Source organism: Palaemon carinicauda, chromosome 43 (genome assembly GCF_036898095.1).
Source record: "Palaemon carinicauda isolate YSFRI2023 chromosome 43, ASM3689809v2, whole genome shotgun sequence".
Taxonomy (NCBI): Eukaryota; Metazoa; Arthropoda; class Malacostraca; order Decapoda; family Palaemonidae; genus Palaemon; species Palaemon carinicauda.
In genome coordinates, this window is record NC_090767.1 from 30,197,321 (window position 1) to 30,268,822 (window position 71,502).

The 71,502-nt window shown below is 38.1% G+C and overlaps 1 protein-coding gene and 2 long non-coding RNA genes across 6 annotated transcripts in view; all 3 read left to right on the forward strand.

The window, feature by feature from the left end:
- Nucleotides 1–14,016, forward strand: part of LOC137633500 (uncharacterized) — a 14,410-nt gene extending 394 nt beyond the window's left edge. Inside the window, exons 2-4 of one of the 3 annotated variants that reach the window (XR_011042256.1) lie at nt 3,958–4,077; nt 12,026–13,087; nt 13,749–14,016. This is a non-coding gene — a long non-coding RNA (uncharacterized lncRNA). Of the gene's footprint in view, nt 1–3,957; nt 4,078–12,025; nt 13,644–13,748 lie in introns of those variants that run through there. The other 2 variants (XR_011042255.1, XR_011042254.1) reach the window with 2 other exon arrangements.
- Nucleotides 14,017–21,690: 7,674 nt separating this feature from the next.
- On the forward strand, nt 21,691–22,602 carry LOC137633774 (uncharacterized). Its single transcript, XM_068366018.1, has one exon. The coding sequence runs from the start codon at nt 21,691–21,693 to the stop codon at nt 22,600–22,602; it is 912 nt and encodes a 303-aa protein (XP_068222119.1).
- Nucleotides 22,603–25,776: 3,174 nt separating this feature from the next.
- On the forward strand, nt 25,777–60,716 carry LOC137634034 (uncharacterized). Of its 2 annotated transcripts, none has more exons than XR_011042434.1 (5): nt 25,777–25,844; nt 43,465–43,650; nt 46,816–48,584; nt 49,526–50,436; nt 50,469–60,716. It is a non-coding gene; the product is annotated as an uncharacterized lncRNA (long non-coding RNA). The 2 variants fall into 2 exon arrangements; XR_011042435.1 differs by having other exon boundaries at nt 46,816–47,821.
- Nucleotides 60,717–71,502: the final 10,786 nt, after the last annotated feature.

The window sequence follows — 71,502 nt, forward strand, 5'->3', positions numbered from 1 at the left end:
CTTTCGGCGTAGCTGAAATGACGAGAAATTAGATTTTTAACGAGGGTTAACTACCCCCACGCTAGTTAGCAGGGGTAGGGAAGGGGTAGCTTGCTACCCCCCCCCCCCCACACACTGGTGAGTTGTCTCACTTCACTTTTGGCTCGGACGATGTACAGACGTTTCTGTCTTCGTCCTCGTTGTTGACAGCCTTAATTTGTTTTTTGCTTTTTCTAGATTCTGTGTTTTTTGGAAGTTGGCCTCAACCGTTATCATCGCTATGCGCAAGTGCCCTGGACTCGCTGGCCGCCCTTGTGGGACCTTCATGTCAGCGGAGGACACCGATCCTCACACCCTTTGCCCGCAGTGCCGAGGTCAACGGTGTGAGAGGAAGAATACTTGCAGTGAGTGTAGGGAGTGGTCTGCCTTCCAGTGGGAGAAGTTCGGCCGTCGGCGTAAGAAAAAGTCCAAGAAAGACCGTTCTCCTTCAGGGGCAACCTTGAAGAAGGAAGGCTCTAAGGACTCCTCTTCCGCCGCCCGAACCTCCTCCGAAGCTCCCACTCGATCGGTCTCTCGTGAGAGACTGCCGAGTGGTAGCACAGGTCCTAGTGGTGTTTCCCGACCTCGGGGTGCGGGAGAGGGCGTTGCCTCCCTTAGCGTGGCAGCTCCCTCTTCTCCTCCGGGGAAGGATATTTTGGATTTTAATGAATATGACCAAACTGTGTCTAATGATGATTTGTTCCAGCTTTGGGCTTCCTTGGGGCTTAAGGGCTCGCCCTCCAAGGAAGCCCTGTTTGACCTGATCCAGTTGGGGGCTGCGGTCAAACAGTCGCCGGTAATACCGGAGGTAGGCCTATTCCCTTCGGATATTGTCGACACTGTCTTGGCAGAGCCTTCCGACGGGTCTGGTCAAACCCTTGATGCTGCGCCTGTTGCGGACGTTGCTGAAGGCTCTCCGCCCCCCTCCGAACATCCTTCGAGGGGGGAGGGGAGTCCCACGGTCTCTCCTGCGGGCGGGTCTCCCCCTCGGGGGAGCGCGCTGACAGAGACTCCTCTTCGGAGGACTGATGACTTGGACGCCCTTCTTCGAGGTTGTATTCGCCGTAAGGCCCGTCTGCCTCTCCGCAGCAGAGGACTTCCTTCTCCCTATGACTTATTGGGAAATGTAGCCTTTCTTATGAGTCAACTCTTCAAATTTCTCAACAAAGGCATCGGCCGCTTTCGTGTCCGAGCTGGCAGCCTCCCCATGCCACACCACCGAATGAATGCAAGTCTGTCTCTTGAATCTCTCAAACTACCTGCGTGAAGACTTGAACTCTGGGGGTGCCTGCTGCGATATCCCTTCTCCTGTGTTGTCTCGTCCTGAGCATGCACGAGATCACCAAAAATGGCGCTGGCCTTGTGGCAGATTATTGTCTCTGATCGTGTCTCCAGCGATTTCCTCGTCCTTAATCCAGAGGGTTAGTTGTCTCTCCATCTCATCATGGACATGACCTCCCATACTAGAAAGGACAGTCATGCTCTTAGAAGATATTGCTGCTTTGATGGCTTCCTTCTGCTTAAGGATGGTGCCTGTTGTTGACGGATTTTATCCATAATCCTTAGCACTGGCACTCAAGCACATGCCACCCTCATACTTCTTTATTGTCTCCATAGAAGGCGTCCTCTTCTTCTTTCCTTGAACATCAGCAACATCCTTGGCACCCATAGATATAGTCAGACTAATAAAACATGGAAGAATTGCAAAAAATCAGTCTATATTGAGTAAGTAATATTTCCTGCATCTGTGTATTATCATACTGCCCTCATCCACATTGATATGGTAAAATGTGGCCCCCAGTTAACGAACAGTTATTCATGCCAGAGTTAAAGTTTGATATAATTCAAGTGCCTCCCTTTAATTGCTCACCAGATCATGATGAAACAAATAAATTTTGTCCATTTCATCACACAAGATCCAAGCCTCTTACTCATGCTTGATGGGTGAAACTTTTGGTCCCCTGGTGGTGACACGCATAGACCCAATTGATGAAGGGAAAGCATGCAATTGGAAGAAAACTAGAAGCATTAAATAAAGGATTTCAAAACTCTAGTGCAGGTGACTATTGGTAGGAAGTAAAATAAACACTCATTGATATAGCCAAAGAAATTTTATTGAAACCTTATACTAAATTTTCTGTTAGATTTAGAAAAGCAGCAATTAAATTCAAGGTACTATAATTTTGTGGCCAAATGTGTAACATATCCGAAAGAACTTCAATGTCGAAAGTTTTGCAGAAATTTTGAAAAATTAACGGTTTTTATAGCATAACTCCAAGACTGCATTCATGCATAAAAGCTCACTAGGTTGTAATACACAGAAAATACTGAAAACATAAGTATGATAATAATTTAGATGCCCATTTTGAATCTATCAAAGGAAGAGAAGGGACAGTTGTGTTGGATTTTCAAGGTCCGAAGTATATCGACTACAATGAGATATATCCTTGAGAGGGTCTTGAATTTGCATTATCAAATTGTATGTAAATGTCTCTTTGGGAAGACTAAATTTTGACGTAAATGTAGACTCTTATGCTCAGGCCTATTATTAGTTTTATCATTATTTTGGACCAAGTGTCTATTTCTAAAGGCATTGAAACAAGCAATACTCCATAACTAAGCCGGGAAAAATCCCAGTAATCCAAACAGTAACCAACCATTTTCACTTAGCAGTTGTTTTGAAATCAATTGGAAAAGTATATTATAGACAGGATGGGTGTTTGCCATGTTAACTGTTTTCCCATCCTTTGTGGAATGTACACTGTTCTCTCTCCTTTTTTGGGGAAATGAATTTATTCTTTGACGACATACTGTACCAGGTACTTACCTAGTACAGGGAAGGCCTTATCAAGCTATCTACCTCATGATGGCCAGATGGGGGTTGCTGGAATCTTCTCCTTTGCTATAGGTCCTGGAAGACTGGCATATTCCAGGGAAGAAAAAAAACAAGTTTGGTTCCAGTGGGACTTCCTGTCCACCAATAAGAATGTGCCTCCCTGTTTCAAAGGAAGAAAGGTCTGTATATGCATAGGATCAATAGGTTTAAAAGTAATTAAAATTTTTCCTGGTTTTGCATTCCTTTCAAAGTTGAGCTTCCCCAGGATTGTGATACCCTATCTCGCAATCTGTTGGACGGAGTTTTCCTGATGGTATCTAGTAAAGTTTGGGGGGAGTCATCAGCTGATGTTGGCTGAACCTTCCTGGTCCTAGCCTGCCTGGATAGGGTTTTGGTCCCTGATCATATGTATATATGGTTGTTGTTGTTGAGGATTTCCTTTCCTTTGCTTCTGTCACTCAGGAGTGACCTTTTAAACCTCTACCACCCCTCTCAGCTCTGAGCCAAAGGTCAAAAGTTATGTCTCTTTGACAGGATGGTAGGGGGCGGCTACTCTACTATGCTCGCTTATCTTAGAGGACTGGTTTGTGTAACTAGTAATATACAAATGTTAATGTTTGTGATATTTGAAGAAGAAACTCACTAATTCAGTTAGAAGAGTTTTTAGTTATATGCAACTTCTTATGAAAATGTGAACATTAGAGTTAAAGTCTAAAGAATAATAAAGTTGATTAAATGATTACGTATTGTAAATGACATTAAGGATGAAACATTGGAGTGGTTTATGTAGAACAATTTTACAAAACTGTTCTTTTCTTTTGTTTTTGTTTCTCGAAATATACAGTGGGTGTTAGGTATCACAACTGCCTTATATGGCTACAAATAAGATAGAAAATATTCTTTGAAAATCTTTTAATTTAGTTCTTGTATGATTTTGGGCTTGAAATATGAGTACACAGTCACCCAAGTCGTGGGTGGCCATTTTTCTTATAGCAGCTCCAGGTAAAGCAAAACATTAGACTAAACTTTTCATTTGGCAGCATAAATTTGTTGCCTATTAGAATCCTGTTAAGCAAGGCTTTCATATGATTTGTAAATTCCAGATAATGTCAACAGGCATCAAATTGCGCCGATACTCTGACATGACATAAGCATGTTAGTGGAAGGACCTGTGTCGCTAGAGGCCACAAGACATTTCTCGCAAATATGGAATGATGTGGAAGGTGAGTATGCGAAGTGTTCTGAAACGTCCACTTCCTTTTCATTTATATATCAGTGATGTCCCCTTTTTGTTCCAATCTTCATGGGTAGCCACTTCCTCTTATTTTATTTATTAGTATCTTCAGGCTTTCTGTCATGTGTTTTCCCATACTCTTGAGCATTCTAATACTCACCGACGCTCTATCTTGAATATTCTTGCCTAATAAGGCCTTCCAGTCTAATCTTCTCTCTCTCTCTACCCTCCTGATGGCTGTGCTTGTCCAATCCATCATTGAATTATTTCCTCAGCAGTTTTTCCTTCTGCAGTACAAGCTTCTCTTTCTCAAGAAATAGATCCATTAAAATAAAAATTCTAGTTTTATGAATAGAACTTACCTGGCATTTATATATACATAGCTAATTATCTCTATTTCGGCAGAATTTTTCTAAAACTAGGCAACCGCCTTGTGGTGGTTGGGTGGTAACACCCGTTAAAGGGTGGTAGGAGGAATCATTCCCGTTTTCTGTTCTTCAGTTCATCTCTGCCGGCCGGATCGACAACATGTTGGTCCGTCATTAAGAGTTTTTCTTCGCTTTCCTTGCTCGGTGTACCAGTCTGCTTTTTTGGTGAAGTACTCTGATTTGGGGTTTTGGCGATCGTTGTATTTTGTTTTCTCTTAGCTTTTTTGCTGTTTTTCATTATGAGTGAAAAGAGTCATTACCGTATCTGTGCGAATGAGGAATGTAAGGTGAGACTACCGAAAATGGCGGTAGACCCTCACACCGTTTGTTCTAATTGTAGGGGTTTTGTTTGTGCCCTTGATAATAGGTGCGGGGAATGTAAGGTTTTGGATGAGAAAGATTGGTTAATTATGAAGCGCTATGTGCGTAAGCTAGAGCTCGATAGAGTTAGGAGAGCTTCTATGTCTAAGTCTGAGTCTGTTAGTGGTAAGGAAGACGAACTTAGCGTAGATTTATCTATTGATCCTATTATTGATTCCTCTTTGGAAGTTGATCCTTCCCTTGAGGTAGTAACTCCTGCACCTCCTACAGGTTCCGTATCTACGGATGACCCTCGGTACGCTAGCCTGGCGGCCGAGTTGAAGGCCATTAAAGAACAACTGGAGGCCTTTAAAGGTAAGGAAAGTGAAAGTGCTTGTGTTAGTGCAGTGGAGGTGGCGACTGACCGAATCTGTCATACCCCTAGGCCTAGACCTCTACCAAGCTCCCAGGACCAAGGGAGAAGGTACGTCGATGACCGAAAGGGGGCGAGAAGTACGTACCCTCGGTCAGCCGTCGCCTCAGACAGTCCTGTTGTCGATTCCCAGGCTGCTCTTGACCGTCACGGGAAAGACGTGTCGGATGTGTTGTTTTCTTCTCCGAATTCGTCCAGACGTAAATGGAAGTATGAAGCTTCAAGACCTACTAAGAGGAGATGGAACCGCGACGAACGGTCTCGTTCTTTCTCTCCCGGTTCTAGCAGTTATGAACCTTGTCCGTCGGAGGATGATTTCGACTCCGTGCCTGTGAAAAGGGCGAAGCCTGCTGCCGAAGATCCTCCCCCTTTTACGAGTGTTATTCGTCAGCCCCCCCCTTCGGGTCCGCAAGACCCAGCTGATGTTGCTAAATCCTTTATGTCTGTCATGCAGGAACAACTTTTGACTTTAGTACAAGCCTTTAGCCGCCCTCACGCCCAGTCTGACAGACGTAAAGACGACTCGTTGCCTATTAAGAAGTCTGCTTCTAAGAGAGAACGGAGTTGTTCTTTAAAGAAAACTTCTCCCTCTCCACGCCAGGATGAGGAATGTGTGCTTTCGCCAGGCGATACTTCTTCGCGATACCAGGGCGATACGTTTTCTCGTTCTCGATACCGGGACGATACCTTATCGAACGATGCTGCTCTCGTTCTCGATGCCAAGACGATACCGCCTCCCATTCACGTTACCAGCACGATACCTCCTCTCGTTCGCTTCGCCACGACGATACCTCCTCTCGTTCGCTTCGCCACGACGATACCTCCTCTCGTTCACGACGCCACGACGATACCGACCCTAGTTCTCGACGCCACGACGATACCACCTCTCGTTCACGACGCCACGACGATACCGCCTCTCATTCTCGCCGCCACGACGATACCGCCTCTCGCTCTCGACGTCAGAACGACTCTGCCTCTCGTTCTCGGTCCCAGGGCGATACCACCCTGCCTCTTCGGGACGATACTGCCTCTCGTCCCAAGGATTCTTCTAGCGCGGGACTCCAGGATGCAACCCGTCTTTTGCAGGATGATGCCTTTGATTTGCCCTTGTCGGGTTCTAAGGATCCTTCTTCTCTTTCGAAGGATATTGCAGATGTGGATCAGGACCTCGAGGATGTTTCTGATGACGATGATAATCCTGCCGACGCTGTGGGAGATTACAAAGTTCTCTCTCGCTCCCTTCTTGAACTTTTTGGAGAGGAATTCCAACCTGCTGCCCCTCAATCTCCTCAGTCCCAATTTAACAGAAAGAAGGCCAAGAAACAGTCGGCCTTCATCAAGATGAAGCTGTCTATCTCCGCAAAGAAGGCTCTCACGAAGGTTGATGACTGGATGATGGAGCGGAGACAAACAGTTAAGACTTCCTTCTCGTTTCCACCAGCTCGTCTTGCTTCAAGAGCGGGTATGTGGTATGCAACTGGAGAACCTTTGGGTCTGGGAGTGCCTTCCTCCTCCAAGGGTGACTTCTCTGGTTTAGTGGACTCTGCTAGAAGGCATGCTCTCAACTCAGCCAAGGTCATGTGGTCGATGTCGGAGCTGGATCATCTCGTCAAAGGTATTTTTAGAGCCTTTGAGGTTTTTAGTTTCCTAGACTGGTCGCTTGGGACTCTCGCAAGGAAAACTGAACAGATGGAAGGATCTAGGGACCTTACCAGTATTATGTCCTGTATGGATAAGGCCCTCAGAGATGGGGCGAATGAGTTGGCTGCTCTGTTTTCAGCTGGGGTCCTAAAGAAGAGAGCTCTGCTTTGCTCTTTTGCTTCTAGGTCTGTTACCAATGCACAAAAGTCTGAGCTTCTTTACGCCCCCCTCTCTCAACATCTTTTTCCCGAGTCCCTGGTTAATGACATTACGCGTTCTCTGGCCCAAAAAGCCACCCAAGACCTTTTATCTCGTTCTGCTCGTAAGCCCTTGGCAGCCCCTCCTTCTTCTTTGAAACGGGAGGAAAGGAGATTCCAGCAGCCCTTTCGGGGCAGGACTACTTCAAGACCAGATTTTAGAGGGAGAAGGCAAGAATCAGGACCAAGATCTACCAGGGGTTCTTTCAGACCTCGCTCCAGAAAATGAAGTTCGTCTCCTCCAGACAGTAGGCGCAAGACTGTCAGGTTTTTGGCAGTCTTGGAAGAGGAGAGGGGCGGACACCTGGTCCCTCTCAGTCATCAAGGAAGGATACAAGATCCCCTTTCTGAAAAAACCTACTCTCGCAGATGCTCCGCTGGCCTTAGTAGCCCGGTACTCAGATCCGGGGAAACAGAAGGCCCTAGTAGACCTTGTCAACCAAATGCTAGACAAGGGGGCGATAGAACCGGTTCGGGATCTATCCTCCCCAGGCTTTTACAATCGCCTGTTTCTGGTCCCCAAGAACTCGGGCAGATGGAGACCCGTCCTGGATGTCAGCACTCTCAACGTATTTGTGGAGAAGACAAAGTTCTCCATGGAGACGACTCAGTCGGTGCTGGCGTCAGTACGTCCAGGGGACTGGATGGTGTCCCTCGACTTGCAGGACGCATATTTCCATGTCCCCATCCATCCGACTTCGAGGAAGTACCTGAGATTTGTAATGGAGGGCAAGTGCTTCCAATTCAGAGCTCTTTGCTTCGGTCTCAGCACGGCTCCTCAAGTCTTCACCAGGGTAATGGCGAATGTGTCAGGTTGGCTGCATCAGGAGGGGATAAGGATATCCTTCTATCTGGACGATTGGCTGATTCGTTCACGATCGAGGGAGAAATGTCTGGAGGATTTACGGAAGACTTTTATGATGGCTCAAGATCTAGGCCTGGTCATCAACAGGGAGAAGTCTCAGATCAGACCGAATCAGACTATTCTCTATTTGGGGATAGTTCTGAATTCAGTTCTTTTTCGGGCTTCTCCCTCTCAGGAAAGACAGACCAAGTGTCTCGTAAAAGTCAGAACTTTCCTGGACAAGAAGAGATGCACAGCGAAGGAGTGGATGAGTTTGCTGGGGACTCTATCCTCCCTCGAACAGTTTGTCTCTCTGGGGAGACTCCACCTAAGGCCTCTTCAGCACTTTCTTTCGAAGACGTGGAACAGAAAGATGCAGGAAGACTCCTTTTCCTTCCCCATTCCAATAGAAGTCAAGACTCTTCTGAAGTGGTGGCTGGACCCAACCTTGTTAGGGGAAGGGATCTCCTTACACAAGAAGAACCCAGACCTAGTGTTGTTTTCAGACGCATCAGAGTCAGGCTGGGGGGCAACACTAGGAAGCAAGGAGGTCTCAGGCTATTGGGAAGGAATTCAGCTGGGATGGCACATCAACAACAAGGAGCTGATGGCCATTTTTCTGGGGCTAAAGGCCTTCAAGGACTTGGTGTCTGGGAAGATTGTGGAGGTCAACTCAGACAACACCACAGCTCTTGCTTACATCAGGAAGCAAGGAGGGACTCACTCTCTGTCTCTGTTCGAGACAGCAAGAGAGCTCCTTCTTTGGGCGAAGGAGAACAGGATAAACCTGCTGACGAGGTTTGTTCAGGGACAGAAGAATGTAAGGGCGGACATGCTCAGCAGGAAAGGGCAGGTCCTTCCCACAGAATGGACCCTCAACCAACAGGTCTGTCAGAGTCTCTGGAGGCTGTGGGGGAGACCCCTCATCGATCTTTTCGCCTCCAACTTATCCAAGAGGATCCCCATCTATTGCTCGCTAGTTCCGGACAGAGAGGCAATAGCAGTAGACGCCTTTTTGATGGATTGGACGGGGATGGACACTTATGCTTTTCCCTCGTTCAAGATCATCAATCTGGTAGTCAGGAAATTCGCCCTCCTCGATTCGGGACGGATGATCCTGATAGCTCCGTTCTGGCCGATGAGGGAATGGTTCACGGAGGTGGTGGACTTGTTGATGGACTTTCCAAGAAGCCTCCCTGCAAGTCCAAATCTGCTCAGACAACCCCACTTCGAGAGATATCATCAAAACCCCCTCGCTCTCAATCTGACTGCCTTCAGACTATCGAGAAGCTCGTCAGATCGAGAGGCTTTTCAGCGCAAGCTGCGAAAGCTATCGCCAGAGCGAGGAGGGTCTCTTCGCAGAGGGTCTACCAGTCCAAGTGGGAGACTTTTAGGGCTTGGTGTAGGAAGCACAAGATTTCCTCATCCACTACCTCTGTGAGCCAGATTGCGGATTTCTTGTTGTACCTCAGACAGGACGCTAAGCTAGCTGTGTCCACTATCAAAGGGTACAAAAGTATGCTCTCTTCCGTCTGTCGGCATAGAGGCTTGGACTTGTCTCGCGATAAGGACTTACATGACCTCTTGAAGTCTTTTGAGACGACCAAGCAGACCCAGTTAAAGCCCCCTTCTTGGAACCTTGATGTGGTTCTTAAATTTCTGTGCACCAAGAGATTTGAACCCATCTCACAGGCTCCCCTTAGGGAGGTTACCAAGAAGACCCTCTTTCTTTTGGCCTTAGCAACAGCTAAAAGAGTTAGTGAAGTCCATGCAATTGAAAAACAGGTAGGCTTCAATCTGAATGGGGCAGTTTGTGCCTTGAGATTAGACTTTCTCGCTAAGAACGAGAACCCTTCTAAGCCCTGGCCGAGGACCTTTGAGGTTCCTAACTTGACCAACCTAGTGGGTCAAGAGCAAGAGAAGCTGCTCTGTCCAGTACGAGCCCTCAAGACCTACTTGTCTCGCACGAAAAGTGTGAGAGGCTCTTCTAGCTCCCTGTGGTGTTCTGTGAAAGATCCTCAAAAGCCCCTTTCCAAGAACGCTTTGTCCTTTTTCCTGAGGGAAGTGATAAGAGAAGCGCATCTCTTGTGTGAGGAGGAACACTTCGGACGTTTAAAAGTGCAAGCTCACGAAGTGAGGGCCATTGCGACCTCGCTTGCTTACCGCAAGAACATGTCGCTCCGTCAAATTATGGATGCGACATTCTGGAGGAGCAACTCTGTGTTCGCCTCTCATTACCTCAGAGAGGTGAGGGTGGATTATGAGAAATGTTATACCTTGGGACCATACGTAGCTACGGCTTCTGTATTAGGCAAAGGAGTTACTACCTCCCCTCAACCTTAGTTTTGTTTACTTGTACATAGGTTGGTGTATTTTTTATTGGTTGTCTGAGGACTTCGACTTGTGTACAGTCACCTCAGTCTAGTTAGATAATTTTTATCTACTTTGCAAATGTTAGGTGGTTGGTTTGGTAAAGTTGCGGTTTTTTATTTTGGGCAATAGGTAGTCCTGAAGTCTAGTCAGATTGTTGGTCTCACCCCGTTGACAGACTCAATTGAGTGTTTTCAGCACTGCAGGTCACATCCTGGCTGACACTCCTAAGGGAAAGCGACTCAAGAGGCAGGAACCTTTGAAGTCAGCTACCTTAGCAGGTAAGGAATCAAGGTGTTTATTTATCCTACAACTTTTTTGGTTGTTTTCCCAACGATGTTACTGTCTATCACCCTCCTCCAAGTGTGTTAATCAGCTATGTATATATAACTGCCAGGTAAGTTCTATTCATAAAAATGGAGTTTTTATGATAAAACAAAGTTTTATGAATACTTACCTGGCAGTTATATATACATTCGAAGGCCCACCCACCTCCCCTCAGGAGACAGGTCGGGCATAGATGAACTGAAGAACAGAAAACGGGAATGATTCCTCCTACCACCCTTTAACGGGTGTTACCACCCAACCACCACAAGGCGGTTGCCTAGTTTTAGAAAAATTCTGCCGAAATAGAGATAATTAGCTATGTATATATAACTGCCAGGTAAGTATTCATAAAACTTTGTTTTATCATAAAAACTCCATTTTTCATCAACATTGTTTACTTCCCTTTTTGTGGGTTTATACATTACAAAGGGACATCCTTACCCTTGTTAGCAGTACAGTACCAACATACTACATTCTTCTCGATGATTCTATTCCCACCTTCCCTCTCGTGATGTCCTCTGTGAGGCATGACCTCTATCCTTCCCATCCTTTGCTTGAATGTGCAATATCCCTTGCTGAGGCGCCTTCTCCCCTCTTCTACTAGCATTGGCCGTATTGATCGCTATAGCTTCTTTCATGGGTGAATCTCCCATTTCTCCCCCTCTGGTACCTGCCTTGTGTACTCTGCTTTATTGCTTGTTTCCTTCTCCATTTCTCATTGTTCCTTCTGGGTACTTCATTGTTACCTCCTATGTCTATTATTCCCCATAATTTTATGGCTTTTTTCTCTTCCTTGGTTTCCTTCCCCTTGTCTTTGTCCACCTTTTACCCATTCATCCTCATCTCACTTGTTCAATTGCTTCCCTTATCTTCCCATTCTCTCTCTTCTTTCTCTTTCTCTTTCTCTGTCATTAGGCTCTTCCTTTTTCTTTCACCTACCTCTTAAATTAAGGTCTTTTTCCTGAAATTTGTTCATCTCTTTCAGGTCCTCCTCATAGCTGTTCAAGTGTCCTAGAATTGTGTACTCTCCGCCACCTCAATCGATGTCTCCAACCTTTCCTTTTAGCTTCTACACTTCTTTTCTTCAATATTAGCGTTATATATCTTTATTTTAGTTTTCTGTCTGCTTTTGTTGCAGTAATTCTGTAAATTTCCTTCCAACTCTGGCATCTCTGGTCGAGCTCTTGTGTTTTCTGTAACATATCCTTATATAGTTCCTCCTACTCCTTTATTAATTCCTTGTTCGCACTTTCCTGTACTTGTTTGTACGTCTTTTTATTGATATGAAGCAACCCAAACAGAATAAAAACAGGTCTTCTCTTTCTTGTCTTTTCTAGATCTCCATCACATTTTGTCCCTCACCTGCTGCCGTGAAATCATGTCCACTGATCACATTTGTCGTATTGCACACAACGAACCACATCAATTTTTACACGTCATAGCACATCTATTGTCCTCCACTAAATTGTGTTTAGGTATTCAAAGTTGATACAGTCATTATTATTACTAGCTAAGCTACAACCTTAGTTGGAAAAGCAAGATGCTATAATGCCAAGGGCTCCAAGAGGGAAAAATAGCCCAGTGAGGAAAGGAAATAAGGGAATAAATAAACGATATAAGTAGTGAAAAACATTTAATATAAAATATAAAAACATTAACAACATTAAAACAAATATTTCATATATAAACTATAAAAAAGACTTACATCAGCCTATTCAATATAAAAAAGTTTGTTGCAAGTTTGAACTTTTGAAGTTCTCTAGATTCGACTACTCCACCTGACTAAGAAGATCATTCCATAACTTGGTCACAGCTGGAATAAAACTTCCAGAACACTGGGCAGTATTGAGCCTCATGATGGAGAAAGGCCTGCCTAGTATTACAAACAGGATGGAACTGTCTGGGAAGATCTGAATATATAGGATACTTTTCATTGCTTTGGATAAGCATACTTAAAACTTTATTAAAATTTCTCTTTAACTCGATGCTTAAAACAAATCTCTTGACTGCTATATGACACATTGTGTATATTTCATTTTCATTGTCCTGTTATTATAAGAACAATATACGCAATGCCGTATAGCAGTTAGGAGATTTTTTATAAGCATAGAGATACACAGAAAGTTTGAATATGTTTCAGCAGACCTAAGAAAATATTAACAACATTAGTATGAAGTATGAAATTGTATTTCCTTGCCGGTTTCTTACGGATTATTAAGTCTGTCTTTGTTGATATTAGCCAGAATCAGTCGTCAGTTTTCAGTGATATTGTCCTTGAACAAGATGGTGTTTTCCCTTAACAGAGACAGACAAGAAAGGGAACATTTTCCAGTATACTGTTTATGACCCGGGCACCTCACACTTGTTTCCAGATTAGCTGGGAGTGCTTTGTTGATCATGTAAGCTAAGAGTTCTCTTGCTTGAGGGTACACTCAGGCACACTGTTTTATCTTATATCTTATTTCTCTTCCTCTTGTTATGTTAAAGTTTTTATAGTATATAAAGTGATATTTATTTTGATATTGTTGCTCTTCTTATAATATTTCATTCATCCTTATTTCCCTTCTTCACTGAGCTACTTTCCCTGTTGGAGCCCTTGGGCTTATAGCATCCTGCTTTTCCAACTAGGGTTGTAGCTTAGCAAGTAATAATAATAATAATAGGGTCAGTATTGCAGAGTATATTTTTATTTTTTTTATATTTTTGTAGAGCGCAGCCATATGATGTGAACTTAATAACTTATGGTTTAGCTATGTGTGATGACTTTCTTATGATTATTTTAAAAGCAGAATATTTGATATATTGTAGAAGAGTATATTTTATTGGTGGAAGACTTAAGTAGTCACGGTTGGCACCTAATTCTTCACCACTGTAAATTATACGCAGGATGATTGTGTTGAGAGCTTCCTCTTTGAGTTGATCATAGTGTGGTAATGTCTTTTGCTCCGTTCTCATCCACAGCCAATATTTTTGACTTCTCTGTAAAGCCACCATAGAAGTAGAGAGGAAATTGCAATTCTCTCTTCTTTGGTGACTCTTCCCTTTTGTTATTATTTTCAGGCGAGTGAGCTTTTATTTGTTTGATGGTGGAGTTGTGTGGAAGACTTATTAGCCACTTCCTTCATTCTTTCATGTCTGGTAAAGAACTGTGTCATGCTCTCTTAGTGATAAAGGATGCCTCTCTATCTTGTCAAAAGTATTGTTTAATCCATTGTTGTATAATTCTTCATGTGTGTGTGTTGTGATGAAAAAATAAATGTATAAATTAGTGTTCCATTTTCTATAAAATAAACTAAGACTGCTACTGGTAGTGTTATGTAAAATTTTACTGATTCAATAAAATAGCCATTCCTAATATTTTAATTTCATTTATAATTACCTCGAATAACTTAATGTTTCTCATAATATTTCTGTTGATACTTGATAAATTTGTTCTATACAGGAAATTATATTAGGTTAAGTTACGAAACCAATATTATCCCAATGTTTAACTTCCACATGACAAGATGGCAAAAATATAGTGAAGTCAAAATAATGACAGATTTGCAGCTATAGCAGCTCCCAATAAACTCACTCTAATAAGAAAACCAAAATATTTTATAGCTTTTAACAATATATTAAATCTCTTGGTTTAAAGTCCTTTAAAACATCAATAAACCAAAACTTTAGAACAGAACAGAGTTCTTGTTACTAAAACACACGTTTTATTGGTGCAGGTGTCGAGGAATGAGTCTCGGAACAAAATTGATAAGCTTTCTCATGTAACCTAAAAGATATTTTAAGACAAATCCTTTTTTGGGCTCAGGCCATGTCGTCCTAATGGAAGTTCCTTCATAGTAGCTTCCTAGGTTATATTTAACTACAGTGATATATCCCAGAGAATTTTACTTAAGGTATCCAGAATTCTAACTCCTGGCGCGAATATCCCTGGCTTTTGTCTTTAGGGATATCGCATAATATCAGAGGACGTATTCTTGACACGCCACATAGCTATCTACACCCCTAATAGCGTTTACGCTTCGAGTGGGGAAAGTGGCAAGAAGTGTAGGTGGGCCGTTATTAAGGCAACGCTCCTACTCCTAAGTCAGGTTAGGCTACCGATACAGGAGGCTAGACCTCCCTAGGCCTCACCTGAAGGCATATATGATAATGCCAACTCCCTGTGGCCTAGCAGACAGTCCTGTGCCGGCAGATCCTAAAGCCGAAGAATTGAATTCTTCCCTTGCTTAAGGTCTCCAACTCTAGATTCTGTTCCTATCCACCTGAGACAGCGACCTGGGTGCCACCATCTCATCCTCAGACTACCCCAGTCTAGGGAATTGAATTCCCTGGCCACTAAGGTTGTCTTTACTCTGGATCAGAATCTTTTAGGTTAGGTAGGACCTACCGGGTGCTACCTCACCTACAGGACCCTTACCCCTCCCCTGCTGTCCTTTGGTGTTGGCCTAGCCTTCACACATCTTGGCCATCATTCTACAATCGACCCTACGGGTAGATTGTGGGATTGGCTCGGGTTCTTTGTCGGCTCCCGGCAGAGATTCCCCTAACCTATCGAGTGTTCTTCAGTCCTTCTACTGAGTCAAGGGAGGCAGCAAGAGAGACGCTGGGAAATGGGTCAGAGGTTTCCAGAAGAACACCACTGGCCCATACCTTCCTAATGAAGGGATGAGAGGTTGTCTGTTCCCTAGGGCATCTTTGGATGTAGTTATCCCTCAAACTCACCCTGAGATCCCCCTCGTCCAGATTCCGATAGAATCTGATGTTTCAGATGCCTTGAAAGACATCCAGCTGGAAGACAACTTGTCGGTGGTTGCCGAAGATACGGAACGCAGTCTTCTAGCAGAAGAGCAGGATCAGGAGGCTGTCTTACCTCCTGAAGGCGACGACGAAAAAACCAAAACTATTTCGGTTTCATTGGCTGCGGTGACTGAGCCTGTCCCGTCGAACTCTTCCGCCCCCCAATTGGATACGATTAGCCATACGCTAACTTCCCTTCTGTCCATGTTTCAGGACATGAAGTAGCAGTCATCCGAGAAGGAAACTGCACTTCGTTCAGAGATGCATCAACTCGTATCTACTCGTTTAGCCCCCAAGAAGCTAAACGTGAAGGAACTTCCCTCTTTTTCAGACATCAATCCTTGGAGGTATGCTGGACACATGCCTATGTTAGGAAGGAAGATCTTCCTCTCCGACAAACTGGGCACAGTCGCAGTAGAGGATGTTGAGTTCTGGCCCAGTAAAGGGGCCTACCCGGATTGTTACGTTCGCTTAAGGACGGAACCTCCCTCAAAAGAGGAGACGGAGCTGAAAGAGGTCATCATCAGGACCTCCCCAAGACCCAGGCCTTGTTCACTAAGACCTTGAAGGAGAGGGCCTTCTCTAGTTCCAAGGTACCGGCTCTCAGCACGAAGCACCCATCCTTCATTGCTGCTTCTTCCCGTGCCTTCCCCTTTATGAAGAAAGGGTTCAAGGCAGCCTTAAAGGCAGTTGAGGCAGGGAAACCTTGTCCTACACTTGAAGAGTGTAGACCCTTTTCCCTCCCCCTACCATCTGACGATGCTGACTGGAAGGACGTTTATAACACCTTCTCGGTTGGGAAGCTGGAGGCTGACATTGCCGGACGTCAGTTCGGAGAAGACCTCCCGAAGTTGTCGGACTTCCACCTGCGCAGGGAGCAGGAGACGAAGGAGAGACTTGCCGCCTCTATGTCCTTACAGACTGGATTAGAGACTATGGCAAGCGTCCCAGACACCCCAGACATGTACATGGTCTTTGCCAAAGCTCATTTGGCAACGGTCACCAAGGACCTGTACAACTTCATTAAAGCCAGACGGGCTTGCAGAGAGTTCGTGTTCGCCTCGGCTGCGGGGAGGCACGAACCCAGGAAGCTGATAGCTTCCAACATCTGGGGAAAAGACCTCTTCCCAAGCGAAGTGGTCAAAGAGGTTGTTGACAAAGCCGCTACGGAGAATGGGAATCTCCTCCACAAGTGGGGCTTATCATCCAAGAGGAAGTCTTCCAGTGAGGAGGGTCCCCAACCCAAACAGAAAACTAAATGACCTAGAGTGCCCTCTCGCCCTCCACGACAACAACAACAGCTTCCCGTGGCCACGGTGCCCCAGACGGTGGCACAACCACCTACCACATACCAGCTGGTGCCCCAACAAGTGGCGACTCAGTCGCCTGTCTTTACCCCAGCCTTTGAAAGGCAATCTACAACCTTTCGGCCAAAGTCTCTAGGTTCCTTTCGAGGTTCCTCTAGACGCCCCTCTAGAGGCAGGGGCAACAAAGGTGGACGTGGCCAAGGAGGCAAGTCCTCCAACCAGCACTCCAAGTGAGATGCTTCCAGTAGGAGGGAGATTTCTCCTCTTCCGGGATCGCTGGACCTTCGATCCCTGGGCCCACAGCTTAATCAAGAATGGACTGGGGTGGAGTTGAGATGCAACTCCACCAATTTTCCCCTCAGTTCTTCCAACACTCAACCCCCATTCTGGAAGAATATGTCCAAGAACTCTTAGAGAAGAGAGTTGTAAGGAGGGCAAAGTCCATCAAATTCCAATGAAGGCTGTTTTGTGTTCCGAAGAAGGATTCGGAAAAGCTCAGAGTCATTCTGGACTTATGACCACTCAACAAGTTCAGAATGCTGACTCTTCAACACATAAGGACCCTACTGCCCAAACAGGCATACGCAGTCTCCATAGACATGGCGGACGCATATTGGCATGTTCCGATCAATCGACAAGTTTCCTCCTACTTAGGATTCAATCTACAAAAGAGACAATATGTCTTCAGAGCCATGCCCTTCGGACTAAACATAGCCCCAAGGGTATTCACAAAGCTTGCGAACGCAGTCATTCGTCAACTACGCCTAAAGGGAGTTCAGGTGATTGCCTACCTGGACGACTGGCTGGTATGGGCAGCATCCGAAGAAGAATGCACACAAGCCTCCAAGGAAGTGATCCAGTTCCTGGAACATCTAGGATTCAAGATCAACTTGGAAAGGTCTCGACTATCTCCAGCTCAAAAGTTCCAATGGCTGGGTGTCTACTGGAACTTACAGTCACACTGCCTCTCCAATCCATTAAAGAAAAGGAGAGAGATAGCGGGATCTGTGAAGAGACTCCTTCAATCCGTCAGGATAACAAGAAGGCAACAAGAGAGAGAGTTGGGGTCTCTCCAGTTTGCCTCGATGACAGACCCAGTGTTGAGAGCACAATTAAAAGATGCATCAGGAGTCTGGAGAAAATACGCATCAAACGCTCGAAGAGATCTAACAAGACCGATACCAACTCGTCTGCGATCACTTCTCAAGCCATGGTCAGAGGCCAAGTACCTAAAGAAGAAGGTACCCCTACAACCACCTCCACCTTCAGTCACCATTCACATGGATGCCTCGAAGGAAGGAGGGGGAGGCCACTCTCACCAATGGAAAGTCCAAGGAACCTGGTTCTCCCTCTTCAAGACCTTCCGCATCAACATTCTGGAAGCCATGGCAGTTTTTCTATCGCTGAAGAAACTGAAGCTTCGCTGCTCGATCCACATCCGGCTGGTCCTAGACAGCGAAGTGATAATGAGATGCCTAAATCGACAAGGCTCGAGATCGCCTCAAATCAACCAAGTGATGTTGGCCATCTTCCGCCTGGCGGAAAAGAAAAGATGGCACTTATCAGCAGTTCACCTCCAAGGGTTCAGCAATGTGACGGCGGATGCTCTATCCAGGCTCACCCCAATAGAGTCAGAATGGTCCCTAGACGCAAGATCATTCTCCTTCATCTTACGCAAAGTCCCAGGACTGCAGATAGACCTCTTCGCGACGAGCGACAAGAAGCTACCCAGATCCATAGCCCCGTACGAGGATCCTCTAGCGGAAGCAGTGGATGCCATGTCCATAGATTGGAACAGATGGTCCAGGATTTACCTGTTCCCTCCAACCAACCTCCTGCTGAAGGTCCTCAACAAACTGAGATCATTTCAGGGAACAGCAGCAATAGTGGCTCACAAGTGGCCCAACAGCATATGGTTCCCACTGATAACGGAACTACGACTGAAGCTGATTCCATTGCCGGATCCAGTTCTGACTCAACAAGTGCAGAAGTCGACTGTCTCCGCTTCATCACAGAAAACCCGGAACCTTCATCTCATGATTTTCTCACCTTAGCAGTCAAGAAAAGGTTTGGGATTTCAAAGGGAAGTATCAACTTTTTAGAAGAATACAAATCGAAATCTACTAGAAGACAATACGAGTCTTCCTGGAAGAAATGGGTTGCCTTCGTCAAGGAAAAGAAACCAAAAGAGATCTCAACAGATTTCTGTTTATCTTTCTTTATTCATCTCCATGAACAAGGTTTAGCAGCCAACACGATCTCCACGTGTAAATCTGCCTTGACCAGACCCCTACTATATGCTTTCCAGGTGGACTTCTCGAATCAAATCTTCAACAAGATCCCTAAGGCCTGCGCTCGACATCGGCCCGCAGCACCTCCGAGGCCCATTTCTTGGTCCTTGGATAAGGTTCTTCATCTAGCCTCTACCTTGAACAATGAAGATTGCTCTCTAAAGGATTTGACTCAAAAGTTGATAATCCTATTTGCACTAGCCTCAGGAGCCAGAGTTAGTGAAATAGTGGCCCTTTCGAGGGATGATGGCCACATTCAGTTCACAGACTGCGGAGAACTGAACCTTTTTCCTGACCCAGCGTTTCTCGCTAAGAATGAGCTGCCCACCAAAAGGTGGGGTCCCTGGAGAATCTGCCATCTGAAAGAAGATGCATCTCTATGCCCAGTAGAATGCCTAAAGGTCTATTTTTGTAGAACTTCAGACTTTGGGGGAGGACAGCCTTTCAGAGGAGAAACCTCAGGTTCAACATTGACCTTGAAACAATTAAGGGCAAAGATCACCTATTTCATTCGCAGAGCGGATCCAGACAGCACACCCGCAGGTCATGATCCGAGAAAAGTTGCTTCGTCTCTGAAATTCTTTCAGAACATGAGTTTTGAAAGTCTTCGCTCCGATACTGGATGGAAGTCATCCAGGGTTTTCTTCAAGCACTACGCGAAACAAGTGCAAGAGATTAAGCATTTTGTGGTGGCAGCAGGTAGTGTACTAAAACCTGCCGCTTGATTTCTGCGAAGAACAGTGCATTAATTGGGACTTTAGTGAAGGGTGTACATGGTTTCCTCCTACGGAGTGACATGTTTAGTGAAGTGTCTAAGTAGTGACACTATGAACTGTTCTAAGTATAAGGTGAAAGAAGCATAAAAGACATACACATGTGCCATGCGTATAAGTACGCAAGTGTTGATGAACTGTAACGACAGAAATGTGAAATAATGAAATACTACGATATTTCCTTTACAGTGGCTTCATGTTTCCTTTCCAGATGAAACAGCTTTTTCTGTTATTACTATTTTATTATGCTTTACACAATATTTCCAAAAAATTTCTTTGATTTTATATTGTATTATAAAGTGAACAGTATTTTTGCTATCTATTATTTAGCAATAAACACTTCTTTGAATTTTGCGTCTCATTTTGCCCTACAAATTCTATGCATGCTATATAAATAAATGTGTCAGAGCACTTATTATCCTATTATTTTGAAAATATTCTGAACATACTCTATATCTGTTCTAAGTGAACAATCTGATAATTATGTGTTATGGTATCAAGTATCAGTCCCTGGTAATGACTGATTTTATATCTGATTGATTTACTGACTACAAATTTCCTACACGAATGAAAATCTGTCTACCTTGCTTACAACACACCAAGTGGACCAGGGGAGGTGTCAGTAATCAATACATAATTTCTTCCTTTCAGAATACAAACTATGTTTTACATGTATATGATGAGACTAATATACAAACTGGTTTGCTAGATTGTTCATTGAACTTACAATCCTTGGGTTTTTCCTAGAGTCTCCCATGACTCTTCCCTGTAGGGTGCAGGAAGCACTGACATAGTCCATGATCAGTTGAAAGGTGTATGACGGTAACACCATGTGTCTCTAGGTCTAGATGACCAAGGAAAATTTATCCCGCGGTTATTGGCACTATTGGAAATCCACAGATACATTAATGCTCTGGTAAACTTCCATCAGGACGACATGGCCTGAGCCCAAAATCTATTTTTGGGTGAGGTAGCCATGTCGTCCTGATGGACCCACCCTCCTTTTACAAAGGATGAATGGATCCCTCCCAAACGTCCTGTATCTGTAGCACCTCGCTAACTCTACAAAGAATGACAAGATGGCGCTGGGATGTGACGTCATACTGGCGCCCAACTATAGTACATGTAGGAGTGTTGCCTTAATTTTAGACAGTGCATGTTCAAGTACCGTTTGTGGGAAAACATGGCTTCAGGGTTATTTGAGTATATTGAGTGAGGAGGATAGGTTGTTAGTCGAGACCACAGATAGTAATAGGGTGGTCAAATTTGGAGGGGGTACTCAGTTGAAGTCTCTTGGGGAGTGTAGTCTACCGGCTTCCTTAGTTGAGAATAAGGTCATAATTAAAACTGACATAGTTGATTCTGACATTCCTTTATCAAGGCAGGCTATGGAAACTGCCAAGGTAAAGATGGATATCGAAAATGACTCTGTGGAGATTTTAGGCAAACCAATAGTTTTGAATATTACTTCTTGTGGACATTATTGTATTCCTCTTGGTAATGATGCCAATGTTGAGAAGCAGGAAAACGCTGCGAACAAAGGAATCACTCATCAGATGACGAACGAGGGCACCATAGGGGGACAGGATATGTAACCGCTCCTCACGATACGTCCCTAATTATACACGATATCTTCGGATAGCCGTTCTGGGGGTTAGAACCCCGTGATACCTGACGGTTATTCTCTTGTAACATCACTCACAGAAATATTATAGAGTAGGAAGCTGCCGGAAGGAACCTTCCATCACGACGACATGGCCATCTCACCCAAAACTAGATTTTTCCTACGTCAGAATCCGTTTGTTGAGTGATGCTGGGATTTGGCGGGAACAGTATGCCCGTGATTGGGAGAGAATTGAGAATAACTGTGTTTTGTGTAAGCAATTTAAGAGAACTCCACCTAGACCAGTGGTTGGTTTGCCCATGGCAAAAAAAATCTAATCAGGTTGTTGCTATGAATTTGAAACATTGGCAGGGGGGAAAATGGATTCTTTATCTTATAGATATGTGGTCTCGGTACACACAGTCGGCTTTCATAGATAGGAAGAAAACCAGTAATGTGATTCATCAGATAATGAAACTTTGGGTGGGAACTTTTGTGGTTATGGAGGGGGTTTTGCATGATAATGGTGGGGAATTCAGTTCAGATGAGATGAGGGATGTAGCTTCAGTTTTAGATGTAAGGATTAACATACCAGCTGCTGAAAGTCCGTTTCAGAATGGGTTGTGTGAGCGAATACATGCAGTCACTGACATGATGTTTGTTAAATTAAAAGTTCAATATCATCGAACTCCTATGGAAGTGTTGTTGAAGCGGTCGATTATGGCAAGAAATTCCCTCCAGATGTGGAATGGCTTTAACAGCCACCAGTTGGTTTTTGAGGAAAACCTTAACCTTCCAAACATCATGACTGATAAGGTTCCTGCATTGGAGGGCAAGACCATCAATGAGGTTTTTGCTAAGCATATTAGTACTCTACATTCATCTAGGCAGGCTTTCATACAGACAGAAGCCGAGGAGAGAGTCTGGAGGGCTCTGAGGAGTAAGGTTAGGAAGGCAGAGCAGATTTTCCAGCCTGGTGATTGTGTGTTTTATAAACGGGAGGGTCATGATCGATGGCTTGGGCCTGGGAATGTGATTTGTCAGGATGGTAGGTTGATCTTTGTAAGGCATGGGAGTGCAATTGTTAGAGTATCACCAATTACACTTATTAAGCAGGGGGTTGGAGTTCAGTGGGGAATTTAAATCTGATGGTGCTGGGAACATAAGTAATAAAGCTGCGGGGTTAGATGGTGATGGTGATGTGGAGTGAGACTTGACATCGTTTGCTCAGTCGGATTTGAGGGAAGCCGATACTACTGGTAATGGGGTTGAAAGCAGTGAGGTGCAGTCAAGAGGTGCCAGTTGAAGCAGAAAATGAAAGTGAGAATCGTTCAGTTCCTAAAATTAGACTTTGAATGCGGGAGAATGATTGTTGGAAAATATGTGCTACAACTTACGAAAGCCGAACAGAACACGTCGCAGTGTCAGGAAGCAAAACAAGCGGAGTTGAAAAGACTATGTGACTTTGGCACTTATGAGGAGGTACCTTTTTGGGGGTCAGAAGTGTATTTCAACCAGGTGGGTTCTGACTAGGAAGGATTCTGGGATAAAAGCACGTTTGGTGGCGAAGGGTTTTGAGGAAGAAAGTACTTTTCAGAGTGATTCCCCAACAGTGGGTAAAAGTGCCATCAGATTGCTTTTGACAGTGGTAGCTAGTTTGGAGGGGGAAATAAGAACTACTGATATTGAATCGGCTTTTCTTCAGGGAAGGGACCTTAAGAGGGATGTATACATTCATCCTCCTTGTGAGGTAAGAGTGGAGGGTGTCTTGTGGAAACTAAAATAAGTGCCTGTATTGTTTGGGAGATGCTTCCTGACAATTTTATTTGAGTGTTAGGGAGGAGATACAAAGATTAGGATGTCAACCGTGTGTTATTGAACCAAGTTTATTCTACAAATTGTCTGGGAAGGGAAAACTTGAGGGCATTTTGTTTACTCTCATAGATGACTTTTTGCATGTAGGTACGAGTGTTTTTAGGGAGAAAGTTATGGAGCCATTGAGAGAAAGGTTTCTTGCCGGTAGTATGGAGGGAGGTCATTTTTCTTATGTCGGTTTTAGAACAGTGCAAAGTAAACAGGGTTTTTGGCTTGATCAAAGTAGTTATGTAGATAGTGTGGAGGTGGAGCAATTAGATCAAGAAAGGCTTTCGCAAAGGGGTTCGGAACTTTCAGCACTTGAGAAGACAAGTTATCGGTCTATTGTAGGTGCCATCAATTGGATTGTTTTGGGTTCAAGACCTGATAGGGCTTTCAATTAGAGTGAATCCTGCAACCGTGGACGATTTAGTTAAGGCTAGAAAGGTTTTGAGAAGGCTACAAGAGAGTGAGTCTTGTATTCTGTTCCCATGCATAGATAATCCTTGGTCTTTGTATGTTTTTACTGATACACCATCAGCTAATTTACCTGATGGTTTTAATAGTTCTTTGGGTATTGTTATTTTCATTACTGATGGGAATAGATCAAGTCCTCTTACCTGGCATGCAAATAAGAGAAAGAGGGTAGTTAGATCGACCTTGGCCGCTGAGACTTTAGCGTTGTTGGAAGGATTGGAGGAGGCACTTTATCTTAGATCAATGTTGGTGAAAACTGACACCAGTGCCGTAGTTCCTGTTGTCATTTATGTGGATAATAAGAGTATGGTTGAGGCTATTTATTCTACCAAACTAGTAAGTGGTAGAAGATTGAGAATCAATCTTGGGGCAATAAAGGAGATGTTGAAAAATGACGTAAAACAAGTCAACTGTTAACCAGGATCATACCAGCTTGCTAATTGCCTGACAAAAAGGGGGTTATCAGGTGAACAGTTGCTTACTGTATTTCGTACTGGTCGCTTTGGGAATATTGAGATCTAAATGTTGTTGCTTGGTTGAGTGTTGTCTTGTTGGTAAGTTCACTCACATATTTTACGATTAATGGATCCTTATTTTAGATGTCTTGTGTGAACAAGAGTCTAGGTTTTAAACGTGGCTGATTTTCAGTCTTGAAATTTTATGGAATTGTAGCTAAAGGTTTTAGTTTTAGATATTGCTGGTTTTGAGTGACCTTTTTGATATGACATTGTATAATTTACTAGAAAATAAAAGAGAGAGGTGAGGCTAGAGAGCAGGTGGTCTTTCTTTAGCATGGATCAAGGTGTCACAGCGAGAGCTCTCCCAGGACAGGTCAACTTGCAACATACTGTGAGTATACCCTCAATCAGAAGGGTAATTACATAACATCTCCCTTCATTTAAAAGGTAATATTTGTAAACATAGCAAAACAAACAGAGGCTAATGCAGGTTTATATGGAGTCTATAGCCAAACTATAAGTCCTAGATCTTAAAATACTATCTACTTTCAGTGTATGGTGATATTTTTATTATTGTCCAGTGAATCTTACTCAATTTATATCACACAATTATATAAGTTATGGAAGATAATATTCTTAGAGGCATTAACATTTGAAATTTGTTAAAATGACTTCCTATATAAATACAAAAAAATATTCGTGGTCGTTAAATATATTATAGTTACCCTTAAATAAAGTTTTCTTTAAATCAAAACTTGTACCATTTTCTTTTTCTTAAGGCCACTAATCTAGGGGTAACTTACTTATAAATTTCACTCGTATACTGAATATCAATTAAATATCAAAATAAATTCATACGAATATCTCCTGAATTCCTATTATAATTCAATTAATCTATTAGAAGAATATTTAAATATATCGTTAGTAAATTACTATAATTTTAGCTGATGAAAAGGCTATAGAAAACAGGCTATGGTGAAGGTCTCTGATTGGTTAAAACAATTCTTTAACCAGGGGGCTATTTTGGGGAGAATTTCTCCCCAAATCTCGGAATTTTTAAAGGTTTTGAGGATATTGAGTGTCTGAACTCCCTTAAATCTGGTAAATGTAAAACATTATCTAAATACTCATGAATAATTATCCAGTCTTTATTGAGACTTATAATTAAAGTGAAGGACTTAATTACGTTTTATTGTTTTCCAATGGTATGACGCTCATTGCAATTAGAACTTTATCAATATATCCTTCAGAGCACAAACTGAAATCAGAGCATAAATTTATCATTAATAAAACAAAATATACTGTATGTTGTTTCACAATTGGAACAATTAGAAATAAAAACAGAATAGATTATAATTACAGAAGATACAGGAGTACACTGTACAGCATTTCATAAGCTGTAAATTTAATTGTGTTGAAAAATGCCTGGAGAAACTACTTCTGGTCAGGGGAACTTTTAGGGATTGTCTAGGGATGTTCCTGACTGTGTAAACTGTAGAAGAAGATTCATTTCTCAGACGAAGAGAGAGGAAGAAGGAACCAAGCTAAGTCTAGTCTTTTAACTTGTGATCCTGCAAACAGTGAAGGCTTCATTAGGTGAGGAGGGACACATTTTACAAGGTTTTATTAATTTTATTATGTTCTCGTGGTATCTTTAATGACTCAAAATACTGGAGATTCGAATATATTATATGTGTTGTAGGTTTCCATGTGTTAAACCATCGAATTTCTTTAAGGGTCTTTTATTGGTGAAGAAACTTTATAAAAGACATTTCTCAAAAGTGGCCGTTTTAGCTTGTGTTGGTAATACCATTAATCAGTGAGTGGTTAATAAATGAGATTCTTTCCAGATGTGGCTTTAACTTTACAATTAATGAGATGGTGTATAACTGTAGTTGCTGTGTGGTTATAGTTCCAGTTAAGGAATCTGTAATCACCTATAATTGAAGTTGTTACTATAAGAGTGAATTGAGATAATAATAATGCCTGCATCCATAGGCCTAGATTTTAGAATCCAAATCAAATGTCGATCATTTTTATGGAATTTTTGTTCCCATGGTTAAAATAGAGGGTCGTACCATTTTAATATCTGCTCAATGTTTTATTAAAAACCGACAGAACTTTTTAATCACATACTTTGATTTAATCTGGTAAGAAATATGATTAATTATTTTTCACTTTTTAAAAGTTGTGAATATGATGGTGTAAACTATAGTGAAAACTGTGATTTGTGCAAATTATTTTCATTACAAAAGTGTAAGGAGGAAAAGAGAGTTTCAGGTGATGTGTGTTAGAAAATTATTTGCTAATTAGCTAAAATACTGGACAACTCTACATTCACACGTTCTTTATTTTACTAATACAGAAAAATAAATGATTTGATATAATTTTGCATACACATGCTGTATGAATTCACATATATCATTCATTTGAATACAAATACATATAATCCTTATGACAAATATATACAATTATTTTGCTTTAAGGAACAACCATCGCCTCACTTCCATTAGTTTGAAAGTCTTTGGCCAGCCACTCCCACCAATTAAGCTCTCTCTCTCTCTCTCTCTCTCTCTCTCTCTCTCTCTCTCTCTCTCTCTCTCTCTCTCTCTCTCTCTCTCTAAGCATCAAATCCATTAAAATATCAAATATTTGGAAGTGTATCCCAAGATATAAATTATTTGTAAGTTTAGTAAGTCAGCCTCATATCAGCTCAGCAAATGCACTTACACAGAAGTGTCTGGTAAAAAAAAGAGGCTTAGTTTTGACCTTAAGGTACCCTATACTGCCAATATATTTAAATCCAAGTTAAAAGAAAGCAGTAAATTACTGTGATAAAAACACAAGTAGGAACACGGCTTTTTTTATTCAGATTTTTAGAAATTATTCTTGTGAAAACCTTTATAGAAACGATCTATTTTGATAGCAACCCTATTTTTTTTCCTCGTCCATTAGCGGACGTATAATTGCCTAATTACCTCATTAGTAATGACTAAATTCTTACTGTAAGGGGGGGGGGGGGTTCCTTGCCTGTTTTTCGACCAACCAGACAGAACTGGTTTTCTGTATATTTGTTCTTCGTTTAAGAGGACGGACCTACTCGTTGTCATTGAATTTTCAAAAAAATTTAGTCTGTAAATGGAAAGCCTTATTCAGTAATTAATATTAAGTCTTCCTTCAGTATCAAGGTAAAAAGTTGAATGTGTTTTACATTAATTAATTTTGTTACTAAATGATGATTAGCTTTATTTGCGACAATATTGTGGAGAATTTTTTAATGGTTATGTTCTGAGTGGGAACTTGGTCCGGGAAAGTCTCCTTATAACAGTTACACAAAGTTCAACAGGGGAGGATAGGAGCACTTACTCTCGGGGCACAAACACCCTGCTAATACTTTACTGTCACAATTCACTAACCATCACTCAAATACAAAAGGGGGAATTTACTGTCCAGAGGCCGGAGTACTCCACACGTAGACTATATATGTAATTTTATGGCCTACTCTAGCTTTGTCAGGTCTATAGTCATCTCATTCTCAGGCTCTGTTCCGGCTCCGTCCCAGCTACCCCAATGAGATGCTGGACAGTTATTTTACGTTAATGTAAGGTAGACAAAATCCAAAATGGGAGCAGTGATGTAAAGTAGTTTAAAAGTTTAAAGATAAGGATCTTTACCTTCGAAGCAAATATATTAATGCAAAGTACCTCGCTGTTACCACCTATAGACTTACTCTTTAAATATTGGGTATTTTGTCCCGTAATCAACTATTCATTTCACACATTAAAATAAATGAGGGAGCAAAAATACTAAGGAGGTTTGATTAACCTAATATTGATTTATTTCACAAATTTACATAAAAGAAACGGGCATCTGAACAAAGACAAAAATAGAATGATAAAGAGAATGCAAATTAAAAGCAATTCAAAATTATAAAGATGATGGTTTAGACACGCGGTCTGCAATAATCAAAATGGGGTCTGGCACGTGGCCCACGTGACCCAGAGACTATGCTAGTCTCCAAACAAGAAATAATAATGGAAAAATATTTACACACAATCCCACCGCACACAGTCCGAATAGTGTAATTAGCCAGGTACCCTATCAAGTTAAAATTAGTCTAAGCTAATAAAAAATGGGGGAAAACTAAATGGCCATTGATGTAGTACCTGCACTCCTTTGAAGTTTAGTCCTATGCCCGAGATAGCTGTTGACCTGGTTGTTGCACTAATTGGCACGCTGCACTCTTGCCTGGCTCACCCCAAGAATTCTCACTGTGGCTGCAACTAGGTACACCAGGGACCTCTTCTCAATCTCTCCGACCGGCAGCAACAGGACTCGTTGGTGAGACACGTTTTGGGAGAGAGGGTGCGAGGGGTGAGCCAGCAGTGGCCGGGTTCAATGACCAGGCAGGTCAGCAGGCCAGGGCAGCTTTTCGTAGAATGTGGCCGACACTCCGGTCGAAGAGATCACCTGGCTTCACCTTTCCAGACAGGTGAGGAGCTCGATGCGTATGGTAATCCATTGGGGATGCCATATCGGGACTTCAGGACAGGGCAATATTTTCTTGCAAGGAGTGCAGAGGAGGCAGGATTTTGTACTAAATACTCAGATAAATCTTGCTGCTCTGAGGGAGGTTATATATACAACAATCCTACCTAATCTGGCTTGCTAAAAATTAATATTTAAAATGATTAATTAGCAATGGACTGGTACGATGGGCATACATCTTAAAATTAACAAACCTTAATTGGTATTGAGAAATATAAGATGCATTAATTTAGCATTATTGGAATTTGTATCAAAAAGGCAGTTTATGAATTTAATCTCGACCCATGTAGTTAAGGAAAGAACCAACATACGCCGTGGTTACACTAAGGCCCTCTAACGTGCGTATCTACGCTGTGACGTCACGAGCATGGCGTGCGCCACTGTCAACAAGTTTAGATTAGTTCTCCCTATGTTTCGTTAAAGAAAACTAGATGTAGGAGAGAATGTTTAAGGGGTAGCTATAGTATTAGTAGAAGATATCTAAAAATACGATTAAAAGAAGAAGAGTGAAGAAAATTCTTCACACCCTGGGGATAAAGGGGAGAAAAAAGGGAGAGGGGTTAGTTCCGGCAAATGTGATTCAACTACTTGTTAGTATGAGTGAGATAAGCTTACTGGCTGAATGAAGAGTGAAGTCGTTCTTCACATCAACGTCCGTTTAAAGTTAACAAAACGTTGTTAACGTTAATTGAAATCAATTGAATCAAAAGTTATGCTTTCACGTGAATTTGGGGAATATTGAACTACGCAGGCAATGCTTCACGGAAGCGTTAAGTTAAGCATATGATCAGTTTTAACTTTAAACGTACGATGCAATAATAACAGAACGATTAAAAGTACTCAGTTCTTCCCACCCTAGGGGTACGGATAGAGCAAACAAAACGTAAACCAATATCGGTCGAGTTCAGCAACAAGTCAGGCCAAATAACAAATTAAAAATTATGGGGGTGAATCCCAATCCCGGTCTGACACCCAACGTTTTACATGAAATGATTTTACAAAGAAAATTACTGGCGTAATGAAAACTTTGTATTCATCGCCTGACAAAAGGAGAAAAGTTACTTCCTTCTCGGCGTTTAAAGGTGAAAATTTGCTTGACACTAGCCTGAATGATAAATCGAGATGAACTAGGTCTATGGGGACATCGTATTTATGACAGCTTGGGTCTTGGATGTCGTCTTTAAGAAAAACGTTTGCAAGGGGAGCAATTAAAGGAAAAGTTATATTCAGCACGAGCTGAAGGATGTCAGGGGGATTATGGCAACATGACAAGCTGTCAATGCAAAAATTAAATTTACGCTTTGAGGTTAAAGCAAGTGATTGACTGAAAAAATGCTGCTGTACGACTTGGCAAAAATAATACAGGTTTAATGTGACGTCATATAGGACTGAATAAAAATAATGAATGATGTTCATGGTACCGTTATCCTCAAGCAAAGTGAATCGTAAACAGGCTCTAAGCTCCGGTGCTAGGTCTACATGTGTGACCTTCGCCAAATCCGCCGTCAGTGCACAAGGCTCATTTCTGACAACTAAAGTCTTAACCTTGCGATCACACGGCTCTTTCTGAGGGCTGATTTCAAATCCTGACGGGGATGTCTTAGCGTCGACACGGGTTGGAGCGGAAGTTACTGGCTTAAAGATAGGACGATCAGGCAACGTGGGCACTGGTCCATGGAATGGTACGGTTTTAATGAATGAATCTACTACCGGTACAGGCCTCTGCTGGCCATCACGCACACGGTTAAGTTGTGGGGTATATGAGCTACCACGAGGGGGGTCCATGACAAGACAATGAACGGTATTTCCTCCGGGACGGACTGTCACCGGCGGCAAAGACAAAGGGGGTTGAGGGCGATGGAACGCTGGTGGCTTAAGGTTTGGAGATGAGGACGGAGCACGTGTGACTGACACAAATTCACTAATCGTATGCCATGTTGGCAACATAGTATTGAAATGTGACGATTTTACTGGTTGGGGAACTGAGACAAAATTATGAACATTGTGCTTGACTGCCATAACATTAAAAGGATCAACTAGGGGATCATTAATGACATTTTCAACGGGACGTGTCACTGAAGGTGTCGTCCTCGTTGAAGAACAAGACTGATTAGGTTTAATTATTAAATTGGGATGAGCCATGAGGCTATTAAAAGCAATCTCAATTTTACTTGAACAGGCAGCAAGCACTGGATAATTTAATTTAACAATGGGATGGTCGTAATGACGTCTCCAAAAATTCTTGTAATTAAAAAGTTCATCTCTTACTTTACTAATTTCACTTTTAAAATGACCCACGGCTTCAGGACCCATGTTGGGAAAATCTACTGAAGCAAGAGCATGAAGTGCTATGTCTGCGTCCTCACACACAAAGGTGAATGTCAACTCCTGTTCCTCAAGCCTAGCGTTAATCTCCTCGGGGCTGAGCGTTTCCGCCTTGGGCGGTGAAGGGTTGTTTACGTTAAACATGAAGTCCGCCATCTTGGAATGACCACGTTTTGATGAACGGATTCGTAAAAGCAAATAAGGGGTAACTGAATTTCAAAAGATCATGAAAATGAAACTTTACAAATTTACAAGGTTGATAATTGAACATTTAAATTTACTCATGATGGGGGAACAAGTTAAATGGACAAAAAACATATAAATCATGAAATTACTTTAAATTTCAAAGTGACCGGGTCCAACAAAGCAGACGATGCCCAGGTCACGTGACGTTAAAGACTTTGCTAAAACGAATTATTTACGCACGTGGCGATAAATGATTGAACTAAGTTAGTTGTGAGAAGCAAAACATATGAGAAAGCGCTAGGGCTTATAAATGCAAAGATTTAAGTTGAAAGTTAAAATAACAGGTCGAGGCTGACACTGTTGTGACGATTTCACAATTACGGGCGCACTAAGGCAGCCACTGATCTATTCAAAATGTAGATTGGCGCACAAGGCAGCGACTTTAAAGAGCACTCTCGTGGAGGCTAAACAAATATAAAATTTCCCTCACGCGGAGGTAAAACAAAAATATCCTCGCTAAAGGACAAAAACAATATTTCCTCGCTAAAGGAAATTAAATTAACTACACGCAGTAATTTACTTACGGTAGCAAACAATTACGAACCCTTAGTTTGGGCTGTAAACAAGATCCGCCATCTCGGAACAAACACGTGGAATGAAACGGACTTGGGGTTAAGTTTCTACGTTACTCGTAAGAAGACTTAAAATTATGTTACGCCAATTCGCTCGGTAGGACAAGGACACGTGCTAGGTATACGGGAACATTAGTTAGAAAAGTTAAGGTTGGTTAGGGAAGGTAAACGACACAAAGGAAGGTAGACCAAGGTACAAAATGTTACGAATTAGATGCTTAGCTAGCAAAATTAGTTGACAGGACGAGTACACCGGCGCTCTAGCTGAGCAGTAAACACGGGCGTCTGAACAACAAAAAACCTTAGTTCAAGTAGCTTAGAACTTTCTGGTATAAGTGGATTCCGCCACACGTGGGTGAACGGATCCGAGACAAAGTGAAGTTCCTACGACAAATTCTAGTCTTTCTGTAGAGAACATTCAAGCAACAAATTAACCTGGTTACGTAGCTCTTTCCTTAAACACGTGGTCGATACAAAAAGATCATGTTGATTACAAATTTCTCTTCCCAATTAAAGTCTGGGCATTACATATTCGACAAACTGGCTGTGTGCGTGTGGGTAAGTGATATAGCGAGTTACTATATGCTTAATCAAGCTGATTAATTACGTTAATGCTTCACAAGTCAAAGGTAAAAGATCCGGTTCGAAGGACCACTCGTGTGGAGAATTTTTTAATGGTTATGTTCTGAGTGGGAACTTGGTCCGGGAAAGTCTCCTTATAACAGTTACACAAAGTTCAACAGGGGAGGATAGGAGCACTTACTCTCGGGGCACAAACACCCTGCTAATACTTTACTGTCACAATTCACTAACCATCACTCAAATACAAAAGGGGGAATTTACTGTCCAGAGGCCGGAGTACTCCACACGTAGACTATATATGTAATTTTATGGCCTACTCTAGCTTTGTCAGGTCTATAGTCATCTCATTCTCAGGCTCTGTTCCGGCTCCGTCCCAGCTACCCCAATGAGATGCTGGACAGTTATTTTACGTTAATGTAAGGTAGACAAAATCCAAAATGGGAGCAGTGATGTAAAGTAGTTTAAAAGTTTAAAGATAAGGATCTTTACCTTCGAAGCAAATATATTAATGCAAAGTACCTCGCTGTTACCACCTATAGACTTACTCTTTAAATATTGGGTATTTTGTCCCGTAATCAACTATTCATTTCACACATTAAAATAAATGAGGGAGCAAAAATACTAAGGAGGTTTGATTAACCTAATATTGATTTATTTCACAAATTTACATAAAAGAAACGGGCATCTGAACAAAGACAAAAATAGAATGATAAAGAGAATGCAAATTAAAAGCAATTCAAAATTATAAAGATGATGGTTTAGACACGCGGTCTGCAATAATCAAAATGGGGTCTGGCACGTGGCCCACGTGACCCAGAGACTATGCTAGTCTCCAAACAAGAAATAATAATGGAAAAATATTTACACACAATCCCACCGCACACAGTCCGAATAGTGTAATTAGCCAGGTACCCTATCAAGTTAAAATTAGTCTAAGCTAATAAAAAATGGGGGAAAACTAAATGGCCATTGATGTAGTACCTGCACTCCTTTGAAGTTTAGTCCTATGCCCGAGATAGCTGTTGACCTGGTTGTTGCACTAATTGGCACGCTGCACTCTTGCCTGGCTCACCCCAAGAATTCTCACTGTGGCTGCAACTAGGTACACCAGGGACCTCTTCTCAATCTCTCCGACCGGCAGCAACAGGACTCGTTGGTGAGACACGTTTTGGGAGAGAGGGTGCGAGGGGTGAGCCAGCAGTGGCCGGGTTCAATGACCAGGCAGGTCAGCAGGCCAGGGCAGCTTTTCGTAGAATGTGGCCGACACTCCGGTCGAAGAGATCACCTGGCTTCACCTTTCCAGACAGGTGAGGAGCTCGATGCGTATGGTAATCCATTGGGGATGCCATATCGGGACTTCAGGACAGGGCAATATTTTCTTGCAAGGAGTGCAGAGGAGGCAGGATTTTGTACTAAATACTCAGATAAATCTTGCTGCTCTGAGGGAGGTTATATATACAACAATCCTACCTAATCTGGCTTGCTAAAAATTAATATTTAAAATGATTAATTAGCAATGGACTGGTACGATGGGCATACATCTTAAAATTAACAAACCTTAATTGGTATTGAGAAATATAAGATGCATTAATTTAGCATTATTGGAATTTGTATCAAAAAGGCAGTTTATGAATTTAATCTCGACCCATGTAGTTAAGGAAAGAACCAACATACGCCGTGGTTACACTAAGGCCCTCTAACGTGCGTATCTACGCTGTGACGTCACGAGCATGGCGTGCGCCACTGTCAACAAGTTTAGATTAGTTCTCCCTATGTTTCGTTAAAGAAAACTAGATGTAGGAGAGAATGTTTAAGGGGTAGCTATAGTATTAGTAGAAGATATCTAAAAATACGATTAAAAGAAGAAGAGTGAAGAAAATTCTTCACAAATATTAATTTATGAAAAAATGGTTATTAGTGATGCCATGATTGCCTGAAATGTCGATGCTGTCTTTAATACTTTGTGGATTTGGAAAATTTGAATCGAAGGCGAGAATTTAACTCTGCAATAATTACCAGCAAAAATATTTTGACTTTAATAGTGGTTATAAAGGATCAGTTCTGTTTTTTAACCATGAGAGAATGAGTGGAGATGCTGCAACAATTATTATGTTAGTTTAAAGGCCTACATATTTTCAATGAATTGACTGTTCACATTTGAAATTGTAGGAAAGAATGACGCAAAAGTTTTCGAGCATTGATTCCACAATCGTGGAATGTAGGCTGTGACATCATACAGCAGTGACAATTTTTATTTCAAGTTAGAATTTAGGAACCGAATTCAAGAGTACTTCTTTGTTAAATTATGCTTACGTTTCTAGGTGATATGGGCAGTCTTGCACGAGTTGCTCAACTTGTTCATTATTATTATTATTATTATTTTTATTATTATTATTATTATTGTTGTTGCTACGATTATTATTATTATTATTATTATTATTATTATTATTATTATTATTATTATTATTATTATTATTATTATTATTATTGTTGTTGTTGTTACGATTATTATTATTATTATTATTATTATTATTATTATTATTATTATTATTATTATTATTATTATTATTATTATTATTATTATTATTACATATGTTAATAAACATGGATTCTCCTGAAACATTCATAAATCTAATTAACTGGATACTATAAATTGCTTTTCATATATAGTTCCGTTTATCGTATACAGAGTCTAAGGTAATTTTGCATAAAACACGTTTCATGTTTATTTTCAATTTATTTCATTTTCAAACAAAGCCACGATTTAGGTATCGTATTTTTCCTTGCAAGTTTTCATACGTAATCGTAAGAAATTAGGACGAATTTCTTGTGTAATTCTGAGAAGAGAAAATATATTTAGGAAAGCATTTATTGATACGATTTATTTTCCATTAAGCTCCAATCAATGATGTCTTATCATTCACTAAACTCTTAGTATAATCAAAGAGGGGGAGATTTCATTGTCTGTTTTTCGACCAGTAAGGCAAAAGTGGTATTGTAAATATTTGCATTTTGTTACGAGGACAGGACTACTGGTTGTCTGTGAAGTTTGAAAGAAAATCAGTTTTTAATATGAAAATAGGAAGCCTTATTCTCTTTTGATACCAAGATAATAAGTTAATTTTATTTTACATTTATCAATATTCAATTACTATATAAGTAGTTTTATATTGACATTTCTGGCAGCAATATCCTGTTCATGATTGCTTAAAACGTCAATACTGTCTGACCATTAGTGGATTAAAACTTTATTCGAAGGCGTGACAATTTATATGTATTTTGTTTCAAATTTTGTCAATGTTTGTGGTTGTGGCAAGATGAGAGAGTTTAGTAATAAAAATAGTATATTGATATAAAAGTATTTTCTGTGTAAAGAAATGCGTTGTTTTAACTGATCTAGAATAACCAACAACAAAAATATGTTTGACCTGGCTCAAGGTGGTTGTAATGGACAATGCTTCTGTTGAGTTTTAACCCTGAAAAGATTTTTTTTAGATGTTATAACAGTTATAAATGTTAATCCAACTTGGCGTACAAATTTGACAGTGTACAGATACTGGGATAAGTAATGAACTGAATGTTCACATTTGGCAATGCGGTACAAAACAAATTGAAAAGTGATATCTCAGTATTGGTTCCACAATTGTAGAATTCTATAGTACGTGTCTATGTTGAATCGCATATTTGTGTTCATAGGTTATGTTGGCGATCTCAGATGTGTTGCTCATCTTGCAATAATCGTGGTTTTATCTAGAATATATTCACAAATTGCCTTTGTTTATAATAATCCTTTTGTTTGTGGTTAGTGTGTGGTCTAGCCCGTACTGATGATTGTAAATGTTCTCTTGTTTACTTCGCCCAATAGAGTGCTTTCAATGACGTCACTGGGAATCGCCGGCGGCCATGCTGGAGGGCATACAAAGCGAAAACATGGCGGCTGCTACAGCGAATATGGACAATGAGAGCGACTTTGTCAAACAATTGTCGGGTGATGATGAGCGTTTTTACAAGCAGAAACTCGATCTAATTGATGGCCTAGATCCATACCAGATGCAGAATTCATTCAGTCAAAATATTGAGGATTTTCCCAGTATTTCATACATTGATATGGTGAACTACTTGGTACTGTCGGCCAACCCAGAACATGAGTGGGCATACATTTCCATTGAATAATCTGCTTCCAGAATTCGTTGTTTTTCCCTTTAATGCTTTTTAGTCCAAAATTAGATAAACACTGGGCCGATGAAGAGAGTGTTTATAATTATAATGCTAATATTGATCATTTAGCCTAACCTTGTGTATTATAATTTTTGATTGTCAAAATGTATGTAAAAGTTTTGCATTATAATGTCAAATCTTTTATTAATTCATGCCTAACCATTGTGTTTGTGTTTGGTTACAAATGCTATAATTTCTTATATACATATAAACATATGATGGACAAACTCTATTGTAATGCTCTTGGATGATCGTTTTGCCTCCTTGCAATTAAATGCGCAAGTTTAATTATTTTTTCGATGTTTCATATATAAGCTGAAGACCCCTTCGGATTAAACCAGCTTTCAGATATTATTGTTATTATTTATAATCAATGTTTATTCATCACATAGGCCTGTATGTCTGCACAATTTAATACACAAATTAAAATAAATATAAATATACACTTAATTATATATAGGCATGAGCACCTTGGCGAAAGAGAGACCTAGGTAAGTAGCCTTTGTTAATACAGCCAATATGGGCGCTTTTAATTTTTATTTTGTAAATCTGAGATGCCCCTTTTGATGTTTAAAAATTGAGATGCCACCTCCCCCACACACACTACACACTGAACTGACGGTGATACTTTTGAAGTCACCCATGCGATCGGATATAGCATGTTTACACAGGAATAATGATACTTTTAGGGCCTAGCCGAGACTGACCTGATATGAAATAATCAGAACAGATACGTGCTTAGGATAGTGAGGATTCACGTAGATCAGCCCGTGATATTCTGGTCAACCACAAGTCACGTCTGCGCTTGGATAATTCCTCTGTATCTTTGTCCTGATTCTGAATAACTGCCGGTATGCGGTAGAAACTCTTGTCATCTCTTCGTCCTCGATTCCCACAGCCAACAATAGCGCAAAAACTGGGCATTGTGTGAATGTGAATGTGATGAAATGGCTAAATATTCAACAGCTCAACCATAGCTATTCACTGAACGCGTCTTTGTATGCCCTCCAAGATGGCGGACCGGAAGTTTGATGACGTGTATTGAAAGCACTCTATAGCCTAAGTGAATTTTCAATACTTTTCGTTTTGGTTTTGAAACTGAAATATGATTTAGCTTTTATATATATTCCTGTTTTATGTTCATTGGGATATTTACTATTATTTTTCAGATGTTGGTCGCAAATTCGTAGTAGGTTAGCCAGAGTTTATTAACAAATTCAGATTGGTTTTCACCTGGGTATTGGGTGGACATCTTTAGACTACACCAGGTAAAATTGAGGCCACACAATGATCGTTAAATGGAATTCCTATTCTTAGATAACAAAATCCATACCCCAGTTGAGTCATTATTCCACTAGCATCGAATTGAAAGTAAGCAAGGCGAGTTTTTTCTAAATTTCTTGTTATATCTCGATTTTTGCTTTTTCATATCTTAAACGCAAAATGTCTTGAAGTACATCATCCTCATTAACATCTCCTACATCTATTGACGCAAAAGGCCTCGGTTAAATTTCGCCAGTCGTCTCTATCTCTCTTTTGAGCTCTTAATTCAATACCTCTGACTTCACTCTTCATATTCCTCACCCATGTAGGCCGGGGTCTTCCAACTCTTCTAGTGCCTTGTGGAGCCCAGCTGAACGTTTGATGAACTAATCTCTCTTGGGAAGATTATGATGAGGGTTAGATGGAGAGGGTTTGGGCATGTTCTTTAAATACATCAGGGAAATATAATTTGCTTTATACCTTCGTTAAGGAGGGTTCATTTGTAGTAACACTGTTCATTGATTCAAATCATTAAGGGACATAAGATCAGAGTTGATATATGTGATGTATTATAAGGCATAGAGAAACCATTGCAGTGGGTGGAAATATTTACTTTAGTTATACCTCATTGCATCGGAGGGGGGGGGGGGGGGAATACAGTATTAGTGAATTGTGCTATTCAGAGGATAGGGAGAAGTAAGTTGTTAACGGCTTACGTTTTTTTGAATGACGTAGACATTTGTAAAGAATGCATTATGAGCGTTGAGCCGTCATCAAAGTTTCATCCAAGGATTCAATGTTTTGAAAGAGAATCGATCCTAGATTAAAATTCCAATGACTCGACTTTTTCGGTCAACGATCCTGGTGAAAGGTTGTTATTTTGCTGAACTTGCTAAACTTGCAATTTAGCAGGTGACTTTGACTTTGACGGCTGCTTTTCCGGTTCCATACAGGACCCCCACTTTCATTTTATCTTGTTCATTCAGAGTACATTTCATATCACTTATTGCTCATTAACTGTGAATAATGAATTAAAATGTTCGCTGTACACTGTGAATGTGCAAGCCAATATTTTAATTCACGTATGTGACGACAGTATTGAAAAGGAATTTAGATATTTTTCTGTTTTATCACCATCATCTCCTCCTACGCCTATTGACGCAAAGGGCCACGGTTATTTTTTGCCAGTCATCTCTATCTTAAGCTTTTAATTCAATACTTCTCAATTCATCATCATCTACCTCACGCTTCATAGTCCTCAGCCATGTAGGTTTAGGTCTTCCAACTCTTCTAATGCCTTGTGGAGCCCAGTTAAACGTTTGGTAAACTAATCTCTTGGGGAGTGCAAAGATCTCCATCTACCCCTCTCATATCCCATAGTGACCACGTCCCCCTTGGCGCTGTATAAATTAATACCGTCAATTATGTATTTTATATTTTCCTTCAAAATGTATTACAGTTCGTCGTGATTAACTTCATGGAATAACATGAGTTGGAGGGAAAAGTATTGCATTAGTATACTAGACATTACAAAATTCTTCAGCCCAGCGAAACAAAAGCAATGACTTCTCCATTGCTTCATTTTACGGATGCCTATTATACTTGTTGCCTCATATTTAAAAAAGCTTTGTAATTTTCTATGAATCTTGAGTCGATTCATTAACATAAGACATATGAGTGACAAACATAGGTTATCTGAACCAAGAACAAATAGTAAATTTGGTGAAAGGGCTTTTAGCTACTGTGCGCCTAGACATTATAATAAACTGCCAACTGAAATGAAGGACCTAAAGGGAGCAATTGAATTTAAGAAGAAACTAAAGACATTACTTTTCACAAGATCATATGATTTGGAAGATGCTACAATCAAAGAATTGTATAAGTTGTAATGAAAATGTTTCGTTAGATGATTGATATGGACCCGCCCGAGAAGTAGTTCACTCGACTTCAGTGGAGGGTTGGATTTAAACCCAAAATAAATAAACAAGTAAGTGATCCCCTGGATAAATCACCCTAATTTTACTAATTCACACATTTTAGTTTTGGATTCAATACGTCAACGAAAATCTTTTTTGATTTAAACAATCAACTGCTTTAACTTACTTAAATGATTGTTTCTAATCCCCGGTGCACTGGAGGACCTACCTCAATTACTAAGAATATCATACTGCGTAATCTTCGTTGATTGTTAAATTTCATGAAATTAGAAAAGCCTCCTTCTTCTTTCGAAAGCCTTAATATCATCTGCCCTTTGGATGTAGATTGAGTACTTGGTATACAAACTTAAGAACGCAGATCTGAAAGCTCAACAACTCATAAATATTCTTGTGTCCATTATTTGTTACCTGCACGATGTATAACAATTTTCTTATTTGTGTTGGACGTCCAATTATGATAATTTGATGAGTCTCGTGTAATATCTTTAATTAATTCCAAGGTTAATAGGCAAGGCAGTGTTGTTTAGTCAGTAGTTTGTTATTAATCTTTCTCCTCTGTTTATTATGATTTACAACTTATGTTACACTTCCATTATGTTGTAATAGATAGTTAGTGTAGACGATCCTGACAACAACTTAGTTAATCTGAGTTTCTTAACAATGCCCTTCCAGATATTTCTTTACGAAAGCAATATTTCTAAGGTGATTTCCACTGAGAGAGACAAGTTATAGTCCAGTGATTCAACTATGTAACGAACTCTACTGAATAGCCAAGCCAAGATTGCCGTTAGGCATAAAATTTATTAATGTCACCAAAGTTTTAAAGGTTTTAAAGCCACTCATGCATGGCAAGGGAAAGTGACAATGCCTTGTTATATAATCTCTCTCTCTCTCTCTCTCTCTCTCTCTCTCTCTCTCTCTCTCTCTCTCTCTCTCTCTCTTAGAGACATTTGAGATTCATTTAATCCCCAAATTCATCCCCAAATAGTTTAACTCAAAATGTGTTTGTATTTAATCACAAATCCTGTAAGCATATGACAGTGTGGACGCACTGTCTCAACACCCCCCCCCCCCACACCGGACCAAGACGTGCAAAACATGCATTTACGAAATTTACTTTTGAATATAAAATGGAAACATAATTATAATTTGATTTCTAACCCATAGAAATGTTATAAAAAATATCCTCAATATGGTGAAATTGTCATTAACTACGTTTTTCTTCGTTCTGTTATTAACTGGGGCCTCACCCCTTACCCCCAACGCCCTATTACTACCTCCGCCAACGGAGTTGGAAGGAGGTTATGTTTCACCCCCCTGTTTTGTGTGTGTGTGTGTGTTTGTGAACAGCTTCCTGGCCACAATTTTCATCGTGGAGTAATGAAACTTTAAGGGATTAACTGTTATGTAAAAAAATGGAAATTATTAAATTTTGGAAGGTCAATGTCAGAGGTCACGGTCAAGCAAAATGTCCAATTCACGTAATCAGCCATAAGTTTGGACATCGTTGCCACAGAGACTTTAAACTTGGTTCATATTTCAGATATGAAAATTCACTCTTTTACATGTTAAGGTCAAAGGTTGAGAAATAGGCTACCGTGACGGAGGTCTGCGCTCTACTGAGTGCCCCTCTAATTGTGCTTTAACTGCTACGTAACACATGATCACGTAAGGGAAGGGTGGGGAAAGTGGGTTTCAGTGCACTCCACGTGGTGCACTGTAGGCACTACTAAACAGCTTCTACAATATCACGTTGGCACTTAGCTAAACCCTCATTCAGTTTTTACCTCAGAATATAACTTTCGTTTTCCCACATTTACTCATATTTGAAATGAACCCTTTTGGTATTTTTGCTAGTTGATCCGGGGAACCAATTTTTATACCTAATTGTTGAGGTTTTTTTTTTTTTTTTTAGTGAACTTCCATATTACGTTAAACATTATTCCAGTTTTTTTTTATTTGAAACTCGTCTTTTATTACCTTTTTAACTTAAGTTTCCCTTCATATTTTTTCACACGTCTTTTCAAAAACCTAAAATTCAATTTTATTTTTCATTCACTTCATAAGTGTCATTTTAACTACTGGAAAAATGAGACCATAGTTTTAGCATAAGCTGAAGGGAAGTAAAAAATAGGATACTTAGAACAACAAGTTAGGAAGTATAGAGACGTTATAACAGAGTTGGATAATTGACATTGAAGGGTGAAAATAAAGATATAGAGACTGCAGTGGTACCTACATTGTTAGCAAATATTGAGACCTATTGTGTTATAATGTTAGATAGACTTCGGTTCAAGATTGCTAAAGGAATATTTGAACAAGTTGCAAGTAAACCTTATTTTAGGGTTGATAGTGAGAACAAACATTTGGACAGGAGAGAGAATAGAATAGTAAGAAAAGGTGTTGCATTTTCAAAACATCATTGCATAAGATAACAAATAGTTAGTTGAAGAGACAATGGAAGAGAAAATAAGGGAACTACATGGTCTATGTTAAGTAAAAATCATTTATAAATATACAAAAAGTATATTAACGAAATTGAAGAGATAAGAAATAAAGTAAAAACTAAAAATCAAAATAAAAGGTTAAAGGAAAACATAAATTGCTATAGATATATAGGAAAAAGGAAACAGAAATAACATAGTTGTTTGTAAAAGGGAATAACAGAATGGATTACATGGGTGGAATCAGCAAAGAGAAAACTACCATATCAACCAATCACGGCTGAATACGATATCATTATTATTATTATTATCATTATTATTATTATTATTATTATTATTATTAGGCTACAACCCTAGATGGAAAAGCATGATGATATAAGCCCAAACGCTCCAACAGGGAAAATAGTCCAGTGAGGAAAAGTTTAAGAACAATAATAATATCAAAATAAATCTTCTCCATATAAACTATAAAAACTTGAAAAATAACGAGAGGATAAAAACTTCAAAATAACTATAAGAAGAGAAACAAGACGGAATAGCTTTAATAGAAAATGTAAAACAGGAATAAAAATGAAAGGCTTTGTGGGTTTTTCAAAGAAACAAATAATACAACAGAACATTTGTTGAGCTGTAGAGAGTTACGAAAATAAGCTTTAGCATAGAGTTAAGAAATTAGTTTTGCCAACTAAAGAAGTTGTCCCATATATTAGTTGATAATGAAAATGCTGGAGATTACATTGCCTTACACCTTGTGACTTTATTCAGTGTTGAGCAACGAGGAACATGGTTGTTGTAGTAAATTTAAAAGTAGTGAATATGTTGAGTCAACTGAAAAGGAACATTGAGTTTGTTTGAGTGGAAAATGAGTTTCTTTATACATTTGTTTTCCGTTTCATTTGTGATAATCAGTTAAATACTAAAGCGCGCTCTCTCTCTCTCTCTCTCTCTCTCTCTCTCTCTCTCTCTCTCTCTCTCTCTCTCTCTCTCTCTCTCTCAATACTAAGAATGCTGTTGTACATGGAATGATTGCATTAATAAATAAAATTACTAGAATATTAATTCATTTCTTGTTTTTCATCAGAGGTTGGACACAGTCAAGATGATGATGATCTTTCTAAAGACCACAAGACTCTACAAAAATAATCATCATCATCATCGTGCAGGTCTATCCATATCCCAAGGATATCGGCAATCATGGCTCTCCATTCCTCTCTCTTTCCGACTCTCGCAGCAACCAAGCTACAAATATACAATGCAGTAATTATAGGTAAGTGGTTAACTAAATAAGATATTATTTTAGTATGTGAGAACATTTAAAATGGAACACTCCTGCTTTTCAGGCTGTTTAAGTATCATTCAAAATTTAAATAACTTTTTAATACTAAATTTCAAAGTGTTTGGTTAAATTCTTCCTGCCAGTCCCAAGGTACATCCTTTGTCCAGTGTTTATAGACCAAGTGCAGTTTTTATTCCCGTTTATGTGCTCTTCCTACCAATAGGATAGATTCATTTGCTTGTAGTATAAAAGATGTTATTCCAACTTCATCCAGGCTTTTGTGTCTCTTCTCACGTTTTCATTCTCACAATTTCACAGACATCTCAACTAGTACTTCCCAGAATATCAACACAGCCACTTTTTTTTTCACGTTTATTAACTTTATCCAAACTTTTGCCACTTTTCTCACTTTATAAAATGGCCCTCTCAATATGTAAGCAACTCCCACAACATCCACTTGGCCCATTATATTAATTTTCAACTCTGCACATCCATTTCAACATTCATATTTTTACCAATTCCATTTTCCTATCTTGTGCCTTCTAAATCACTAGTGTGTCGCCCCCCCCTAAAAAAAACCATTGCAGATCTAATGTCACTTCTATAAAACATTCCTTTAACCTTTGTAACCTTTGTACTGATCCCCTTCTATTTGTATAGTTAATTGTTAATTTGATTCTAAGTACAAAATCCAACTTTCTTGATGTCACCCAAACCCAGTTTCATTGTACCCTGTCTTCCTTCTACCATCCATTAAAATTGTCTTTTTCGGCTAGTCTAATGCCTTGATCTTCTTGTGCTTTGCTCCACATTTCTAGCTTAACAACAATAACAATATTATTAATAATAATAACAATAATATAACAACTTATTACGCATTTTTACGGAACATTTAGGATGTTAAAAGAAATAGGAAATTACTTTTTTTACTGGGATTATTTACCAACTTTTAGTATGTTCGTTTGTTAGTTTCCCGCCGGTAACATGCGTTTTTTTGTGATCAACAGTGGCGTATTATCATGTGCTGTTTATCAGCAAAGTATAGAAACCCTTGTGTTTGTTTTTTACTTGGCCAATTTGGGGATAAACGCTTTTGTCCACTTTTGCTGGAAACAGTGTTGTCTGGCTGTGAACTGTGCAAAGAAACTTGAGGTTAAAAAGGCAATTCTTTCCGTAAAGGGAGAAGTGAGATTAAATGTTCAAATCTTTTGGTATGATCAGTCATCCTACTACCAAATTGTGTCCTTTTTACGTAAGGTGGGCAGATGTATTATGACATTAAAAATAGCAGAATCTGTGGACATTATGCTGGTGATTATAAAAAGAATGAATGTACTTCAGATTTCGTCAACTGTCTTATTTTCTTTCTTTCTTACTTACTTACTAGCTTGTTTGCTTGATTATTAACTTGCTTGATTACTAACTTGCTTGCTTCCTTATCTACTTACTTGCTCGCATGCTTGCTTACCTCCTTACTTATTTACTTACTCGCTTGTTTGTTAGCTTGCTCGCTTGTTTGTTTGCTTGCTCGCTTGCTTGTTTGCTTGCTTACTTATTTACTTACTTGCTTGTTTGTTTGCTTGCTTGCTTACTTACCTGTTTACTTGCTTGCTTACTTACCTGTTTACTTGCTTGCTTACTTACCTGTTTACTTGCTTGCTTACTTATTACTTACATGTTTGCTTGCTTGCTTGCTTACTTACATGTTTGATTGCTTACTTGCTTGCTTACTTACATGTTTACTTGTTTGCTTGCTTGCATGATGGAATTATTGTGAAGTCATGTTGCCACATTCTCTCTCTCTCTCTCTCTCTCTCTCTCTCTCTCTCTCTCTCTCTCTCTCTCTCTCTCTCTCTCTCTCTCTCAAAGAAAATATTAATAAAACACTTAACATAATGGTAATTCCATAGCACCCGGCATATTTGTAAATTAGTTAATTTCCATAGACAAGTCTTAAACGACCTTCCACTTAATGTCAAGAATAGCAAAAATGTGGCAGCTTTCAAGAAAAACCTGAAGACTTATCTTTTTAGAAAGTGTTATAATAGTGACCTGAAAACTATTAAGCCTAAATACAAATGCTGGCGAATAACTGATAAGATACAGAGCAAAATATTAACTGGAAAGAAATTATTTTCACACACCAAGGCCCGCCTGAACAGACCTTTACTGTCTGATGGAGGGCGAGAAATAAACCCCTAAAAGTGAAAGTAAATGATCCCAGTACTTAAACATCTTCCCAAATTAACCTTTTAACTTCTATTGCCTCAAACCCTGCTATTGCATTTAGAAATTCTTGTTATTGCTTTTGGTAGAAATTTCCCTCTGAACCAGCTGTCACAAATAAGTTTCCAGTGGGAGATAGATATTTTAATACTGCTTAAAGGATATTCACGAAAACTGTGTCCTTGCAGGATGATTAAGCATTTCAGTGATAGATTGCTTCTAAACTATGATTGCGGTGCCAGTCCAGCTTTCTCGTAGGCTTAAATTCATCCCCAAGTGGCAGTAATCCTTGTCATGTTTTTCAAATTCGTTCTCATTTTTGTTTTTGAGGGTCGTAAAACATTGCCTTCAGTTTGGAATGAAAGGAAACAAGATACGTAAAAAGCAGCTAAAATATAGAATCAAACTAAAGTATTCTAAGCTGATATTAACATTGGTAATCGTGACACATTACACAAGAGATTTTATGTCAGAAGTCGCCAAATATTTTCATACTTATTTTAAAGCACCCTCTTAAATTTTCGGATGCCTTGTTGTTTGTAATTCAATCATTTTGATGTTAACACATAATCCTATTCGGTTTTTTATATACCTGCCATGTTTAATAAGTGCTTTACGGGTATATAAACTATTCAAAAATTTAAGGCCGATGTAAATATTTTAGTTTTAAGCTTTACGATGCTATAGTCATCGTGTTTAGTGAAACATTCGGAAATCAAACAATTTGATAAATTAACTTTACAACAGTACTACTCAAACATTTTATCACTGAGTTGCTATTTTAAATACTGAAAATTTCTTAGATAGTCAACTAGTAATAAGTGACTTAAGTTTGGAAGGAATCAAATTATTACGGGAAAAATTTAGTTTTAAGTACAGTAGTAGGCAAGGTGAACATTTTGCTAAAATGTCCTTTCCATTTCTTTCCAGTTGACTAGGCATTCGTATGGAAATGAGGACTGGAAGAGGACATTAAGGCTGTCCTTAAGTTGAGAAATTACAAGAAGAGCTAGAATCCTCTGTCGTCTGTTTGAGCCAAGTTAAGTATGACGACACCATCAAGGGTGAACTGAAGCTGTAAACTTTGCATGAATTTGTAAATATTCGTTTTAAGGTTTTGTGCTTATTAGAAAGCAGGTTAGATTTCTGGCTTTCAATGCTGATATGAAGTTCCCCAATCAATTACAGTATAATATTAGATTATGCTGTGTAAATAGCAGATATTTAAGATCTTTTAATTTCTAGAAATTGGTTTTCCATTCAGTGAGATTTTTTTCCTTAATTTGAAACTGGAGTGATAGGCCTTATAAGATTCACTTGAGTTGTTTGATCAAAATATAGATTTTTGGCTCATACTTTTTTTTTCTTTTTTTACTAATTCCAGATAGTTGACAAGCTTTGATCAAATCTATTCATTTTTTGTAAAAAGAAAAAGTTGATCAAATTGTCATAAATTTGTTTTGATTCATACCTTTCTTTTATTCATTCCAGATAGTTGGTAAGCTTTGATTAAACCAATGCATTTTTGTAAAAAGAAAAATATAAATACTAGTATAGTTTAATCTCCATATAGACATTGAATAAGTCATCTACTTTTTTTGGACAACAAAACTTAAATTTTACATTTTTGGTTAAATAATATTAGGAAAAATTAGTTGTGTAAAATGCGCTTAGACAAATAATATTTACCTATTTTTTTGGACAGCAAAACTTCAAGTTTACTTTTTTGTCAAAATTTTAGGAAGAATTAGTTAAGTAAAATAAGCAAAAGTTAAGAATCTGTTGAAATTACCTTTTTAACTCTTTCCAGATTAGTGTTCCAGTTTGGTATGGCACTGAAGAAGCCTGGAGGAGGCGCAGACGTTGATGTCCTAGAATTTGAGAAATTGTCTGATTGAGGTCTTTGGTCTTCTTTCTTCTGTATGAGACGAGATAAGTATGGCATTTTCAGTTATCTAATAATGTAAACTTCATTTAGATGGTAAAATTAATTTTAAATGTTGTGATTTTTAGAATCTAGAATAGATTGTGTGACATTTAAACTTAGTTACAAGAGTACAGGCTAGGGATTTTAGACTGGGCTGGGTAGCCTAAATATTATTATTATTATTATCATTATTATTGTTATTATTACTAGCTAAGCTAAGCTACAACCCTAGTTGGAAAAGCAAGATGCTGTAAGGCCAACGACTCCAATAGGGAAAAATAGCCCAGTGAGGAAATGAAATAGGGAAATAATCAATATTTTTATCATTGTTATTATTATTACTAGCTAATCTACAACCCTAGTTGGAGAAGCAAGATGCTATAATCCCAAGGGCTCCAACAGGGAAAAATAGCCCAGTGAGGAAAGGAAATAAGGAAATAAACAATCTTAGAAATTATGAATATTAAGATAAAGTAATCATTATTATTATTATTATTATTATTATTATTATTATTATTATTATTATTATTATTATTATTATTATTAGCTAAGCTAACAACCCTAGTTGGAGAAGAAAGATGCTATAAGCCCAAAGGCTCCAACGGGGAAAAATACCCCAGTGAGAAATGGAAATAGGGAAATAATAAGTAATATTATTTTTATCATTGTTATTATTATTACTAGCTAATCTACAACCCTAGTTGGAGAAGCAAGATGCTATAATCCCAAGGGCTCCAACAGGGAAAAATAGCCCAGCGAGGAAAGGAAATAGGTTAGTGATGGTAGTGCACCATGTGTGGTTTACTGTAGGCCTTAATTCAAAGTAGTATTTAATTTTTGTTTAGCAAAGGTCTTTCTACTCGTATTTGTGTGAATTCACTGTTGAAAACTTAACATAGGAACTCGAGCACATCCTTTTATTAGTTCTTAATGTTTTGTCCTGAAATATTTTAATTTCTTCGCCAAAATTATTTGTTGGTTTCTAGAATATCATAATTTTGGTGGGTTAAATTATCCTAATCATTCTGGATCTTAAAATATCTTACTTTTTGGGCTTGAAATATCCTACTTTTGTGGATTAAAATATCTTACTTTTTGGGCTTAAAATATCTTACTTTTGAGTGCTTAAAATATCCTACTTTTGGGAGCTTAAAATATCTTACTTTTGGGGATTAAAATATCCTACTTTTGGGGCTTAAAGTATCTTACTTTTGGTGACTTAAAGTATCTTACTTTTGGTGACTTAAAGTATCTTACTTTTGGTGACTTAAAATATCTTACTTTTGGAGCTTAAAATATCTTATTTTTGAAAACTTAAAATATTTTACTTTTGGTGACTTAAAATATCTTACTTTTGGAGCTTAAAATATCTTATTTTTGAAAACTTAAAATATTTTACTTTTGGTGACTTAAAATATCTTACTTTTGGTGACTTAAAATATCTTACTTTTGGGGACTTAAGCTATCTTACCTTAAGGGATTTAAAATATCATACTTAAAAGATTTTACTTTTAAGGACTTGAATCATCTTACTGTTGTGGGCTTAAAAAATCTTACTTTTTGTTGCTTGAAATATCCTACTTTTGGGGGCTTAATTTGTTTCCGATTGAACTGATTTATTAAATATTAAAAATGACTGAAAACTAATTTTCTACTTTACAAATCTTGATTAGTAATTTTCTGAGAGTTCCTATTAACACTTTTGTCTTTCAGGTTAACGCGGCCTTCTCCTAGGATGCTTAAAACCCCTTTTAACCAAAGAATGATGAACATCAAGGATACATTATGGGATACAGACTCTCCTGGTCAAGTCCTTCAGTTGGAGCAGAACAAGTGGAACCTCTAGAACACCATTTCGGCTCTGGGTGTAGGAATCTGTCCCTAGTTTAATTAGTTTTTCATAATGAGGATTCAAATATCTAGTTCAAGTTTTAAGTCTTGGATAGTGTGCTAAGTCATATTGTTAGCTTACTAATTTACCTAAATTCTTTCCTTTTTAGTTTCATGAATTTAGTTTTCATAAATTAAATTCTCATTAGTAATTGGTTTAATGAATAGTTGATGACTAACATTTAGTTAAATATCAATTTAGGTCTATAGAAATCCATGTCAATAACCAAGATTGAAATCTTGCGTAAGCTAACCGGAAGTCTTATAAAGCTAAATTATATCTCATTTTCATTAAATTTCTGGTAGTCCTGATAGAAGATATTTCAGGGAGGGGTTTAGGCTATTTCACATAGGAGTTAATTCAGGTAGGAGTTATTTTGGGTATGAGTTAATTCAGGTAGGAGTTATTTAGAAGTTCTTTCAGGTAGGAGTTCTTCCAGGTAGAAGGTGAGCTATTTCAAGTAGCAGTCATTTCAGGTACGAGTTCTTTCAGTAGAGGGCAGGCTATTTAAGGTAGAACGTGGGATGTTTCATGTAGGAGTTATTTCATGTAGGAGTTTTTTTTTCAGGTAGGAGTTTTTTTTCAGGTAGGAGTTAGGATATGTCAAGTAGGAATTATTTCAGGTAGGATTTTTTTCAGTAGAAGGCAGGCTATTTCAGTTAGATGCTGGGATGTTTCAGGTAGGAGTTATTTCAGGTACGAGTTCTTTCTCGTAGAGGCTGGGATATGTCAAGTAGGAGTAATTTCAGGTAGGAGTAATTTCAGGTAGGAGTAATTTCAGGTAGGAGTTCTTTCTCGTAGAGGGTAAGCTATTTCAGGCAGATGCTGGAATATTTCAGGTAGGATATCTTTCAGGTAGAGGCTGGGATATGTCAAGTAGGAGTTATTTCAGGTAGGAGTTCTTTCTCGTGAAGGGTGGGTTGTTTCAGATAGAGGCTGGGCTATTTAGGTTAAATTTGAGTCTAGTGATGTCTTCAGGATTGATTCATTTAATCCAGTGGCCATTCAAATCATGAGATCCTAGAAAAAAGGTTTTCCTAAATCTATTTGTCAATTTTGACTTTCAAGAATTGAGTATTTATAGTAAGATTTGAAAATCTTTATCGATATCAAAATAGTTTTAGGCTTGTAATCTATATATTTTTTAAAGTTGAGGAAATAGGAACATGTTAGTAAATTAGTTGGGAGAATTTCAAACTATAGTGTTATTATATTAGGAATTAAGTTTATATAAGATTACTGAATTATCCGATGCCAAAACTTTCAGTTGATGGAAATGAGGTTTAAGTTTAAGTATAAATAATTCATTTATTTTGTGGCATTTAAATTGAGCTGCTTTAAATGCTTATTTCAAGGTGTGTTCTTGTTTAGCCTTTCAATTTTCCTTTCTGTCCTATAAGCTTGAGGTTCCTTAACACAAAACCCTTTCGAGTTTCAATTGTATATCTTAGATAGTTGATCCCCTACATTGTATTTTAAATTTTATAAAGGATGATAACTAACAACTATATTTGAAGCAATCTAAAGTTTAAATACACTATTGGTCCTATATTTAAATATCTAGAGTAAATATTTTAATGTCTTTGTATAAAAACTTATCCAACTTTTTATTCTTAATTTTGTAAAATTCAGTATTTGATGAAAAGTCCATCCTACATCCCCATGTTGAAAATCTCTCTCTCTCTCTCTCTCTCTCTCTCTCTCTCTCTCTCTCTCTCTCTCTCTCTCTCTCTCTCTCTCTCTCTCAATATTAAGTTAATGTATAGAGAGGATTTTAGTAGTATACTTTGAATGAAATAAAAAGTTATAGAATATAGGCCTATCAAAAAGTTACTGTACATGTTTTTTCCAGATTTTAATTAGATATTATTAGAGAAGCTTAAATTTAAGGTTAGGAAAGATGGGTCTAAAACTTTGTGCTTCTGGGAAGGTCGAAAGGCTGATTTGTTGATTGGTATAGATTTAAATACTAAGAGTCAAAGTAGGAATTGAACATTGCTGGATAATACAGAATAGTGAATAGTTTTAGGTGATCGTTGGCAGACGAGATGATTAGGAGGGCTTTGGTGTGAAGTGGCTAGGAAGACTTTGGTGTGAAGTGGCTAGGAGGGCTTTGGTGTGAAGTAGCTAGGAGGGCTTTGGTGTGAATTGGCTTGGAGGGCTTTGGTGTGAAATGGCTAGGAGGGCTTTGGTGTGAAGTGGCTAGGAGGGCTTTGGTGTGAAGTGGCTAGGAGGGCTTTGGTGTGAAGTGGCTAGGAGGGCTTTGGTGTGAAGTGGCTAGGAGGGCTTTGGTGTGAAGTGGCTAGGAAGGCTTTGGTGTGAAGTGGCTAGGAGGGCTTTGGTGTGAAATGGCTAGGAAGACTTTGGTGTGAAATGGCTAGGAGGGCTTTGGTGTGAAGTGGTTAGGAGGGCTTTGGTGTAAAATGGCTAGGAGGGCTTTGGTGTGAAGTGGTTAGGAGGGCTTTGGTGTGAAGTGGCTAGGAGGGCTTTGGTGTGAAATGGCTAGGAGGGCTTTGGTGTGAAGTTACTAGGAGGGCTTTGGTAGAAGTGGCTAGGAGGGCTTTGGTGTGAAATGGCTAGGAAAGCTTTGGTGTGAAGTGGCTAGGAGGGCTTTGGTGTGCAATGGCTAGGAGGGCTTTGGTGTGCAATGGCTAGGAGGGCTTTGGTGTGCAATGGCTAGGAGGGCTTTGGTGTGAAGTGGCTAGGAGGGCTTTGGTGTGAAGTGGCTAGGAGGGCTTTGGTGTGAATTGGCTAGGAGGGCTTTGGTGTGAATTGGCTTGGAGGGCTTTGGTGTGAAGTGGCTAGGAGGGCTTTGGTGTGAAGTGGCTAAGAGGGCTTTGGTGTGAAGTGGCTAAGAGGGCTTTGGTGTGAAGTGGCTAGGAGGGCTTTGGTGTGAAGTGGCTAGGAGGGCTTTGGTGTGCAATGGCTAGGAAGGCTTTGGTGTGAAGTGGCTAAGAGGTCTTTGGTGTGAAATTGCTATGAGGGCTTTGGTGTGAAATGGCTAGGAGGGCTTTGGTGTGAAGTGGCTAGGAGGGCTTTGGTGTGAAGTGGTTAGGAGGGCTTTGGTGTGAAATGGCTAGGAAGGCTTTGGTGTGAAGTGGCTAGGAGGGCTTTGGTGTGAAGTGGGTAGGAGGGCTTTGGTGTGAATTGGCTAGGAGGGCTTTGGTGTGAATTGGCTAGGAGGGCTTTGGTGTGAAATGGCTAGGACGGCTTTGGTGTGAAGTGGCTAGGAGGGCTTTGGTGTGAAGTGGCTAGAAGGGCTTTGGTGTGAAGTGGCTAGGAGGGCTTTGGTGTGCAATGGCTAGGAAGGCTTTGGTGTGAAGTGGCTAAGAGGTCTTTGGTGTGAAAATGCTATGAGGGCTTTGGTGTGAAATGGCTAGGAGGGCTTTGGTGTGAAGTGGCTAGGAGGGCTTTGGTGTGAAGTGGCTAGGAGGGCTTTGGTGTGAAGTGGCTAGGAGGGCTTTGGTGTGAAGTGGCTAGGAGGGCTTTGGTGTGCAATGGCTAGGAAGGCTTTGGTGTGAAGTGGCTAAGAGGTCTTTGGTGTGAAATTGCTATGAGGGCTTTGGTGTGAAATGGCTAGGAGGGCTTTAGTGTGAAAAGGCTAGGAAGGCTTTGGTGGGAAATGGCTAGGAGGGCTTTGGTGTGAAAAGGCTAGGAGGACTTTGGTGTGAAATGGCTAGAAGGGCTTTGGTGTGAAGTGGCCAATAGGGCTTTGGTGTGTAGAGGCTGGGAAGACTTTAGTGTGAAAAGGCTTGGAAGGCTTTGGTGTGAAGTGGCTAGGAGGTCTTTGGTGTGAAATGGCTAGGAGAGCTTTAGTGTGAAAGGGCTTGGAAGGCTTTGGTGTGAAATGGCTAGGAGGGCTTTGGTGTGAAATGGCTAGGAGGGCTTTGGTGTGAAATGGCTAGGAGGGCTTTGGTGTGAAATAGCCTGTAGGGCTAGGGAGTGGGAGGGTTAGTATGCAAGCGTGTGAAATGGTAGGGCTTTGTCTAGTATTAGTATTATTCCTCATCTTCTCATAAGCTACATGAACATACCTTGAAATTAACTTTGAGTTAGAATCAGATTGTTCCCTCTAATACATAACTATAAGTTTCAGAACTCCCATTCCCACTCCTTGATCCTACCCCCTCCCAATTTGGAAAGATTTTAAAATAAAGGGAACGTTCATATGACTGAGCCTTCCTCCCCATCTGTCCCCCTCCCTCTTCTGGTATCAGTATTTGCCATAATCCTCACCACTGAAAGGCCAGAGGGCCCATGAAGTATATATCTTGCTTTTGACTGGAACCACTGTTCATTTAGGCTGTTTATGAACTTCCCATGTACGGAACTCGTTCATTCTTTCGCTGGTTTCATGAGAGAAGGAGATTGTTAACTTGGTTATGTTGTATTGTCAAAATGCTAGACTCTGTGCTATGGTGAACATGTTTAGTCCAATTTGATTTTCCATGAAATCTTGTCAGGGTAGATTCTGTCTTGTCAATTCTAGTCATGATTAATAATTCAGTCTTGTTAAAGGATCTTTAAAGCCTCAAATGATTTAAAAAATTTTGATTCATACTTTTAAATATTTTTGAAATTTAGTTTAAAACTTTTTTAAAATTTCAATCTTGAATTGTAGGAGATTGTAATGTCAAATTGAACAGGTTTCTGTTATGTATACACTGTCATTTCAAATCGAACTATATCAAATTTGTCATGTATTGTGTAAATTGAGTTGTGAAAAACTTTTTGTCAAGAGAGTGATTTAAATTCTGTCCAAGAATATGAGAGTTTTCAATGATAATGTAAAATTAGTAACTGTATTGCTAAATTTATCAATTTTATCTGTCAATGAAAATCAAAATGTAGAGAGATTTTAATTTAGTTTTAAAAATTTAGATAACTTTCTCAAAAAGTGTTGACAGAATCAGTCTTGCAATCCAGTGCTTTCCTTTACACTGAGAGATCCCTGAGCTCTTTGAAAAGGGGTCCAGCTGGGACTATAAATGTCCCAAGATATCTGATTCCTACTGTTTCTGTTCAGGACATAAAGGAGGGATAAAGAACTGCTGTAGTTATTTTAGAAGAAGTGTGTAATACATTCTTGAATATATTATTGTTGGTATAGTTTTAGTTGTTAGTAGGGAGTTAGGGCCAATGTTGATGAGGGGAATTAAGGGATTATTAAAGTTATTGTTTGTGTAATTCAGGATCAGGTAACCTAGCTTAGGGGATGTTTATATAGGGTTAAATCATATGGCTTCAATTTGATTTAGTTTAATCTGCTCTCGGTTAAGTATTTCTAAAATTTCTCCATGATTTGGAAAAGGTTCCGAACTGAAGTATGACTTTTTAAGATTAGATTTTATAAGACCTACTATAATACTGATGTGCAGGAATGTTTCTTGTGTAGTAATTTACAAAACTTAACCTCTCTGAAGTTATATTCATTTTATGCAAGGAAACTTTGTAGTTCAGAAAACTTAGACCTAATCTGATAAGCCTCTGAAGCTTGTACAAAACATCAAGTCAGAACATTGGTGTTATATTGTAATAAACTATATAGAACTCGCCAATTTCTTTTGATTTTAATGACACTTGAGATTTAAATTTACAATTTAGGTTGTTCACTATAACATCATAATTTCTACGCTATTCTTTCTAGACAACTAAAGCCAAAAACTGTTAAATTAACTGAAAGTTTAATAAACTCTGATCTGCTTATGCTAAAGTCCCTTACGTTTAAATGCTGATATATTTAATGTCATAAACTTGATTAAAACTATTTAAAACTTTAGTTAACTTACGTCCATGTTGAGTAACTGTGTAGTAACTTAGGGTAATCTAAAACTAGAAGTTAGTACATTAATCTTCAAAGCAAATTATCAGAATTTATGTAATTACTATAAGAAAAATCCTGAAAAATCAGTTTTTAGTGATATTAATGTCTTGATATTTCATGATATTTCAATTACAAAGTAGCCACTCATTCTGTATTTGAAACTTGCAACTTTTTCGAGTTATATTGAGTGTTTCCATATTTTCATATAGATGCATACAGAAAACCTTTACTGATTTGGTGGGATAGCTTTGCATTTTGATTGGATGACTTAAATTTAATTATCTTTAACAAAATTGTAGTTAAGATTATTTAAATGGAGTTATAGTTTTCTCAAAATACTGTACAGACGCTTTTCAAACGTACGCGCTTGCATTGATTTCAATGTAGATATTACCTTAATCTTAAAGTAACTTGCGATTGAATTTAGGAATTAATGAATGCAGGACAATGCATTCCTTGTACATCAGTCAACTTGTAACAAGCAATGAACGGATGGTTGGATGATGTCTGGAGTAAGTGTTAACCCAGTGACGGGGGGAGGTCCCCAGGGACAGGGGAAGCACCCCAGGGACGGGGGGAGGGCCCCAGGGACGGGGGGAGGTCCCCAGGGATGAAGAGAAGGAGGATCTAGTCTATAGGAAGGAGTTAGTGTCTCGTACTAGTTTTGTCTTTAGTGAGAAATTAGTTTAATCTGTAGCTGATTTTAATAGATCTGTGTAAAGGTTATATTAGTGAGACACTTAGATTAGGTTTTCTCTGGTTAAATCAAGGTTAGCAAGTGTCTGTACCTCGGGTTAACACCAAAGATTTAATCTAGATTTATAGTAAACCATAGAATATTGAGTCTAAATAATGAGATATAGTTTAAATCATGAGATTGAGTTTAAATCATTTGAGTTTAAATCATGAGATTGAGTTTAAATAATGAGTTTGAGTTTAAATCGTTTGAGTTTAAATCATGAGATTGAGTTTAAATCATGAGATTGAGTTTAAATCATGAGATTGAGTTTAAATCATGAGATTGAGTTTAAATCATGAGTTTAAATCATGAGATTGAGTTTAAATCATGAGAGTTTAAATCGTGAGATTGAGTTTAAATCATGAGATTGAGTTTAAATCATGAGATTGAGTTTAAATCACGAGATTGAGTTTAAATCACGAGATTGAGTTTAAATATTGAAATTAGGGTAAACTTTGTTCAGTAGGCAGCTCTAAGAATTCAAATTTCATGACAGACAATATCGGTTTCCTCACATAATTGGCCTAAGGGGAAGTTTCAAATCAAAGCTTTTTAGAATAATCTAAATAATTCTGGTGCCTAAATTAATTTCATACTTGAATCGTAGATTTCAAAGATTTTCATGAGTAATTAATTAAATATATGAAATAGCAAATCCACAGGTTAATCAAAAGTAATTTCACTTGTTTTTGCATTAATTATAGATTAAATCTAAAGAATTTTTAAATAGCTTTATCAGTTGCTCACATTACCAGATTGGTATATCCTAATTGTTTTTATCTATAGATTCTCAAAATTATAAAGTTATTTTATGAATCTTTTAATATAACATTTTACGTGGCCACATTAAGATGAGGTGATAGGCAAGGTGTTGAGAGTTAAGTATGCAAAAATAAAAATATTCTTTATTAATATGGAAAAGTTTAAGGTTTTTTCAAACAATTCGTTTTTAATGGACAAGTTTCAGCCTTCTGCTTTGACCATAAGCAATGATATTTACAAATGATACCAACTGAATAAGATACTTTATAATTCTGGTTGTTTTTCGAAAGTCTTTTAATAAATAAAATTATTTTTCGATGAAAGAGTAAAGCCATTAGTTCATCCCATTGAAATATAGAAACACTTTGCAAGTCTTGGCCTTAATTCTTTTCAAATCAAGTTTCATTTGTCTTCAATATTCATGATAGGCCTAGTGGAGACATTTTGGTTGGAAGCCAACTAGTTGAGCCATATCTAGGATAACTGTAGATCCTCCGCTATCCTTAACATTGCGGAGAATTTAAGTTAAAGAGGAATACTATCATACCCATAGATGTTTTTAACATTGTTAATAACCGTTTCAAACCATATAATGGCCTAATATAAATCAGTTTCCTAAGTTTAAACTTTCATATTAATTTTATCTGATAAACTCATCAAAATATATTTATTTCACATAATACGTTTTAAGATAATTAATTTTTCAAATGATTAAAAAATCTACTGACTATTAAGATGGGAAATACGAAGTTTATGAAGCCAAAGATATTTCATTAAAGGTAGACTGACTTCAAAGTCAGAGAGGATGATTCCAAATACTTCAAAATCTCCTTCAGCTTTTCAATATTTGGTTTTAATAAGAAATGTTCAGGAGCATCTAATATCAATAGAATTTATTCAGGGCTGGGCAGTGTGTGTGTGTGTGTGTGTGTGTGTGTGTGTGTGTGTGTGTGTTTATACTGTACTAATTTTTTTATCGAGTAGGCCTACTGTTCGATTAGTTGGTGTGTTTGTATGATAGGAATAAGTACTAGACAATGTGACACTTTGGTAAAATCTCTGTTTGGTAGGTAGCCTTACTCTTAGTTTAAGGGTTGTTCAGCTTTGTAGGTAGACCTACTCTTAGTTTAAGGGTTGTTCAGCTTTGTAGGTAGGCCTATAGTTAGTTTAAGGGTTATTCAGCTTTGTGGGTAGGCCTACTGTTAGTTTAAGGGGTTTTCAGTTTTGTAGGTAGGCCTACTGTTAGTTTAAGGGTTGTTCAGCTTTGTAGGTAGACCTACTGTTAGTTTAAGGGGTTTTCAGTTTTGTAGGTAGGCCTACAGTTAGTTTATGGGTTGTTCAGCTTTGTAGGTAGGCCTACTCTTAGTTTAAGGGGTTTTCAGTTTTGTAGGTAGGTCCACTGTTAGTTTAAGGGCTATTGAGCTTTGTAGGCAGGCCTACTGTTAGTTTAAGGGTTGTTCAGCTTTGTAGGCAGGCCTACTGTTAGTTTAAGGGTTGTTCAGCTTTGTAGGTAGACCTACTCTTAGTTTAAGGGGTTTTCAGTTTTGTAGGTAGGCCTACTGTTAGTTTAAGGGTTGCTCAGCTTTGTAGGTAGGCCTACAGTTAGTTTATGGGTTGTTCAGCTTTGTAGGTAGACCTACTCTTAGTTTAAGGGGTTTTCAGTTTTGTAGGTAGGCCTACTGTTAGTTTAAGGGTTGCTCAGCTTTGTAGGTAGGCCTACAGTTAGTTTATGGGTTGTTCAGCTTTGTAGGTAGGCCTACTCTTAGTTTAAGGGGTTTTCAGTTTTGTAGGTAGGTCCACTGTTAGTTTAAGGGCTATTCAGCTTTGTAGGCAGGCCTACTGTTAGTTTAAGGGTTGTTCAGCTTTGTAGGCAGGCCTACTGTTAGTTTAAGGGTTGTTCAGCTTTGTAGGTAGACCTACTCTTAGTTTAAGGGGTTTTCAGTTTTGTAGGTAGGCCTACTGTTAGTTTAAGGGTTGCTCAGCTTTGTAGGTAGGCCTACAGTTAGTTTATGGGTTGTTCAGCTTTGTAGGTAGGCCTACTCTTAGTTTAAGGGGTTTTCAGTTTTGTAGGTAGGTCCACTGTTAGTTTAAGGGCTATTCAGCTTTGTAGGCAGGCCTACTGTTAGTTTAAGGGTTGTTCAGCTTTGTAGGTAGGCCTACTGTTAGTTTAAGGGTTGCTCAGCTTTGTAGGTAGGCCTACAGTTAGTTTATGGGTTGTTCAGCTTTGTAGGTAGGCCTACTCTTAGTTTAAGGGGTTTTCAGTTTTGTAGGTAGGTCCACTGTTAGTTTAAGGGCTATTCAGCTTTGTAGGCAGGCCTACTGTTAGTTTAAGGGTTGTTCTGCTTTGTAGGTAGGCCTACTGTTAGTTTAAGGGTTGTTCAGCTTTGTAGGTAGGCCTACTGTTAGTTTAAGGGTTATTCAGCTTTGAAGGTAGGCCTACTGTTATTTTAAAGAGTTGTTCAGCTTTGAAGGTAGGCCTACTGTTAGTTTAAGGGGTTTTCAGCTTTGTAGGTAGGCCTACAGTTAGTTTAAGGGGTTTTCAGTTTTGTAGGTAGGCCTATAGTTAGTTTAAGGGGTTTTCAGCTTTGTAGGTAGGCCTACTGTTAGTTTAAGGGTTGTTCAGCTTTGTAGGTAGGCCTACTGTTAGTTTAAGGGTTGTTCAGCTTTGTAGGTAGGCCTACTGTTAGGTTAAGGGTTGTTTTAGCATTTAGGAATTCTTAAATTAGGGTCTCTACACATAGCTTCCAAAATGTGTCATATTTGAGAGCGTATTACACATGGAACTAAATTGACTTTTTGTGGTCCACGTGCAAGGTTAATCTGTACTTCGGTCCGATCTGCCTATCTGCTAGGAGGAGTAGTAAGGATAGTCAGGGCAGTGGTTTGCACGTGTCTTCTCCTTTACCCAACTCAATCCTGCACATGAAATGGGACGGATGAGAGAGAGATCCTTTGGGGGCAGTTGTGGTTCCTGTCTGCTTTTGAGAGAGCAAAAGGATTCTGGAGTAATTGATCGTGGTGGAATTGTAATATAAGACTGATGAGGTCTCTTCTCCCTCCAACCATTTTATCATTTAATTATTGTTTCTAAACGAAAATTTAGATTTGAAAAGATATCCCCTTGCTCTGTATTAACTAATTAGAATACTATAACATTATCTTGAAGAAGCATCATACTATTCTTGTCATACTTGATTCACGATCATTGCATTAATGTCTGTAAGATTTTCAATAAAACATTTAAAAAAGAGAAGGAAATGGAAAGCATTCAAGGGCCTGGTGACTTTGTTCATTCAGAAACAAAATGCTTAGTTAATCTTGTTACCAGGTGGGAAGGGGCGGGCCTTGGTGGGCTTTCCATTTCCTTCTCTTTTTTTATTGAAAATTCGACTAATTTACACAATCATGACACTTGTAACCTCAAATGTTTAACATCAAACTCATTCCAATGTTCAGAAAAATCAGAGATAACGTATTACTTTAGTATCCCATTTTATGGGATCTGAAATATTCGTTTTCTATGATTGTCGTTGGTTGAGTTTGTTAGAAAACGGGGTTAAAGAATTTTATATAGTTTGTCATTGACTTTGTAACGTATTCATATTTATACTTAATAATGCTATTAAGTGTATTGAAACCTGTTTTGTGTATGGCAATTAATCTTCTATAATAAAAGACATTATCTAAACGTATTTGTTTTTCTTAATTCATAATGTAAAAATAATTTTTACCACAAAATAGTCGACTCGGTCTACTATGCTTAAACCCAGAGTTAAAGTAACATATAAAGATAACTAATTTTGAGGCTAAAATTATTTATTATCACAAGACTTAGAGTTGTCAGGAATGAATATACTTATGAGAATTGAACTAAACATGAATATCATAGAAAATAGTCTTCATTTTCATAATACTTTCATACCAAGAGACTACATATTTCTCTCATTATCACCAGTGGAAGAGTGAACGAACTCTCTACATAGGAAGGGAATAAACCAGTCTTATAAATAAACACCTGTGGTTTATAATAGTTTAAAACCAAGGTTTTATACTTCATGAGGTCTCTGGTCTTTCAGAGGAGAGAGAGAATGAAGGCATTTTACTGGTACCAGAAGAGGGAGGGGGACGACTGGGGAGAACACTCAGTCATATGAACGTTAGATTAAAACACTCCAGGTCATTGAATATTTTTAATATTTTTTTTATTTATATTTTTTATTTTGTTCAATATACTCTTTAACCCTGGATAGGTACGGTGGGTCGTTTGCGACCCCGAGCGTCAAAAAAAAACAGGTTTTTCTCACGTGACTCACCCCTGTGACTGAATTTGTGGGTGATCGACCTGCAGGAGGTGTCTCCCCTACACGCTCTAGTAGTGTCCAGATGTGCATTGCTGTAGCTGTACTCCTTCCCCGATTTCTGAGACGCATCGGGGTCGTTCGCGTCCGAGTTTACCCTTCTGAGGTAGTTTGCATAATTATCAAAGTTATTACGTATTATGAAATTGTCGTAGAATGGTGCAACTTGTATAGGTTATCAGTTGTGGAAAGTCTTGGTGGATTGTTTGGCTACCATGTGCATGTTTTTTTTTTTAGTTAAAATGTCGTTCATCACCACGAGGACCATTTTACCGCGAGTGCCCCTTTTTCATTTTTTTTCATTTTTTTGCCAAGTCATTTTTCCGTAAGATATTGCCAAATAGTGTCGTAAAACTTTTGCTTGTTTAGTGTTGGAAAGTGTGTCTAGATGATCTGGCTACCCATGCATGACTTTGTTTTTGTCAGATACGACGTAGTTATTGGTATATTGGGTATTTAACTGCGGTTACCAATTTCTGTTTTTTTTTCAATATTTGTAAAAATTACTACGTAGTAAGGAATTGCCGTATATTATTCATTTTTTTTTCATGTTTATGTGTTAGAAAGTGTGCCTTGATTGTTGGGCTAACACGTGCATGTCTTTTTTTTTTATCTGAGATGTCGTATATTAGAATGTCGGGCATTTTACCGCGAGTGTCCCTTTTTCATTTTTTTTCATTTTTTTGCCAAGTCATTTTTCCGTAAGATATTGCGAAATAGTGTCGTAAAACTTTTGCTTTTTTAGTGTTGGAAAGTGTGTCTAGATGATCTGGCTACCCATACGTGATTTGTTTTTGTCAGATACGACGTAGTTATTGGTATATTGGGTATTTAACTGCGGTTGCCAATTTCTGTTTTTTTTTCAATATTTGTAAAAATTTACTACGTAGTAAGGAATTGCCGTATATTATTGATTTTTTTTTCATGTTTATGTGTTAGAAAGTGTGCCTTGATGGTTGGGCTAACACGTGCATGTCTTTTTTTTTATCTGAGATCCCGTATATTAGAATGTTGGGCATTTTTCCGCGAGTGCCCCTTATTATTTGTTTTGCATTTTTTTGCTTAGTCATGTTACCGTAAGGAATTGGCAAGTAGTGTCGCAAAACTTATATTTTTATAGTGTTGGAAAGTGTTTCTAGATGATCTGGCTACCCATGCCTATTTTTTTTTTTAGCCAGATATGGCATATATATAAGTATGTGTTCGATTTTCCTGTGATTGCCATTTTTTCGTTTTTTCCCATTTCTTTCAAAATTACTACGTACTAAGGAACTATCACAGAGTAATATTTCATTTATATGTTTATTTGTCGGAAAATATGCCTTGATGGTTTGCCTAGCACGTGGCTGAAATTTTTTTTTTCTGAAATGCCGTATATTAGAATGGCCATTTTTCCACGAGTCCCCCTTTTTATTTGTTTTGCATTTTTTTGCTTAGTCATGTTACCGTAAGGAATTGGCAAGTAGTGTCGCAAAACTTATATTTTTATAGTGTTGGAAAGTGTTTTTAGATGATCTGGCTACCCATGCCTATCTTTTTTTAAGCCAGATATGGCGTATATATAGGTATGTGTTCGATTTTCCGGTGATTGCCATTTTTTCGTTTTTTCTCAATTCTTTCAAAATTACTACGTACTAAGGAACTATCACAGAGTAATGATTCCTCTAGATGTTTATTTGTCGGAAAATTTTGTTTACTTTTTTTTTGATTGAATATCATCAAATTTTTTTAGCTAAAATATTGTTTTACATTTTTTTTTTCGATTTTATTTCCCTTCAAAAAAATTTTTTTGGGTCAGAATTTTAATTTTATAAACGTAAAATAATCGACAATTATCCAGCAACCCACCATACAATTTTTATGCATATCCAATAATAATTAGATTAGTAAATAACACCTTGAAATTGACATACCCTTCCTACATTTCAAGTGGCAGATTAGGGAGTCTGAGTCAGTGTGGTTGGCGGCCATTTTGTGGACATATCCGAAGCGTAAGCTGCCCTATCTATATATATTCTTGTTCCCTATAGAATTTGTGATATTTTGGTATATTTTTACCTGCATAAATATCATATTATATATTAAATATATGTATTTTTTTACGAAATTTCCAAGTACTCAAAAAATTACCTTTAGATATGGCCCCTGATATAAATGTAATTTACAAAATAATGAAGATTTTTTTACATATTTCTATTTTAGGATAACATATGTTTATTCCCTAAAAAAATTAGCCACTTCCTATTTCATTTGGGTACCCAAAAAAATTCATGAAATTTGGACAATTTTTTTTGGCCAAAAAAAGTTACCCTTTTTTTCTCATTTCAGATCTTCACCTCCATGGGTCTGACTTCATCCAAAATACATCAAGATGTGTCCTAAACATTCAAGAATCAATTCCTAAAAGGATTTGTGTATATATGTATAAACTTTTTTTTTATGAATTTTTATGTCAGGTCTTTTTTTTTTTCTACTTAATTTTTTAAAATATTTATAATAAATAGTTTTTCTACAGATGAGTAGTATTTATCTTTACAGTTGTTTTAAGCATTCATTGAAGTTTTTTTTTGGCAAAAGAAAAAAGGAGGTTACTGCAAAAACTGATTTTTCAAGAATTTTTTTTGGCGTCGGGGTCGTTCGCGTCCGAGTATACCCTTAAAGGGGTGTCCGAGGACCGTACCTATCCAGGGTTAATATGGTTGTAATGGTAATGAAAATAAATATATTTTATAGAAGTTTTTATTTCTTTTATTCACAATTTTAGTTTCATAAATTATACATTGTAATAAATTTTACAAAATTAGTCAAAAGTTTTACTGCTTTCCTATACATTATTACTGTATCTTCAATTCATACATTACTATTGTATCTTCTGCTTATAAATTTCTACTGTATTATGTAATTTTGAGAAAAAATACATCTGTTTTACCAATGAAAACCTCAGAAAAGACATTAGCCATGTAAAGTACAAGAGACTTGTAATTGTAAAGTAAAAGACATTATAGAAGACATAAAAAACATCCATGGCTTAGCCTTGAATGTCTTAAGATGTCTTCTATAATGTATTTTACTTTACGAATATGTCTCTTTTGCACTATAACCATTAATGTCTTTTCTGAGGTTTTCATTGGTAAAACAGATGTATTTTCAGATCAAAATTACATAATACAGTAGAAATTCATAAAGAGAAGATACAGGAGTAATGTATAAAGAGAAGATACAGGAGTAATGTATAAAGAGAAGATACAGGAGTATGTATAAAGAGAAGATACAGTAATAATGCATAAATAGAGATACAGTAGCAATATATAAATAGAAGTCAGAAACAATGCATTAGCAGGTAATACAATTGCAAAAAAAAAAAAAAAAAAAAAAAATACCGATAGCAATTTACACAAGAAATATTATTCACCATTGATATGCAACCTTAGTATACATAAAGTACAATGGCTATATAATGAGCACTAGCCTGACTATTAATTTTCCTGCATCTAAACCATCTTAAAATGACAACTGAAAGTGCAAATGAAAACAATTCAGATAATGTTGATTCTAAGCAATGTCTGCATGATTTGCTTGCCAACACAAGAGTTTCAAACAAGAGCGTTTTCTGAACTATAATTCTAGATTAATCACTTAATGTTTCAAGCAGCGATGTTTTTAGAAGCTACCTAATGTTGACATAGTTCAAACTAGCAAGAGACGAACTCATTTGCCTCAATTCCTACGCTTAAAGATCTTACTCAACTTTGAAAATTTCTTTAATTATTAAAGTTTATGATTATTGTCCGGCTAAGGAAACATTCTGAAAGCTGCCCTCTCCAATAAGATAAGGTTATTTCCTAAATCTAATCTAAATTCTTCGATCACCCAAATAATTTCTCTCAAACTTTCTCAAAGACTGCCCTTCTAGAATGAATCTATAAACTGTCCCCTTTGGTCTCATCAAAGGATATTCCTACGTCAATCGCTGTTAATTTAATTATATATAAAAAAAGATTAATAAAAGTCATTTATAAATACATATTCCTTAAAACTTGTCCCTGAACTTATCTTACAATCCTGTCCCGATAAACATCTGCATCTGCTTTCCGATAATTCATATAGTCCCATTTAGATCATAAACTTAATTACACTCGAATGTTCTACCTAAATTCATCATAGTAACATTCAGTAAATATGGCTTACCTATTTTACTTTTAGCTGATACATTTCTGTACTTTACCTTTTTACATACTTCATTAACACCATGACATGTCCCTTATCTATTCCCTCACACCACTTAACCCTTTATTTTTTAATAGATTTTGAGTTTTATAGCTACACTTTCCTTCAATCTTTCAATCAATACGTTCTTTGAGACTTGAGAACTAATAGAGTTGTTACATAGATATTCTTTCCTAGACCTTAAATCCAACAACTATCCTTATAAATCTATAATTAATCTAATAGTTCTTAACATTTTGTATCTACCCATTCTCTTGTCTTATAACTGTACCATTAATTTATAAATCTGCCATAGCTTCAAACCTTTTAAGAACTAAAGTCTTTAACAATCTATCCCCAAATACCTAAACTGAAGCTTTAATCTTTCTTATGTCTTTAAGTCTTTCCATCAAGTCACTTGACCTACATTACGTAACTATTGATGTGAAGCAGATCACATGATTAAGGTCATTACATGAAATATCAATGAAAACATTCCTTAAAATCAGTAAAATTTCGAGCAAAAACAGCGTAGTCATTGTAAGGCTTACTATCCAAAACTAACAACTCCAAGAACATCAAGTTTAGGACAATTTCTCAGCTATTTTGGACAAGGATCTTACGTGTGACTGCTGGAATGTTCCACAAAGGATGTTGCTTTTAGAAATTTAATTAAATTTGTATAAAAATAAATTCTGAGAAGAAAACAAGTGGAGAATAATGGATAAAAATGACGTCTTAACTTTATGGAAAGTAAGGTACGTTACATCAATTTTTTTTTTTTTTTTTTTTACAGAATAGGAACTTACTGAAAAAAACTAAATTTTATAAGAGAGAGAGAGAAAGAGAGAGAGAGAGAGAGAGAGAGAGAGAGAGAGAGAGAGAGAGAGAGAGAGAGAGAGAGAGAGAGAGAGAGAGAGAGCAATATCTATATGGTAATATTAATTCAACAGATACCATTATGTCTACAGGATTTCAAAATGGCTTTGATAATTTAAAACAACTTTACTTTAATTCTCACTGGCTTACAGCATCAATATTAAAACCTATCAAATTAAGAAATTGCTCAATCTTAATCTTAACGTTATATTAAGGACTGATGAAAAACACTAAAGACGAATATTCATGCAGAAACTTAGTCAATTTCTTCATGAATCAGATAGATGACTTTAACAGGATTCTCTTCAGAGCAATTATCTGAATAGAGGTAGCTATGGGATCAATGCTTGTACTACAGTAAAGGGAGAAACAAGTAAAATTTTAGCCTATTTTGAACGTACTTCAAAAATGGAAACCAACATCGAAATCACGAACTCTGCAGACATAAGTTAGACCAACTAAAAGTTATGGAATAGAATTGATAAAAGTAATATTACAGAAATAAGCTAATCTCAAACTGAAAGATGCATTTAAACTTCAAAACAAACTATAAACAAAATCTAAATGGGTTGATTCACGAAAGTAGGAGAATAATTAAAGAAATCGTTTGAAGTTACAGTTCCAAGAATTTTGAATAATGCAAATAATAGATTTTAGAAGTTGAGAGTAAAATACAAAGTTAATGACCCAGCAGTCACATGTATTGATAACTTTAAAATAGACATATAAATTCACAGATAATATTACTCATTGACAAAAGTCTAGAACAGGAATGTCAAACTTAAATCCTTTTGAGGACCTATTATGCATTTGACTATGGCCTCAGATATCAAAGATTTGGTAACTAATTATTGGCAAAACTGTAGACTTAAAAGTATTTTTTGTAGGTCATCCTAGTTTGCCAAATATACTTTTCCTACTCGGATATAAAACTTTGTAAAACGAAGTTGAAATTTCGAAATGAATCCTTCGTTAAAGATTCGTTGGTTGAACTAGACTTCTTTGAAGACCTGACAGATTACTGCCACCTTCAGGGGAACTCCAATAATGGATCCCGAGGAGCTCTCGCCTTGTTGACAACAGCAGCTGTTTTAGAGGGTCCAGTATGATTTGTATCTTAGTTCAAGAATTCCTCTCTCTTCTTGTCATGGTTTCTTTAATCCTGTGGAGAGAAAATGGGAAAGGAAATTGAAATATCAGTTTGATATCTGGATGGATATTTTACTTCATAACAAAATTTCTAGACACAAATACAGCCTGAAATTACATATTAAAAATCCTTTCTATATTATCAGTTCAGGACTTGCAAAGCTTGCTTACCAGAAATCATGAAATATGAGGTTTGGCTCAAGGTAAACTAAACAGAAGAAAGACAGAGATAAAGAAAATGATATATACAATGGAAGATGAAATATCATTAGAGAGAGAAAGGATTGATGAGGTAGAATCATTTAAATATTTAGGAACTATGATCTTTAATACAGGATCTCTAGAATTTAAAGTCAACGAAAGATTGAAAAAACAAATTGGTACAATTATGACGATTTCTTTGCCACGAGTTTTCCTCCTATCGAAATAACGTGTTAATTTTATTTATAATTATTTGTGTCTTTAATGGGAGCCGATTGAAATCAAGGAATTCAGTTTTTTAACACGAAAACATAATAATAATAATTGTTACTCAAATGAACTTTTGTATGCAAGAGATTGCTGGACTTATAACAACTCGGCCGGTTGAGACGTTTAAAGTCTCACGCGAAGAGAAATGCAAATGTTTACACATCCATTAATAAGAATTTAGAATGAATTTTTATAAATAATTTTATTATGGTTTGAAGGATAAAAATTCTTTATTTACGATGTACATCATTTTTTAATTTTGTATGTTATATATATAAAAAAAACTACTATAGATTTTAGTAATATATAGATATTAAGAAAAATATTTTATCAGTAGTCAAGTGTTTGTCTGTAACAGTACTCTATTATATTTTTTAGTATTGTGTAAGTGATTACATTTTTGATGGTGATTTTACCACCTATAATACATCATGATTGGTATGAGGTTGAAGTACAGTCGCATTACTAGCTACCACTACATTCACAATCATGTTTAATGATAAGTTGTATAGACGGAGTAGCAATGGGTTCGCCATGTGGGCAAACCTTTATGTTACTGTGAAAAGGAAATGGCCTAGTGATTGTCCTGTCAATTTTAAGCCTTTCTTATACTGTCCATATGTAGACATTTTTACTTTTCAAAAATTTAGGACATTTAAACCAGTTTTTAATTTATCTAAATTCAGTGTCTTAATATAAAATTTACAAAAAGTGAACATAATGATACTTTGCCTTTTCTCAATATTTTTGTCTCTTGGAAACGTAATAGGCTACCTTTGAAACCTCAGTATTTCGGGAAAAAAAAATCTTATACAGGACTAAGCTCTCACTTTTTAAGTTCGGAACCTTGACCTTCCAAAATTTAATCAATTCCAGCTTTTAACATAACAGTTAATCCCTGCAAGTTCCATTACTCTACGATTAAAATTATGGCCAGGAAACTTCACAAACAGGGGTGAAAACATAACCGTCTTCCAACTTCGTCGGCGGAGGTAAAAAGTATATATACTTCTTGCTAGACTGACCCTATGACAATATCATATTCGACCAAGATAATATCTACATATTACCCGATAGATTTTCGCTTAATTACAATCCATTCATTGTAAACCCACACTAATTATTACCAAAATAGTGGTAGAATTGTTTGAGAGAGAGAGAGAGAGAGAGAGAGAGAGAGAGAGAGAGAGAGAGAGAGAGAGAGAGAGAGAGAGAGAGGCATTGTCCTGCTTGATAGGGCAATGTCCCTGTCCCTTGTCTTTAAACCTTTAAATTCCCAATTGAATCAACAGCTGCTGAAGACAGACTACAATACGACATTGTTCCTTTGGGTCGTAGTGAGAGATGGTCTCCCTCTAAGGGGTGAGTGACATAAGAAACAAAGGGATTAAGATGAAGCAAAGCTTTGGGCTTTTAAATTAACACTTATGGCAACCACTGTTGGTGATTATAGTCTTATGAATATACAACTTCAGTTAGTAACACTCCAAAATCAGACCATTGTTCTCTGGTCTTGGGTAGTGCTATAGCCTCTGTACCATGGCCTTGCACTGTCTTGGGTTAGAGTTCTCTTGCTTGAGGGCACACTCGGGCACACTATTTTATCTTATTTCTCTTTCTCTTGTTTTGCTAAATATTTTACAGTTTATTTTAATTGTTAATTACTTTTCTTGTGGTTTCCTTATTTCCTTTTCTCACTGGGCTATTTTCCCTGTTAGAGCCTTAGGCTTATAGCATTCTGCTTTTCAAACTAGGGTTGTAGCTTAAATAATAATAATAATAATAATAATAAAAATAATAATAATAATAATAATAATAATAATAATAATAATAATCAAAATGACAGTCTTATGCTCTACGTTTATGACTAGATAAAGGGAAAGTCGTAGAAGCTACAGTATTTGCCCATTTAAGATAAATTTTCCACTTCCTATATATCAAATACCAAAAGAATTTACTGTATTACTAGTGCAAGAATAATTGCATATTCTAATATAATTAAAATTTCCTATTAGTAAAATCTCACACAGGAAAATTAAGCGAATGAACTTTCTAAAGGTCGTTGAAAACTATACACTACGATTAAAATTATGGCCAGGAAGGTGTTCACAAATAAACAAAACACAAACAGGTGGTAAAACATAACCTCCTTCCAACTTAGATGAGCAAGATATCCACAATTACGTAAATCAACGTAAAATATAATTAATGATTTGCAATTAGACTAAAATTATAAATAAAACTATAGAAATATCATGTTAAGACGTCATGAGAGTTTTAAACTAACCGATCGTAGATCGACGGCCTTTTCACCGAAGAAAAATCTATTAAATATTCAGATAATAAATTCATAAATTGCATCCACACGAATGATATTATGTATATTAATCATAAAACATATAGAAAATAAAGAAAATATAGTACAATTAAAGTGGAGGAATAAAATAAGAAAGAGAAAATTAGTTCATTATCGGTGAAGAGACCATTTTGGTAACGGCCTTTTCGCCGACGACGACTCCAAAATTAATTCAAATTTCGAATTCATTAAACTGAATGCAGATAAATCATATTATGTAGGTGAATATTAAAATATAAAGAAAATGAAGAAAATATGGTAAAAGTTGGTACAATTAAGCGTTGAGGAAGAAAATGAGATATGGGGAAAATTGTGAGATTGTCGGTGAAGAGACCATTTATGTTACGGACGCCCTTAATATCGCCGATGATAATTCCATTAATTTTCGATTTTCTTTAATTTATGAATTAAATTCAGATGATTCAGATTCTATATATGAATCAAATTCTATAGATGAATCAGATTCTATGGATGAATCATGAATTATATGGAAATTAAGAAAATATGGTACAAGTCAGTGTGGAGAAATACAAAGCTATATGGGGAAATTATCGTAAAGAGAGAGAGAGAGAGAGAGAGAGAGAGAGAGAGAGAGAGAGAGAGAATACTTCCATTTCACTATACTGTAGATAAAATATATTCAACTAAATTGCCGAGGTTCGAACCCCGGGATAGGTCTAATCATCATGAAATTATCAATAACTGTAGAGGCAGCTTATTTCTCGACCTTTAACTCGACCTTGAACTTGATCTTTGACCTTAACATGAATTAATAGGCATGGATTTTCATTCACTCAAATATGAACCAAGTTTGAAGTCTCTGTGACAACGATGTCCAAACTTATGGCTGATTACGTGAATTGGACATTTTGCTTGACCGTGACCTTGACCCTTAACTTTGACCTTCCAAAATTTAATCAATTCCAGCTTTTTACATAACAGTTAATCCCTGCAAGTTTCATTACTCTACGATTGAAATTGTGGCCAGGATGCTGTTCACAAACACACACACACACACACAAACAAACAACCACAAACAGAGGGGTTAAACTTAA

What these genes read in the sequence shown, in the direction of transcription:
- LOC137633774 (XM_068366018.1), top strand. Translation starts at nt 21,691, where the DNA reads ATGCCCGTGATTGGGAGAGAATTGAGAATAACTGTGTTTTGTGTAAGC.